The following is a 58,370-nucleotide window of genomic DNA, read 5'->3' as shown; positions in this document are numbered from 1 at the left end:
GTGAAAATTTTCGAGGTCACCCCGCACACTTCACTCTCGCACAATCGCACTTGATTCAATGCATATTATTTTTGACAAAATTTCACAATCTGGTAAATTGGTGTATACATTTATATAATTTTATATTTGGTTGTTAAAATCCTACTATCCACCGGTCCGTAATGAAAAAGTGACGACGGGTTCAATAAATTATAGCTTGAAATTGTCGCTTGAAGAAAGGTTCCATTGTTGGTATCGAATAAAAATTTATTGTTTGTATGGCAACAATAGGAGTCATCCTAGCAACCAACGCACTTCCGGATTATGCCCCATACCTCGTGACCATTAGAAACTCCGAGTCGCAAATACATGTCTGTGGGGGATCAATTATTAATGCGTTCTTCGTCCTCACGGTGGCCCATTGTTTGGTTCGATTGGGTCGTGATGGTAGTGAAAATCGGAGTAGATATTATGTAAGAAAGGCTTCCGAGTTGCGGATTGTTGCCGGTCGTTATAGCGTACAGTGGGGACAGAACACCGAACAATTGCGTGGTATTGAGAACAATTTAATTACCTCTACTTTCAACCCTTCCGACTTAACTCATGATATTGGCTTGGTAAAAGTTAATCATCCCTTCAAGTTCAACGCCTTTGTGAAACCAATTCCCATTGCGTCTAGTAACCGACAATTAACAGGTAAGGTTAAGAAAAATAAAGGGAGGAGCGATATTTCCACCGGAAATTCAAGGAGGGATTGCTGATCAGAAACACCATTAATAAAATAAATCGAGATTTAGGTATGGAAATAAACCCAATCTGGACATCGCTACTCCTGTCCCTAGCGCCAACGCTTATACGCCCAACTACTATCCCGGTTACCCAGCGACCTCACTGATGTCAACAACTTCATCTAATTTTGAAAATATTATCTTCCATGAAATGTAAAAATTTTTTCCTGTACACTTTTACACCTGAAGAAGGGGGCAGTTGAACCCTGAAAGCTCGTGAATAAACCACTTCAAAAAATGTCATCCATACGATCTGTTAATTCTACCCTAAATTCTGAATTAAATGGATGGAAGGAGCTCAAATCTCTCATCACCAGTCGTCACGGACCGACTATAATGGCTCAAATAAAAGACCTCGAGAAAATGGAGATCAAGACCACCAAACTCCAAAATGATAATGTTTTCCTAAAACGATGTAAGAAGAATAACATCATCCCACACGGATTGAGAATAAAAAATCAATGGCTGGACATCCCGTCAACCCGAAAACGATTCCAAAAACTGGAGCAAGACCTGTTGAAAGACATCATCAACTACAACTACGGAACTCTTGCGAAATTGAAGAGAGAAATAGATGATACCAAGACCCAAATTTTGACAATATGCACAGAGCACCATCATGCAATTTTTGATTTTATCAACACGTCCAAACTGAAATACAACACAGAAGTGAAGCAGAAACAAAGAAACAAATTTGACCGACTCCAGCAAACCCAAAAACTTACCCCAAGAATCAATTCCCACCCACATCCTTCTATCCATGTGAAACGAAGCAGCATCGTCAACCTTTCAAATAAAACTCTTACCGAAGACGAGACCGAAATCTTGGAGCTCGGTTTGAACTATGCAGTTCCTTTACGCAACCAATCTGAACTCATTGTGGGATCAGGCATCTCTCTAGAATGCTGTTTACAAGATCTTGAAATATCCGAAGAAAAGGAAGACTCTGTACTACGCGGACTCTCAAGAATATTGTCTTCATACAAAAATCGACCCGACAACAATATTAAATCATACCAATGGATCCCTCCAAAAATTAGATCAATTAAACAAGACAAGAATATCATTATTTGTCCTGCAGACAAGGGGAATGCAACACTTATAATGAACAAAGATGATTACAACAACAAAATCATGGATATGCTGACTGATCCATCGTATGAAATGATTCGAGAAAATCCAACCACAAGACTAGAAAAAGAAATTCAAATCAAATTGAAGTCCCTGTACAAAACCAAAAGAATATCCAAAAGCGTTTACAATTCCATTTTCCCAAGAAATTCAAAAGCCCCAATATTTTATGGACTACCCAAAATTCACAAAACTGGCACTCCACGACGACCTATATGCGACTTCCGGAACTCCCCCTCTTACAAGATTGCTTCCCATCTTAGCAAAATCTTAAAATCTTTGGTCCACAACCCTTTCACACTAAAAAACTCCTATCAATTTTCCCAGCAAATCAAAAACCACAAACTCCAACCCCATCCAAAAATGGTCTCATTTGATGTAGCTTCCCTCTTTACCAAAGTACCCATTCCGGAAACTATAACATACATTGAAAACTACTACGAGAAACATCAAATTGGAAATCTTATACAAGTTTGACAGCAAAGGACATCTTAGACTTACTACAACTTTGTATCAAATCCAATTATTTTCAATATAAAGACATGTTTTTCCAACAAACCAGCCGTACACCAATGTGCTCTCCAATCAGTCCCGTTTTCGCCGAACTATACATGCAGTACTTTGAATCTCAAGTTGTACAAGACCACCCAAAAATTGACCTTTACCGACGTTTCGTGGATGATTCTTTCTGCATTATTAACGATGACGCAACACTAGATTTACAAAAAGAATTCAATCAATTCAACAAACATATCCAATTTACTTATGAAGAAGAAGAAAATGGACAAATATCTTTTTTAGACGTGACGCTAATTAGAGACGAAGAAAATCAACTCTGGAGAAAGGTGTTTAGGAAAGCTACTCACACCGGACGTTACTTAAATTATTCATCATACCATCATCCATCGCACAAGATCTCCGTGATTGATGCATTACTATATCGTGCTTTTATAATTTCTGATCCCGAATATCTTGAGGAAGAAATTCAGCATGTAAGAACCCACCTATTAAGCAACAACTTCCCAAACACCCTCATACAATCTCGGATACAACGGTTGCGTTCCAGAAGAGGAGATGCAATGAAGACGATAAACCACGCATCATTCTACCATACATGGGTCCCGTTACTCATCACCTGACAAATTTTCTCAGAAGAAAATTAAATTGCGACTTTGGCTACATTCCTGGAAGAAAAATAGGGAACAAAATCTGAAGGATTTTTTAGGTCCCCTGAAATGGCAGTAAATAATGGGTATAGATTTTTAAGCCTCATAATTTCTACCGACTTGAGGCAGATGATTAATGACAGAATTGTTCTAACATGGTTGTCTGGATCCTGATGACACATGAGGTCGATGGTGTGGGTAAAGACGGCGTAAATAGTGAAATCGGCCAAGTGGTTATAAATGGCCTCATTTTCGCCATCCGGAAGGAAGGATCGTGCGCATTGAAGACCATCCTCATCAGAAAATGCTCTGAGGTGGATGGATTCGCCTGCGATTGGAAACCCATGAATACTCTCACGGCTGTTGACAATGACAAATATGTCTAAATCCCGCCAAGTTTGGATTGCTTCTAAAAGGCTTGAAATATGGGGACTAGCATTGTCTAAAACTAAGATAATTGAAGTGCCCCTTGTACAGATTTTTCTCACAACATTATCCACACTTTGGTCATCTTCCTCGATGGTTATACCACGTTTCCTTAGTTCATTTCTTAGTTCATTTAAAAATTCTTGTGGATCATGAATAGATTGAACATTAAGAAATACACAATTTGTGCAAGCGTCCAGAGTTCTAGCTTTACACTTGTTTATAATATTGTAGCAGAACTTTACTGCGAGTGAGGTTTTGCCAATGCCTCCAATTCCTGTGACGTAAACGAACGTGGGATGGTATCCTTTGTCTGTCTTTGTATTCTTAGTATCCTTTGACGGTGGGCGTCATAAGCGTATTGAAGTTGGAGCAATTCCTTATTTCGGCCGACGAACTTTGAAATAATTGGAATATTTTTTGGCCAGATTTTTGAATGTGGGGAAGATGTCGGTTGGACTGCCGGAATTTGAGTTGAGGTTGTGGAGAATGGCTGATTGAATTGATTTTTGTAGTGTTCTCTAATCCTTTCTGAGAAGGTGCATAAGAAGTAAAATTAGTGAGGATAATGTGGGGTTTTTGTTATAAAATTGTGTTTAGTTGTAATACTAACAATGCGATGGTGTGAAGAATAACCCTCCGATTCGGTTGGAATTTCGAAATTATGTGGTCCATGTCAATACAACCAACGTTTCTTGAGGCAGTTTGTGTGATGGTCAGAATTTGTCAAAATATTTGAGGTCAAAGATTTCTACCAGGCGGTGGATGCAAACTCAACTTAAATTCTATTCCCGTGCTAAGATTCGCTCATTTTTCAACTTTGCCCTAAAATATTTTGACAAATTCTGACCATCGCACAAACTGCCTCAAGAAACCAGGGTAGCAGAAATCTCATCTCACCTTCACAAATCTCATCTCACTGAGACATAATGAGAAATAGTGAGACATGAGAAATATGAGATAAAGTGAGATTTTTTAGCCACGCCTTAGCGGCACCTAGCGGACGGGGTCATGAACTACAAGTTTATCTCATTATTAGCTCGCCCTGCGTAGCACGAAAGCTATTGAATTCCGTGTCCGTCCGTCCGTCCGTCCGTCCGTTGACGAGTTTTTTGCATTAATTGATGCGATTTAAAACGTCCCTTGTCCATTTTTTCATAAATTAATAGCACCGTTAGCATCTGACAATCGGAAAAACCAAGTGATGCGAAAGAATTGGGGGATCTGATTCATAAAGCACCAATAATGCATACTAGACGGCGGATTGTATTAGACAATTTTGACATAAATTTTTCAAAATTTTCGTTGATCGTTGGTAGGTAATTCTGCACCAGTGATGCACAATTTTTGGACTATCCTCGATGCATAATAATTATTGATCTATTTTGTTTACTTTTTCTGCACCATTGGTGAAATATTACATAAACATTATTGATCTACTTTGTTGGATTTTTCTGCACCATTGGTGCATAATTGCCTAAAAATTATGCACCTATTTTGTTGGATTTTTCTGCACCTTTGGGGCAAGTTATAACCAAATCATTAGTACAGGGTGAGCTACTTCTAACGTTACTACGGTCAGACTAGCTGAAAACCGCACCAATGTTGGAGATTAACCGATACACACAAGTTGTTGGATCTGCCTTCCCTTACCCTTGAAATCATGCCAAATTTGTGTCCAAAATTTCCCCATTTTTTCTGCGTGATTAATGCAAAATCTAATCAAAATCATATTTCTATTTTCTCCGCTTATTGTGTACCATCGGTGTGAAGAAATCGTGAAACGTACATATTCATTGCAAAGTTTTACACAACACCAACTGGGTTTCGGCTCTCCATAAGCCCTAACTTGGGACTTGGGACACCCTAATCTCGATGACTTCATTGCAAAAATGCAATAAAATACACCTACCTTTTTTAAACGAACTTGGGTAACTTTGAACCTTGAGTAACTTTGAACCTTGATGTATCGTTTGAATCTGAAAAAATCAATTAGTGAACCAATCAAATAACTTGGATATTCCGATTGAACCAAAAAGATGAAGATCTGAAAATTGAATAAACTTAGATTAAATACATATATGACCCTAAAATTATATAAGGGCTGGTAGTGGCATACTATGGCCGCAGTACGATAATACGTTAAAATTATTGAGGAATTTATGCAAATAATTTTATTGTCATTTTCAGTGATTATGATCAAGATGCATATTTTTATGAGCCAGTTCTGGTAATGTGTGTTCCAACATTACCAGAACAATTTACAATGATTATGAGAAGGATGCATATGAATTTGTATTATTTTATGAGCTAGTTCTGGTAATGTGTATTTCAACATTACCAGAACAATTTCAATGATTATGATAAAGATATGAATTGCGTGTTTCAGTGCTAGCAGATAGGTAGTTTTGCAGGTGGAATTATATCGATTTGTATAAGAAAATGTAGCCATCCCCAACGCAGTGCTTAGAAATATATACTTTGTTATCGTCATAGATTACCCAATCATTTTCCCGTCTATAATTCACAATATAATGCCCTGAATTTAAGGAATTGCCCAAATGACTAACTACAAATGTCAAACCGTACACATTATCTGAGCCAGGCAATGTAAGAACATCTGATGCAAATGACTTCTCCGTAATTTTTGTGCCTTGATTTGTAAAAATTTTCAGATAATTTAAATCAAATTTAACAAATAAAGTTCTTGGCGCCAATATCAAATTAGACTTGAAATTAACCAATCCTGAGAACTTACACTTCCCACAGAGATATTCCTGTTGCCCGGTGAAATGATTATTAACGCACTCCTGTAAATTTTGCGTTGACCTTCCGATGGATAGGGAAGTACACGATTCATTTCTAGTGCTTTTATCTCTACAGGTGCACGTAACCTCAGTTTCTATGGTGGAAACATATTCCTCAAGAGACAAGCCAGAGTTGCTTAAATTCTGCAGGGGATCAAGAAGAAATAGATGGGGGTCATCTTGCATTCCAATTGGGTATGATGGCATGCACTCAACTAACTCCAGTCTGGTATTTCTAAGCTGACTAAGTTGAACTGGTGTGACCAATGCTTGGAGGAAACTGAGAAGACAATGAGATAAACGATCCTTACTAAATTTCAGAAATTCTTGAATAGAAGGAGATTCATATATTAAGTGAAGAATTGCGCTAATGTAACATGTATTTCCTAAATTTGGAATTCCGAGATGAACTAAATGGGTTGGTTCGCAAATTACATCATCTGTGGACAAATTTTCGTCTATATCCATTTCCACGGTTTCGTGAAATGCGCCAGTTTCACTCACACCTACCTCCATCTGTTCAGTTTCTGAGGTACAATTTTGTGATTCAGAATGTGGTGTCAATATATCTATGTCGTTTGACCAAGTCACACAAATGGGTTTATGATAGCTAAAATAGCTTTCGTAGAACCAAGCTGAAACCCCATAAATATTAGAAAAACATACATGGATCGATGTATTTCCGTCCGTACTATTTTCAAGTGGAGTTACTAATCGGTAACCCATTGAAGAGAAAATCTGCCTCATTTGACATCCATCTTTGGTTAGGAAATTCAGGTTGAAGTCACCGAAAACAATCACTGGGGTGCTTTTGTGCTATTCAGAAAATTTATAATGTCATGTAGAAAAGTTATCGTACTATACTGAGGACTACGGTATAACATACATATTCTAACATCGTTCTGTTTCCATTGAACTATTTGCAAATGTTTTGTGACACTTAAATTTTCATGCGAGTATTGAACATCTGATATATTTGGAGAGTATGAGTCACATCTAAACACCAGTGTTCCTATAGATGACTGGATAGTTGGCGAATCTACTCGATACAAAATAGAAAATCCTGGCAGTTCAACCATATCTGAAACCAATGACCTAGTTTCACAAAAGCACAGAATATCAGATACCATATAATTTCTGTCAGCAAGAATATCGTCATAGTGTGCTCGGAACGACTGAATGTTATGGAATACAATTCTATTAGGATCTTCTTGGTCTGGTAAATATCTCAGAGAATATGGAAATGGCAATTTTCGTAATCTAGTGAGCTCTAATGCCACGGGATGCCTTAAAGTGTCGATTGCACGTGGTGCATTAAAAGTCCCACTAATGAATAATCCTGATAAAGAAGGTGCCCGACTCATAGCTACATATATCGCATCCCTTCCCAATCCTCGAGTTGGAATATTAGCAACCGTATTTTGGATTGACAGACTATGTGATTTATGGATTGAAATGGCATTAGCAGCAACCAGGGGAATCTGACGACGAACAATTTGCATTCCTTGATAGTGCCCAAAACTATTTAATGCCTTGGTTTCCGAGAAGATCGGGGTCCAATGCAGAGGAATTTCTAATTGTTTGAGTAATGCCAGGTTATTTGATCTAGCCAGTTGCCCTACCAATTTCTCAGAGAATTCCATAAATACAATCTTAACAGCTTTCTGCCCGTTAGTTAATGGCTTTTCAATTACCCTCATTAGTTTTCCCGTAGCACCATTAAACCATCCATCGGATACGCCAATATTTGTTGTAATCATATAACGAAGGCCGACTCTCAAAGCTACATGGTATGGCATTCCTCCTGTTTGCTGCAAACTTAAATATTCGGCCGACTCCAACATTGCTTGTTGGGACGCTAGAATCTTTCCACCCTGCACTCTATCTATGGCATATGAATTGAACAAAGGACCCTTTGCTCGATTTATCGCTTCACGATTAAATTGATCACAGTCTGCATTGCTGTAAAACAACCATGTTGCATCATCTGGAACAATTAAGTTTTTTCCGATTTCTCTACTCTTGAACATTTTAATATCTTCTTCTTCAAGCATTCCTACTGACAGTCTGTTTAATGCAGTTGCAAACTTAGCGTCATCCTTTTGCCTCATGATTTCCTTGAGCTCAGATAGTCTAAATCTCTCCCAGAGTGGATTTCCAATGATCGGGCCTAAAATTTCCTTACTATCCTCAAAAACAAATTGTCCAAACACCGGATTCAGCTGGTAGAAGTCACCTACGACCAACACGCTAACCCCTCCGAACAATTCGTCGATGCCTAAAATTTGCCTTAATCTTTGATCAATTTGGCTGAACATTTTCAAGCTAACTAAGGAAATCTCATCGATTATCAAAACTCTTAAAGCCTCAAACTTACATCGCAAGGTATTGCATGAACCATGGTCGAGTGGAGTCATTTTTCCTCCGTATTGATTGGGTGGGAGTCTGAATGCTGAGTGCAATGTCATACCAAAAACGTTAAATGCAGCTTTCCCTGTTGCTGCGGCTACTAGAACAGGAACTGATTCACCATTTGATCCAGGTTCCTTATCCGACATCGTTAATATGCATTGAACCATGGCAGTAATGAATCTACTCTTTCCTACACCGGCCTGCCCATGAATTATGTGGAAATTTTGTCCCGATCTTCCTTCCAAATTATGCAAAAGGTTCAGTAAATACCTCCGTTGACCTTCGTTCAAAGTTTTCAATAGCTGGAGGTAATCGTCTGTTGGTATTAACTTTGGAGGACGAATAGACGTAAATTTAGAAGAAGTAGAATTCCCTAACTCAATCGCAAAATCTTGATCTTCTGCAATGAATTCGATTGGATTATGGTCAAGCAAAGGATTGTCAAAAGTTTCCTCGTCGTCCTCTGCCATACTCAGTCCTACCTCTATCTCATTCTCAAGAAAACTTGGATCATATATTTGTCGGTTTTGTGTAGTTAGATCCAACCGGTTTTGGTAAGCAGAAACATGATCAATATCAAGAAGATCTGTGTTTTCGTCCCGCCATGGTACATACAGCATAATTTGTTCCCTATAAAAATTGTCTGGATCTTGATGGAGACCAAATCTGCGATATCGAATAATTCGAGAATTTGTCCTCTTAGGTATGTATCCGCTATTATCAGTCAGGCTTAATGCAGTTGTCGGTAGATTAGCCTGTTTCCGCCGTGGACATGATAGTTTCATGAAATTATAGTTTGCAACATAATCAGCTAAGCAAAGATCGTCTAATATCTTGGGCCACACTACATAACGCTCTAAAATTCCCTTGAGTGCTATATCGGATGAATCTGGATCCATTTTCTCTACTTCGTCGGCAGGCTTGACGAAAATGACCCTGTCGTCAAGTCTATTCGTATTGATAAATGTAACATCACGCGAACTTTGAGTCATCGGAATTTTTAATAAACAGCAGGCGGCCTCTTGAGCGGATACTTCTGAGGACTTTGAAAAAGCATTGGCAAATGAGCTTAAGCGTTCTTTCAAACTAAAATTATCGTCCCTAATTTCCTTGCTAACTTGTCGTAAAAGTTTCGACACGCCTCGATCTGACTTGCTTATGTAATTGACAACGTAAGTCGCGCACGAATATGGGTCCAAAACAAATTGGATGTCAATATTTGCGCGCCAACATACAAGAAGCTTCCTATTGTATGCATTTATATAAATTTCATGTGTTCCACGCCTAAGGAATACTTTAGGGGTTTTGAGGTTGGAAGTGAGAGGATGTAATTTTCTTCAGTTAGATCCAGCTCTTGAAGAAAAGTATCAAATTTAATTTCTGCTGCATGTCGTCCAAATGTGGCAAGCTTTTCTTTAATGTTGGCAAATTGTTGTTTATATAACTTCACTTGATCCGGAGGTAGTGGAAGTAATATTCTAGTCGTCCTCATGGGTGGAATTGGAAAACCGAATCTGCATCCTCGCCTTTTGTCTTCGCAAGTATGGGAATGATTATGAATTTGATATGCCAGGACCTCCTTCATGTCATCGGCTTCATCTTTTCTACAGGTAATGAATTGATCTATGAATGCACAGCAAGCTTGGTGAGTTAGGGAATTTTCTCTGTCAAACTTCGGAGCATCCTTAATCCAATCCATTCTGTGTGTGTGTATTGACCCGCGTTGTTGAACCTCTTTCCTTTTAAAGAAGTCCTGGTGTACATAAGGATGAAATATTCCACCCACGGGCTTGATCAAGAATTTATCCATTGCCTTCTCTCGCCTGTCGTAAGCCATGACACACCCTATAGGGTCATGTCTTATGAGATCTGCTTTAGCATCGAATGTGAGATTGGAAACTTCTTTATCTGTTAGCTCAGTCCCATACTTTCTAGTGTGAAGCATTGAAATCAACTCTGGCCATTTCGTATCTGCAGCTGATGTTGTAATAAAAAATGTTGGGAGTCCTAATTGACGAATCATAGCCATCACATCCATTTTCTTTTCTTCTAAATACGAAGGAGAGTTCACAATGTTTGACAAAAGTCGATACCCATCATCGTGTAGAATTATGCTCTGGACACATTCCTTGTTAAGTAGATTGCCAACAGTCACGATCCCAGGTTTTTTCTTTTTTCGAAGACAGATGTTGATGTTACTAGCGATCCTGTGAGTTTGGACCAGTCGGTAGCTATATAGGATTTTGTCCGCTCTTCTGCAACGTGGGTCAAATCCGCGAAGTTCTGACTATGCAATATCAGTGTATGACAAGTTAGCTTCTGGATTCAATTTTCGTTTGATGCCGCAGTAAATGGATGGGAAAGATAAATCCTCGGCGTCGAGATCCATTAGTAAGGACAACGGGCGCATTCCTTCGCCAGGTGCCACTGCCATGATTAGTTGATCTTCTTGCATTAGAGTTTCCGTTAACGGTGGATCATTGTCTTCAGTTTCTGCTTTGTGACTGATAGATAAGTCTTTAATATCTTAGATAAGTCTTTAATGTCTGTATAACTTTGAGTAGCATCACTTGGGTTTACTATATATTCTATTGTGTCTGTTGAAACACTATTTGCCCAGTCTGGGGAAAGAAATACCTTTTCCTTTTTATATAATTCGGTACGTACCAAATAATTTGCAGCATAGAAAACTTTATGTGGTCGAATGGTTTGGAACATATACGCATGCTTATAGGACATTCGGCGCTTCAATTGAACCTGCACTGTGCTTGTCTCGTCGAATTTGCGGGGAATAACTTTGGCGACTATGTCCATGTCATTTGGAACGTTTACTACACCGCCTCGGATTCCGTACTGACGGTCGCTCCCTAAGGATCTAATCTGAGCAAACGGTAATCTTAATGCCACCAAACGTTCCTCTAAGCTAGTCATGTTCTGTAATTGATGTGGAATTGGAGGAAAGTACAACCCGTTAGACATACACAACCGAGGCACGTCACCACTCTTCAGCGAATCATGACATGTGCCACAAAGGAAGTAATTCCCATCGACTTTCAGATGGGCGAAAGGTTTCTTAGGATGAAGTTTCCGCACGACTTCTATTGTTGTTGGATGCATAGATGATCGATACCATAACCCTCCACACGAACCACATATCCATCTCGGTTGATCAAGTATCTCGCAATGGAAAGATTTACACAAAATATCGAAATCGGTCTGAGCCTTATGACGTGAAATTGCTTTCTTAATTGTGTTATGCTGTTGCTCGGCCTGTTTGTAAGTTTCGTCTTCCCGGCGGCTGGCATGTTCCATCCGATTCCGCTGATTTTCAGCGTCTCGATAGTCCTCGTCTCCTCGGCGGGTCGCATGTTCCATCCGATTCCGCTCATTTTCAGCGTCTCGATAGTCCTGGTCTCCTCGCCGGGTGGCATGTTCCATCCGATTCCGTTCATTTTCTAAGTCTCGATAGTCCTCGTTTCCTCGGCGAGTAGCATGCTCCATCCGGTTCCGCTCATTTTCCTCTTCACGGTACATGTCAACCTTCCGACGTTCTGCGTGTGCTGCTGTGTTTCGTTCTTGCTCTTGATGTCGAAGGTTTGCATCCATTCTACGCAATTTCTTGGCGTCAGAATTTCTTTCGGTATCGGCTCGACGGAACTCTTCATTTTCCCTTTTTCTCTTAATCCTTTCTTTTTCACTCAGTTTGCGAGGCATTATTGCACCAGTGGCTATGCGCGCTCTAATTCCGTACGTTACGTACCTTTTGATAAGTCACACCTCCCGATAAGTCACACCTCCCGATAAGTCACAGCTCCCGATAAGTCACACCTCCCGATAAGTCACACCTCCCAATAAGTCACACCTCCTGATAAGTCACACCTCCTGATTAGACACACCTCTCGATTAGACACACCTCCCGATAAGTCACACCGATAGATTTGTTGCTCCCTTTGTGGATACGTCACGTCACTCGATACGGTGCTCCACTTTTTAAGTTGCTTCCCCGAGTAAATTTTGCGTATTCAGTCCAGGAATTCAGTCAGAATTTTTGAAAATTCAGAAATGATAAATTCAGAATAAGTTTTCTTGGCCTGATGTTTGTTTCGTCTGCCACATGACGTGATCATAGTTACAAGTGTTTTAAATTAAATGACGTAATTTCTATGCATTTCTAAATGACACTTTTTGACATGATCCCATATACATTTAATATCGGATAAACGCGACTATATCGACGTGAATATATAAGGCGAATATGCAAATATATCGTTTGACTCATTCTGTCGTAGCATTGCAGGGCGAGCTACTTTTAACGTTACGACGGTTTATTTCTCACTCAGCCCCAAGTGAGATGAGTGATATATATCATTAAATCTCACTAAATCTCACTCAGTGATACATATAACTCATAACCCTGCAAGAAACGTTGTTTGTGTTGACTTGGACCACTTAATTTTGAAATTTCAACCAATTCGGAGGGTTACACTTCACACCATCGCATTGTTAGTGGTAAGACTCTAAATAATTTTTTCAAAGTATACATTATCGCCTTAGGAGATACTATTTGGTTCTATCCTACGGTGATAATTTGTCTGACAGTAAAAGTGTTACCGACGTTGGATACAATTTGTTACCGCGGATAAATAATTACTGTAACCAGCGATAGGGTCATTTAGTACCTACGACGGGGAAAATTTTACACCCGGTTATTTAGAATGTACTGAAACTTTAATTTTAATGTGGGGAAAAGTGTTTAGTTGTTAGACTGCAGAAATAGATTTGGTAAATCAGAAATTTGGATTTGACTTTCAAAATTCCACCAATTAATATTATTTCTTTTTCCACTTTCACTTCCGCCACGGAAAATTACTTGGACTTCCGTTGCAGACAAACATTTTCAGCTTATTATTATAATGATATTTACGTAACAGTGTATTTCATTGTAAATACCCGGTTATCACATAATTATGTATTTCAAAATAATATACTCCGGAACACTTCTACCTGACGCTTCGACCCATTTCAGCGAGAGAAAAACTTGTACCAGCTGTTCCGGCGTGGCCAGCTCCCCCCTCGCCATTATCCATGCTTCCAAAATTGATCTAATTAATTCTAAAGCTGTTGCAGGCCCCATTATGAACCTGTTGATCAAGGACACAAACCGGGTTTGAGGAAGACTTAAGGCTTCGATTAATACAGAATGGTTGGTAATGATGACAGGAATGGTGCAGAGGAGTTGAGCAAGTATAGTCACGGTCATAAGCTGATCTAAAAGGTAACGGTAAATTAATTGTAACATATTTGTGGAAGAGAAATTATATATGTTGACGTTTGATAATTGAATTACAACGTATGGAGCAACGTACCATGTAGTAACGTCGCAGTTTCTTCGGATGTTTCCATGATCACTTCCAAAGAATTCCAAAGGATCTATCTAATAGAAATTTTCTTTAGACGATATTTTACTCAAGGTATTTCAAATGTTGAGATGCTGCTTTTATTAGCCTGTGAAAGTTATTATGTAGGAATGACTCACTGAATATGAGGTCTCCACATTTTCAACAACAGGAGACGATAAGATAACTGTTATCCGACGAGTACCTTGTACAAGTGAGCCGGGCCTGGGCTTTAAGTGGACTGGCCCGGGCCGCTCAGGCCCATTGGGCTTTGGGGGGATGACCTGGGCTTTTGACGAACCAAATATAGTTTGGCTGGGCCTGGGCGGGCTTTTGCCCAGCCGGGCAAGAGCTTTTTTAGAAAAAGTCTAAGCCCGAATCAAAACAAGCCTGTCTCTCATTTTTTTGGGAACTCGAAATTAGTCCCAGATAGAATAATTTAATTTTCTAATTCTTAGGGTGCCCTTCAAGAAATATCTTGAATGACATTTTGCATAATCATTCGTTTAAATCTAGCCTTGGCAAAAAGCCCAGTGGGCCCGGGATTAGCCGTTTTTGTTAAATAAGGAGCCCAATGGGCTTGGCCGGGATTTTTTAATAAAAAGCCCAATGGGCTTGGCCGGGATTTTTTAATAAAAAGCCCAATGGGCTTGGCCGGGCCAGGGCTTTAAAAAGTCCAGGCCGGGCAAACCTCCAGCACCTTGCCAAAGCTGGGCACACTTGAATTGCAAAATGGGAGGGGAGGCACTCCTAAAAATCAAATATGTATCAAATCCTGGAAATTACCTTTTAATATATTATTGCTTTTTTCAATAAATGATTAGTATATTGTAAAAATATCAATCCTAACTGGTATTACAATTACATATTAGTGAAAATTATTATGTTAATGTTGAATCTTTATCTATCTAGTCAGGTGGTATTATCTTTTAATTACAACGCGATCCGATATATGTGAATCGTTTTTTATTACCAGAAACTGATAAGCGTATGGGTTTGTATTACATGTATTTATGTATAAATGGGAGGTTGAAAAGTAATAGATTCCCCTTGGACGGCCCCTGAATCCCGATGACAGGCGATAATAACGTTTACAAATATGTTTATAACAAATATGCAGATCATTACCTGGTTTCGTGAATGCGAAGTAAAGTTTGCCTTACATATGCATTTCAGAGGTGTATATGTATTAGCATTAAACTATATGTCCCAATTATGTATACACGTTTACACTGTAAATAATCAGGTAATAAATATTACTGAAAAGCACAAGTATATGACTCTACCAAAGTGGTAATGCCTTGGTAATAAAGTTTTACCATCATCGTAACGAATGTTTACTACCTGGTAAAATATTATAATCAAATTTATTACCGAGAAATCATTACCTCCGTGTCTTTACCGGATTATTAAGATTGTACAAAAATATTATATTTGATAAATAAACAAATCCCCTGAATTTTAAAAGGAGTGAATGTGGCTTCGCATTTATGGTTCAGTTTGGAGAAGTTTTACACCAGTTTCTTGAATTCGATACACCTTTATAAATATGTATGTGCATATATCTACACATATTTAACATGGAATTAATTAATTTTTGTTATTAATCTTCAATCCAGCAATTTCAGTGTTGAAAAGAATATTTAGCAGATTACTAGGAAAGGGAACCTGGAAAGAGTGAATTTAGCACAACGATATCGTCGCACTAATTCTAAAAAGACGTAAGTGCACTCGATGCTTAATTTTAAAAAGACGTAAGTGAATTCACTTATTAAACTAAAATTAAACTTCGACTTAAGTCGAAGTTTAATTTTACAAACACGTAAGTGCACAAAACAACTAGTAAAATAACCAGGTGGGTGGATCATTTTAAAATCGTAGTTTTTGGATGAAGTAATGCATGGTTGTTCCCATGTTGGATGTTGAAGTGGACCGCTTAAACCGAACGCAGAGGAGGAAGAGTACGAAAATTTGATATTTCTCACTTTGTGTCCCGTACACACGGTCACCAGGTCGTCGTAGGTCAACGGGATTGTGGTCTCTAAACCCTCCACCCTTAAAAAGTCAAGGTTAAAATGCAAACAAAAATAATGCCCCTAGTAGGGCTCGAACCTTAAAATAATTTGTCCGCTTTTAGTGATCCGCACACTGTGCACCTGCCTTTGCCATACTCAGCATCATCGTTCACGTTTCCCATATATGCACCCGGATCCATTCAAAGGCACTCTATAGTACCTTCCCAAAATTGTTGCTTCCCTTCCAAGTTCCTTCCCAAAATCTAATCTATTTAAATAATTGTAGCCTACATAGCACCTTTCCATCAAGCCGTTAAACTCATTACTATCTAAAATTGGCGCAATTACCATTGATTTTAAATGCTTTCATCGAAATATTTTGTATGGGGTTGGGATAAATCTAATATTGACCAAATTAATTGTTGTAATCTTAGCAGTGCTTTTAGTGCCTTCAATACGAAATTCTAGACCTCCAGATTTTATACCTTTTACAATAATAGCGGACTTAATTGGTTGCTATTTTTGACATCATTGCTTGACCAGCAAATCCACAATAATCATAAAACTTTTCCTGACAACACAACCCCACCCAATTTTATTTATTATTTATCTATCTATTGTACATGACGCATACCAAATCTGAAATTAGAACGAACTACAACGTATCAACGTAAATTGCACATCTTCCGTGTTGGATATCTTAAACCAAAGTATTGTTGCCTCCAATTTAAATTCAAGCTATATATATTAATGAGCTGCTAACAATTTAGGTCATAATTGCATGGATGACGTCCGTAAGACATATTGGCAATGGTCATTATAAATGTTTTTGTTTTAGCTAAACCTTGCCCCAACCTTGAAAACGTGGCATGTCTACGGCAACTTGCCCTATCAGTTATTGAGCTGGACGGATTCAAGCTCTTGCTTTAATTTCGTACACTCCTGGAAACCAAAAGATAATTATCCACAATGTTTTCAAAGCTATTACAAATATTCCTTACAATTTTGCATTTCTCACACCAGCTGGAAACGTTTGGCAATTTCCTTCAGTTATTTACTGGTTGCACGTTAGAAATTTTTACTAGCAAAACTTACCCCTATGACGACCCACGTTTCTGGATATCGGATGAAAGCCTTATTTTTCCAAGGTCAGTGAAAGATATCAAAACGTATGTGCGGTTAGTCTCGGACGCTCAAGACAACAATACATTGGAAAAATACTTGCTACTCCAGAAACAAAATATGCGGCTCATCAACTCAAGTGATTATTGCCGAATTGGATTTATTGACTTGCAAGAACGGGACGAAAAGGATGTGCCGACTAGCGCAAATGGGTTATTACAGCTAATCCTACAAAATCCACCATCTCATCATGTGTTTATCCGAGTAGGAATCCCTGCGGCGGCCAATTTCCCTAAGCCAAACAAAAGTCCATTCGATTACGTGTTACGTAAAGTTTCGGCTAACATCTTTGTAATGTACATTAGAGGAAATACCATTACAATATATTTCACAAAGTTTTATTTAGATCTGGTTTTCATTGAACAGTATAACAAAATTTTGAAATCACATTTGAGTTACGACTCTATGTCAAAAACAGCGAACAGATGGCAAAATTTAGCCACATCGCTTCAAAGTAAATTTACAAATATGGGTAACAGTCAGGTAGGAGTTAGTCGAGTAAATATGCTTACAAAGGAGACAATAGAATTGTACCACAAAATATGCGGGATATATAAAATAAGGGACTCTCCAAATTATTTTACCTGCGCCATGATAACATTGAGCCGTAAGTTTAATTTTACGTTCGTATTACAGAATAGGAATCAAGGTTTGCGATTAAGCTACATTCCCGTAGACAGGACTAAGTTTTTTTCTTCTGCATATGCTAATAAATTGAACAGCCCACCAGCACAAGTCATTCTTCCCGCTGGTGATTACCTAGAACTAAAAACTGTTGTGTTCAGTAAAAAGCAGGAACCTAATGGGTTCGCACTGCTAACTTCGTTCGACTCCTGTACCTGGATTTGTCTCTTTTTGCTCCTCTTCTGCTTAAATATGCTTCTAAATCTTCCAAAATCTGGGTATGCTTTTCCTTGGTACGTGTCCTTTGTTTTGGTGGGATATTTAATGGATCAGCCAGCAGATATTCCAAAACCATCCGGGCAGATACGGAGTGCGATCATTCGAACTGCAATTTTTTCTACTTCGATACTTGCCATGCTTGTGGGAAACTTGTTTCGCGGAGCCTACACATCACAGCTCACCGCCCGAACTTTGCCTATTATGAAAAGCGATTTAAATAGCCTCGCATTTAGTTCAGCACCAATTGTAACTACTGCGTTTTCGCACAGTGTAACAAACACAAGAAAATTTGAGTCATTCCTGACAAATGAAATTAGGGACCGATTGATTGTGGCTCCTAATAGTTCAAACATTTACAACGTCCTTAAAATAATTAAGGATCGTACAACCTTCTTATTATCCTCATGGTATGATTTCGCATTTAATGTTAGCAACAACCACCTAACTAAAACTAGCAATGGGTATGAACGACTTTCTGAAGTCTTTGTGTTGATGGACCAGGACGCTTCGTGCAACGCCCTAATTAAACTTTTAACATTCAATAATGTCTATTTCCCAATTTCCTACCGTAGTTCGGGTATATATACGGAAAGAGATTTGTATATCGCAAGTAACACTCTGCTTGGTAGAATCTTAACCCGTGGGTTGTATGGCTTAGAAGAATCTGGGATTCTACATTGGTGGAAGCACCGTCACGCTGATCGGAGCATATTAAGTCCGCATGCTTCTTACACCCGGAAGAACTACTTTGGCACTTGGTTGCACCGTGCACTTATTCATTGGCCGCCCAAGAAATCACCAGAATTTGAAAAAGATGTTGTCGGATTGGGAAACTTTTTAATGTTTGGGTATATCCTGATAATTCTGTATTTCTGGTCTGGACTTTTGGTTCGACGCGAAGTTTGTTATCATCGAAAAACTAGGGAGAAAATACTAAATTGGTTTCAGCAAATGTGGCAGGTATTGCAAACCACACGCAAACGAATTATAGTGTGTGGAATGTATAAAATATTGTGCATATTACACAGAACAATGTTTGGGTTCCAAAATTCTAATTTTTGCATAAACAATGCATAATGAGTGTGAACGATTCGGGAAAATGCAACATCATAGACTCACATTTGGAAATTCTACTTCAGGAATCCTAAGAAAAAAAGCGTCCGCTTCAGTAAGGCTCTGTTGGTTAGGTTATTATTGAGGAATTTTGGAATCGTGAAATTCGAAATTTGGAATCTTAAATCGTGGAATTTTGGCCAACATACTGCTTTCTCATCATATATTTTTATCAACATGGTAACGTTGCTAACCTGTCTAATCTTTATTACTTTTTAAAATCACCTTCTCCATTCCTACATCTTAGGTACTTTACTTATTCCTCACTTTAGTATGCCCTTCAATTATTATAAATTGAATGTCCTGTGTGACAGGAAATTGGCCCAAACCGAATTATCTAGTTTTTCGGAAAGTGTCCACAATATATTGCTTTCCTGGAGTAGCATGAACTACTGCACTCCTTTCGTATCCATACTTCTATACACAACTGTAGTTACATAAGCTAAACATTTGTAGAAAGTTCTATATTTATTATATTTATTATAATTTGTAGACACTTCTATACGTACGTAATAGAATAAAACAATGATACATTTCCTAAAGCACGAAGGCTTTCTGGATATGTTCCTCTTTTTCCCCGTGGCCGTTTAAACTACTGGAGTATGAAGCGAGGAGAGTCTGCCCCACTGCGAAGAAGTATGATCAAGTATCACATCCCAGCCCTTTGGAACGCTTGAAATAACGAGTGGAGGAAAAACGCCACAGAAAAGTCGCTGGATGTTTTTTTTATCGCGTAAAAAGCAATTCATTCTTGAAGTTAAGAGCAAGGGGCGTCATATACCTGGGGAAGCATAACCTACATCAAAATTTGACTCCCGAGTTCGTATCGCTACCATGCTAATAGCATGGGAAGGATCATACTTTCCCTCGAAAATCTCAGCATGGTGTAAAAGGTCGTCGGCGCGCAGGGTGTACTGGCTACCCCCCCCCCCTCCCCCAAACAAAAAATTCCATACCCTACATCTGTTATGAAATTACTTAATACATACATACCTACATACAAGCATCAACCAATTCCACTCACAATTGCTACGGTTCTCGCCTAGAAACTCGGACACCATTCACCAGGTATATTAGTGGGAGAGGGGTCTAAAAATACATTTACAAATCCCAAATTTCTATGGAATACGCTAAGTGTATCTAATTACGCATGTTAAACATTTCTAACGCTTTCAATGAAAAATAAGTTTTGTACACCATTTTAAAGCGACGAACTCGCGAAACTAGTTTTATGTAAGCACCAGAATTTGTTTAAGAAAGGCTAGTAGAACTCCCCACACTACATTTCACGCAAGAAAGGTTTGGCCGTGCAAAAATTAAAACATGCATAAAAAAATATGGAGAATCTGAAAATGTCAACTTGAAATAAGCACCATGAGAAAAAACTATCATATCGACCCCTCGACAGTGAAAAACAATTGCATTTACTTTTGGAAGGTTCTGCTTTACGTCCGCACCTGATGCGGCCAAAAAGTAAAACATTAGTAAAAACTACTTGTGTCAAATTAAGGCAGATAAATTGTGGGTCAAAGCATATGCAAAAAAATCTGCACCAAAACATACGGAAGGTCAAACAAAAATGGTAAACGCAAAACATCCTAGGCTTTATAACAAAATGTCAGCAACAAAGATGTCCACTGACGACGAGTCCAACGTCCTTGAAAATGTGACAGAAACTCCGGGAAGGCAATTTTATCATGGGAAATATGTCTCTCAACTGAAAATCGAAGAGAAATTAAAACGTTGTTCGAAATTTCTCAAGAAATCTCAGATTTGGCAGGGGTTGGGCCAATTTGGACATTTTTCGGACCCTTAAGTTCACAATGGCTTCACAATGTGGGAGCACGTTTTCAGAAATGTGAGACCGCTTGATTCCTTTCAACAAGGAGTATCAAAAATATGTCATGTAATTTTTTGGCACAACCTTGCAATCATCCATCCTGCAATAAGTTCCAATGAAGAATTGGCAAAAATGTCAGTTTGGGATTGGACGATTAAAGTCTCTCAAACGCCCATCATCTTCTCCGCGAAAAAGGAATTTGGACTTTATGCAAGAAGAAATACTCCAAGCTTTGTGAAGCAGTCGATACTTTAACTTTAAGAAAATTTCTGTTCCGGTCTGTGAAAATTAACAATCAAGTTGCAAGTCTTCCGGAGAAGCATTAATTCCGGCGTGATAAAAAATAGTTAAATTCGAGATGGTCATTCGACTCAAGTCTTGCCTGTTTGCGGATTTATATCAAAGGTGAGTTGGATATCCATTTGTTTGGATAATCTATCATCCTATCTTATCCAGCTGGATTTAGATGGATTGGATTTTTTAGGATAAAATGTGTTGGATTTGGATGGATTGGATTTTTTAGGATAAAATGAGTTGGATTTGGATGGATTGGGACATTTTTAGGATAAAATGAGTTGGATTTGGATGGATTGGACATTTTATGAATATTCGTTTTTATTTCACTAATTATCATTGCATTACACAAATTTCACATCAGAAAAGCTGACTAACAAAGGAGTCGTACATTAAAAGTCCCTAACCTGAATAAAAATCGTAGAAATCATAAAAAAGTCAAAGTAAGTTAAAAAATACATACATTAAAAATAATACACCTCTTCTAATTCTTTGCCTTCTGGGAGCGTCCCTAAAATGGAGGCTACGTTTCCCCGCTGAACAGCTAGAGAGATTCGTTGGCAGAGAAAGGTGACAGCATTAGGCTGTCCGGTTCTTGCGGTGATCCGTTCACCGATTTGATTGATGAGGGAGAGCCCCTCCTGGCCCCACACCCCCGTCGTTTCCATTGCGACGGGGACAAAAATAAAACGGTCCAAGAGGAAGGCGTACCTCTTCCTCTTTCAATCTTGCGCCATGCTCGCAGCGGCGCCTTGATAGCGCACCGTGTTGGGAAGGTAACTGGGGGCAAAAGTGTCTACGCAAGTAAAATCCCAAAGCAAGGATTTTCCTTTTGACCACGGAATAAACGTCATTCCGTCGGGGCGCTTCCCGTCCTGGGTGGAGCATCCCGCCGGCTCCCGGATGCAAGGAACTTCCGCCGAACGGAGCGCTCGCGCAATCACGTCGTTGGCGGCCTCATGGCGGGACCAACGTCCCGCACTGCGCCGACAGGAGAGGCCATGGTAGCCTCGCGCAGTTACTTGTGCTCCGCACGGGCACTTGTGGGGTTGGCAGACGTCGCAGCCCAATCGGAGGGAAATTGAGACACGAAACGATTCGTTGGATAGAAGGGTTCCAAGTTGGGGAGATGGAAGGGCATTAAGCCAAGAGCCTGCAAACTTATCCCGCAGGGTACGATAGCGGGCGGTGTCCTCCGGGGTGGTCGCTCCTTGTGTTAACTGGGACAAGGTGATATCCAGAATTGGACGCTCCCACGCCGCCTGAACTCCTCGGATTGTTTCGGCGGGGAGTTCGGCTGGTCCGAGGACGCTCCATCGCTCCTCCCCCTCTATCATGGCGGCGTCGGTGCCATGCAAATCACCTGGAAGCAGACGTTCCATATGGGGCAGGACGCTGTGGACGGACGCAAGAAAACACGGAATCGCCACATCCACAGCGTGCCTAATCCCTAGGCCGCCTTCCTTGACAGGTAGGGACGACTGCATCCAAGCAGCCGCGGAGAGGGAGCAGTTGAGAATTGCCTCGAGAGCGTCCTTCAGGGTGGCGTCGTAGTGAGCCAGGGAATCCAACTTTCTCCAAGTTGGGGCGCTGCGGAGAAAGTAAATAAGGCGGGGAATGGAAATTGATGCCCTAAGCAGGAAGAACGCAGAATGGGTCGAGAGTTGCTGTAGACGTTGGGAAAAATTAGCCAATTGCGCCGTCTTTGCTGCAAAAACAACTTCCATCGCTTCGTTGGTGAGGGGGGCGCCAAGAAGCATAGCACTTTCGGGGGACAATAGTTGAATCCCAGGGGCTACTTTCTGGAATTGTATTAGAATGTCGATGGCGGTGTCTCGATCGGCCCCTAAAATGCCCACCTCGCACTTATCATGATTGAGGTGTAGCCCCACTTCCACACCCATTCTGGAAATGGTCTCCAGAGCCGCCAAAACCTTATCTGGAGAGTCCACCACGGCCCCATCGTCGAGATACCACATATTTAGTTCCGTTTCTAGCACTTCGACGATGGGGTGGATGACTAGGGTAAATAGGGCGGGACCCAAAGGGTCCCCTTGATGGCACCCTAGGAGCGAAGGGATTGGTATTGTCCCGTAAAAAGGCGACGAGGGGTTGGCGTAGCACTGGGACACAAATGGAAAGATTGAGGGAAACCGCTCCCGAACGACATTGAGAAGAGTATCCCGCCGGATTTCATTGAAGGCGTTCCTAAAATCTATCTTAAGGAACGCCTTGGGGGTGTGGTGGTCGTGGTTGAAATAGACCCGGGCGGTGTGGGCACCAATTTCGGCACCACCTTGGACATTTTTAGGATAACATGAGTCGGATTTGGATGGATTGGACATTTTTAGGATAACATGAGTTGGATTTGGATGGATTGGATTTTAGAAAATGACAATCTTAAGACTTAGAATAATGAGTGGAAGAAAGACAAACTAGCAAAGTCCCTGGGAGCATTTTTATCGGGTAAAAAGGGATACATTCTTAAAGTTGAGAACAAGGGCCGTCATATGCAGCAAGTTTCACATTCAACAAGATTCGTCTGTGGGCTACAAAAATTGGGGAAAATTTATACAGCTTCTTGGACCACCCTCGGTATTTGTGGGTTCAACAATTTTATTTTATCTCTATTCCTTCGAAAAATTGACATAATTTAGTCCTGCATATTATGGTTTATAAATGGTATGAAAATAATTTTGAAATATCTACCTGTTCATGAGAAAATTGAATTTGAAATTAAAAGTTGTATATATACTATAGTATATATACTACATTTAGTTATGTGATTCTAATTGAAAGCCTGGTCTATTAAATGAGACTTGGGTCTCCGTGAAATAACGCGTGGCACTTTTTCATTCATAAGTGGTTTTACAAGCTTTTAACCTAACGTAAATTTTCTCTTTTTTGATTTAAATAATCCGAGCATTAGCGCCAATTCCGTAAGATAGACATTTAGCCATTTTGTATATATAGTGGAATTTTTGTGTGGATCACCACTGTTTCATAAATCTCATTCCAACATTCGGCGATATGGACTTACCCTATTGAATAAATTCTGAAAAATCTAAATTTGAAATTCATTCAAGAAATTTAGAATGAAAACTTTATCGAATTATTTTCGTTATGCCCAAGAAACAATGCCCGACATCCTGCTGGCCGCAGGCCAGCAGGGTGTCTGGGATATCTTTTGGCGTGCAGGGTGTCCCTTTTTGCCCTCGGTCAGCAGGGCGTCCCGACACGTTCGACATTGAGGTGGGAAAGTATGGGAAGGATACGAGCGCGGGATGATGGAGGTTATGGAGATTCAAGGAACCCCGGAGGAAATAGAAGGATCACTTTTTGCCTTTCTTCAGAGACAGGCGAAAAGTTTGGTGGAAATAGAAATTTCACTGGACAAATATCTACCCGGGTTCAGATGCTCGAGCGGAATGCCGAATCTGGAAAAATTGTCGATTACCTGATAGACGAGATGATTTGTATTGCATGGATGTTTTTGGTAAATAAAGTTTCTATAATGCCAGTCATAAGTTTGCTAAAGTGCACTTTAGATTCATGTAAGTTAAAGTGAGTTGGGGAAGAATAAATACATATGTATAACTTATACAGTATAAGTACAAAATTTTGAGACAAATCATCACCCACGGAGGTAGACTACTATAGTGCTTGATTTTTGGGTAAAGATTTAGCAGACGTTTTGTCACCAGGGGGAGATAAGTCAAAAACTCGTGTAACAAACACATGGAACGTCGTAATTAAAAATAAACTGTGAAAATTTTCATCTTACCATATTATTATTTTTTACATGAAATTGAATTTTTTAAAGGCTGGCGTCTCGACTGAAATCAGCAGAGTTTCAAATATCTATCTCGTGACTAAAATTTGCTGACTAAATATGACTGGCATCTACATACATATATTTATCCGGGATGTAATTGTGTTTACTTTAGCTTTAGATATGAATTATATAATTTCAATTATTCAATTATGTATATGTAATTTATGTGTTTATGTATATTACGGTGAAGATATGGAGATACATATGTTTATGAATGTGGTCAGAGAACAATTATAGCCTGGATTATTTACCTTATGCAATTATAATAATAATAATAATAATAAGTTTTATTATACTGTTTTATATGAGCAAACGATACAGCAATGATGAATAAACTATAGAAGGTAACTCTAGTTTACACATTGAACCATTACAGTAAGCAGGATGCCATGTTTCGACAGTTTACATACTCTCTAAGCCACTACTGCAAAATATATAAAATGACCTAAGTAGATATTTTATTACACTCAATTAGACTAATAATGGTTTCAAATTTAAGCTCAATAATATTATTTTCATGACTTAATAAAATGAATTCATGCATAAATGCTTACCAATACACGCATGTCAATGCGCAGATCAATCATAAATTTGATTTACAATTAGTGAATCCTTCACTACATAAGTTGGTATGACGGAATATAAAACCGCAAACAGCACTGCACAATACATAGTCTCAACTTAAAAACTGATAGTAGAGTAGACGGCTATATTAGGTTAGTTTTAAGGAATTTCAAATTTATTTTTATTCCATTGAAAAACCAGTTAAATTTCAAGTAGAAAACACGTATTAAACTTGAAAATATGTTTCTCCTGTGACCATGAAAAATTGGTCATGACAGGAGAAAGCTCTATAAAAAATACGCTCGAAATTAATTGACAAACTGTATCATTCCCGGGTCAGAGATTTTTTTGTGACCCTGACACTTACATGGGGCTCAGAACAGACCTTTTCCTCAATTTTAATCAGTATTTGGTGGTGAAGTTGACTGCGGTTCGAAAATACCAACGTCAAACCCAAACTGCAAACGAAGTCAGAAACATGGATTTTAATCCAGTTTTTCACGAATTTCGCTGTATATGTTAATGTGGAGCCCTTCACAAAGGTCGGTGGGTTGTCATCCAATATGGACTAGTTGAGAGGGTGTTCCTTCTTCATCAGAACGTTTTTCAAATATTTTTTTAAACTATCTCCTTTCCTTAATTAAGGAAATTGGGCGGTTTCTGCTCAATTCCGCCGATTCCCGCCAAACCTATGAATGGAGCCTGATAAGATGACATTTTGACCTCTATTTTGTAATCAGCTAACCCTTAGGATATTTAACATAAAATTTACCTGTTTCTTTGTCGAATTAGGCTTCTGTCGTAAAGAAATTCTTATGGGTAAATGGGGTAATTTTTTTGTTTTTTTTTCGTACCGCTTGGGAAGGGAGGTCAATTTTTTACCCTAGCAATCGTCTGGGAAATCTGTGGCATGTGACGCTTTCTACTCTAAAAGTCCTCCATCTTAGGGTCATTTTTCAGTGCTCATCTGATTTATAAAGTTGTAAGGTCATTTGTATGGCCAAAGTCTCCGGCGTCGGACAGAGATTTGTGCAATTCTGGTGTTTAAAGCGTCGGACCTCACTGTAGTTCTCCTTGACCTTGGACAACCGGAACTTTTATGTCATAGTTAGCCACTGTCTCTAGGGTTAGTTTAATAGTTTGGGCAACCAGATCGTAGTTGCACTTGGACTGCTACACTACATCAAACATTGTGCATTTTTTTCTCGTGCAAAAAGTGAAAAATTATTGCCGCGCGCGTGTAGGTAAGCTCCTCCTACTTTTGACCTAGTGACGTCATGTAAAAACGGTCAACACCAATGATAGGCACTGAATGTATGCACAAACTGCAACTGACCTTTTAATTTTATGTTGACCGGTTCAAAAACTATGCTCTACTATCACTTCTTATGGTAAGACTATGTATTAATAAATTTTTACATGACATGAAATTAGTTTACATAACACGTAATTGTCCAACCCTTCTTTCACGTACATATTGCATTGCCCGCAGAATCTCTCTCTATCTCACCATGATTTTCTCTTGTAATTCAAAACTTCTGAGCAGTGTTAACCTTACCGATATCCATGCTACATCCTGCCACCATTCTGTGCGACAATTTTTTCCGTTATCCATATAAACCGGTGATCAATATCTGAAACTGTATCTAAGTCGTCACAGTCATTCTCTAACAAACCATTTAGTCAACATCGTTCAAATCAGACGATGGGATCTCGTAAGTACAATTATGTACAGGGTGGTTCAAATGTAAAGTTACAACGGAAAATTAATCAATGGGAAAAATTCGTAAATTCCCATTAGTTACCGATTTGCGAGTGAGATTTGTTTATCAAAACTTATTGAACACTGTTGATAAAATTCTTAAAATATTGAATTTCAGAGGCAAAATTTCGGTAACTAATGGAGATTTGCAAATTTTCCCCATTGAAAAATTTTCCATTGTACCCTGATATTTAAACCACCCTTTATATAAATTATATGACATAAATGCTAACCCCGTAGAAAACTTACGAGGGAACCTTTTATAGTGCCCGGAGCTCCCAGCATATCCACTATATACATTAGACGTCCCCGCTTATCTCACTGAAATCTCAACTCATTTATTCACCGATGAGACTGGCATCTAATTTAACTATGTATATTTACAATATGTATGATAATAATTTATTTACTATTTACAAGTTTTCAATATTGTTTTTTCCTTTCAAATATATGTGTTGGAGTTTAAAAACTATGCAAAAAAATGCAGCAACTTCTTATGAATTTAAACAAGTAGAGGGATTTGTTCTTCAAAAAATGCGCGTGAACATTTTGTAACTTTTAAATTCGAAAAGGAAAAAATATTGATGAGTAGTAAATTGTAATTATATTGTAAATATAGCTAACAAGGGACACTCATGACCTGTCGTTTGAGTCCAGGGTGGCCACTATGTTTTTTAGAATCTGCTAGGACCCCAGATGAAGGATTCATTCATATTTCCGTGTAAAACTCATATTTGGCGTCATGCCGTGGCGCCAAATTCGCGAAATTTGAATGTTTTTATTTTTGAAACCGCCAGAACTTTTGAAATCCTGGACGGATTTTAAAAATTTTTGGCAAAAATCATGACAAGGAGTTAAACTTTCGTATTCCATGAAATTTTTTCCAAAATTATCGCTTTTAACTTTTCGAAAAATTTCGTAATTTTCTTAGAAATGGGGGTTCGTCGAAAAAATGCTAAAAATTTCTCAAAAATTAGAAATTTTATATTTTTATTTTTTTCTCAAAAATTTTGACTTTTGTGGTCATTTTAAGCATAAAATTTTGAAAATCCGACATAAACTACAAAAGTTATGAGGGTTTGAAATTGGTCGAAAATGCAAATTTCTAAGTTTGGCGCCACGCCATGGCGCCAAATATGAGTTTTACACGGAAATATGAATGAATCCTTCATCTGGGGTCCTAGTAGATTCTAAAAAACATAATGGGTACCCTGGACTCAAACGACAGGTCATGAGTGTCCCTTGTAAGTTAAGTACCAGTGCACTCAGTGAGTAAATGAGTTAAGAATTAAGTAGCAAAATGAGGAGCGTGTGGCGAAACGTAGCTGCGTTATTGAAATCATGGGAGAAAGTGACCGTTCGGCGCGTCACTAAAATCGTCATCGCTTGACCAAATGTCATTTTGACACAGAGATTTTGTCACATCATAAGACTAGTATTAAAAACTGCGTCTAATGTACATAGTGGATATGCTGGGAGCTCCGGGCATTATAAGAGGTTCCCTCGTTAGTATCGAATAAAAATTTATCGTTTTCCTGGCAACAACAGGAGTCACCCGAGCAACCAACGCACTCCCGGATTATGCCCCATACCTCGTGACCATAAGAGACGCTGACACGCAAATACATATTTGTGTGGGATCAATTATTAATGCGTTCTTCGTCCTCACGGCGGCCCATTGTTTGGTTCGATTGGGTCGTGATGGTAGTGAAAAGCGTAGTTTATATTATGTGAAGAAGGCATCCGAGTTGCGGATTGTTGCCGGTCGGTATAACGTCCAGTGGGGACAGGACACGGAACAATTGCGTGGTATTGCAAACAATTTTGTTCCCTCTACTTTCAACCGGTACGACTTAGCGAATGATATTGGCTTGGTAAAAGTTAGTCATCCCTTCAAGTTCAATGCCTACGTGAAACCAATTCCCATGCCGTTTAGTAATCGACAATTTACAGGTAAGGTTAACATTAATATTAGACAATTAATATCAAAAGTTTCCATTTAAGACGTCGTAATTGTTGAAATACATACATATTTAGTAAATATGTATGACACAATCATACCTGTTCATTTTTATCCTTCATTCAAAATTCCTTCACTTTGAAATTCAATTTGAATTCTTCATTCATTCAATGAATAATTCATTCATTCATTCATTCGCCCCATGTATTTAGCATAGGCAAAAAATGAATGAATAGAAAACACCCTCATTCATTTTGAAATGTTGAATTATTCACTCATTCTTCATTCATTAATTCGGTATAATTGAATGAATGTAAACAGGGATGGACACAATAAGCGTATTCACGTCAACGTTTTATTTTGTTGATCAACAAATTTGAGATTTTTCGAAATAATTATGGGTAATAATTACATGCCAGTTTGGTAAACTTGGCGAGAAAAATTCTCTAATTTTTCAGAATTTTCTTTCAAAATTTCGCATATCTCATTTTGTTGTTATGAATACGTTGTGATGAATATATTAGGTTGGTTACTTCTTTAGGATCCGTTTCAATTTATGGGTATGGAGTAAGTCAACATTCTCCTGGTGATATTTACGAATCGCCAGAGACGTCGCAAAGGTCTGATTTGGAAATTATTACTAATGAAGAATGTACTGGACTGCTTGCCAATCGAAGTTCGAAAGTTGCCAGGTTTATGATGTGTGCTTACTCTGAGCATTCTTCGGTTTGCTCGGGTAATTCCTAATATGTTGTTTATTGACTAAATAATTTACAATATAATTCTAATTAATTACCTCTGAAAATTTCACATATATTTAGGAGATTCCGGATCCCCCGTCGTCTGCCGGGACGAATTCCAATCCAATCTCCCAGAATCGTTTCAAATATCTCGTGACATACTTTGTGGCGTTGTATCCTGGGGGCATGATAAGTGCATCGTGAATTTCTCTAATAAATCCACCGATACACCAGCGCCCTCTATTTTTAGTCGGGTTTCATATTTCTATGGATTTATAGCGAAGACGATTCGAAAAACCGAAACACCATCACATTTCCTGTGTCATAATCTTCAATACGTGTACAAATCACAGGTATGCGATTTTTACCGAGATTGTGACGATGGATCGGATGAAAGTGGATGCAGGGAAAAAGAATCTACGACTGTCTTACCTAGCAACTTATCTGTGTTGACATCCCAGGCCACAAATTTCGGGGGAATAGTTGGGTTAATTTATATTTCGATAGTTCTTCTTAAACTAATAGGTATGTAAATACCAGTGTTGCTTAATTACTGGAATTTGTAATTAATTACTAATTACTAAATTTCGTCTGACGAGAGAAAGCAATTAATTACTCAATTACTGGTTACATGAGTCGAGTAATTAATTACAATTGCATTGCTACAAAATAATCAAAGTCTAATTACTAATTATTTTCTCGATTTTTCTTGCAATTAATTACTTTTCTAATTAATTACTACAACCCTGGTAAGTATCAAAGAGCAGAAAAAAATGTATGACAGGAAATACAGCTTAGCCTTGCAAATTAAACTTTTGTATAATGTGCATACATTGGATATTGAATCCCACATTATGAATTACGTTATATGTTTTAATGAATCTGTGCTGAATACATAATTTTCGCATCCCAAATAAAATTTAATACTGTATTTCCAGGGCTTTCTAATCAATTAGTTAATCTAATTAACTATCTAATTAATTAGCATGTTGAAACTAATTATTAATTACTAATTAACGTAGTGATGAATTCAGAGGTTCATATTTACTTCTTGACCAAATCATTTGTTTTATGTAGTCTAAAAAAGATTTCTTCTGACGATACAAAAAAACAATTTTATTTATGTATATCAACACGGAAGGAAAAAAATTCATTCGTTTTTAGATAGAATTATGAGATTCAAGTAAATATTGGTTTGATACAAATAATACAATACAATTGAGATTCCTTTAATGTGTATGTAGTCATGTCAATCATACATAGATCATCATAGATGCCAAGTAGAGATAATGGATAGTTTGACGTCATTCGATCAAGTTAATCACCTCGTGAGCATTGCACCACTGGAGTCAACAATTTGTACAAACATTATACATGGTGAAAAATACTATGATGGTTTAAATGTCATGCTTCAATGACAAATTTTTCCATGGAAAATATTCGTTAATTTCCACTAGTTACTGAAATTTTGTCTCTAAAATTAAACATTTTAAGAATTTCATTAGTTTTGGTAATAATTAAAAATTCTCAATCCAAAATCTTCATTAACTAATGGATATTTAGGGGGTTTTCCAATGGAAAAATTTTCCATTGTAGCGTGGCATTTAAACCACCCTGTATGCATATTTCTAACACATCAATTTTACCCGAGAAATAAGTACTACATTTATTATTCTGCTACCCTACCTAATTGCAAAAATCGATTTATTACCAAAATTGAAAACCCAACAAATTTCAAAGTTTCTATGACTCAATTAAAGTACATACATCTTTCACGTCATCACAATTGCTAATTATTGTATCAATTTCTTCATCAATTATTTAATAACGACCGGCATGCGTGGTCCCTGCCTCCTCTTCGTCACAAGTAACATGCACTTGATATGCGACGCACACTTCTCCAACGTCATTTGCCGCATTGAATAACTCGGCACTGACCCGCATCGTGTTCCGACACGCAACCTCGTACGGGGTGAGGGTGTACTGGATCGTGTACGTGGTCCCGGGCTGGACGGACGAATTGTCGAGAACGGCGTTGATAATAGTCACTTGGAGGCCCATGTAAATTGCGCTGACTTTGAGGCGCAGGGAAGCTATGGGGATGCTGGGGGTCATATCCCACTGGATGGGGTATGGCGTCCCAGCCCTCATGTAACAGAGTGGACCCTCGCAATCCGTCACCCGTAACTGCCAACTAGATCCAGATCCACCTGGGTTTATGGTAAAAATTTACCGTTAGATAGTTCCCGGTAATTATCTATTATCCTAAATAATTACTTGGGTAATTAATATATTTAATTATCCTAAATATTCTGCAGAATGCAATGAGGGAACAGTGGGCAATAATATATTGCTCCGAGTAAGATGAGTGTGCAAAAATATAGAGAAGAGCCGGCCCAGGAATCGAACCTGGGACCTCTCGATATCCAGTCGAGCACTTTAACCACTGAGCTACCAACTGCTCTCCTCATCTAGGCCGCTAAATTTTTGAGCCAACCTATCCCACTTATATGATAAATATTTTCTCATAGAACTCACGTCAAATTTGTAACCTACCTACCGTACAAAGGGTTGATATGAATTGACTCGGCAACACGTTCCATAAAATTTTTAAAATGAACCAAAAACATGGTTTCGAAATGTGTGAGCAGCTCCGAAAATATTTTCCCTCGTAAATGTTTGTAAGCTTTCAAACCTTACGCATGTACAAGGTTACAAACTGTGACGTAAGTTCCCCCAATATTTTTTGATTTTTTTTACCGCATCGCGTATAATCCACCACACCACAGGACGTTGTTGCCAGGAAGGTTGATAAGATCCAGATTAGCTTCATCTCTAGGAAATTTAAATGAAATTATGTCACGTCGTGTTCGTTGATAAGTGTCTGACTTGACTGAAGCAAAATATGTTCAAATGCGTCAAAATCCAATCAGATAAATGCATCTGTTTGCTCTCAAACAATACAACCAGTTGAAACGTCAACCAAATTAAACAATAAGGTTTGTTTATCTCTCGGTAGTAAAAACAACAATACAATCTCTCCGCAAATCGATCATGATCCTGTGTAGTGTGTTTAATAATTAATTTAATAATTTTATTAATTTAATCCTTGATAAGATTAATCATCCAACAACGTTGTCCAATTAGTGTGACTCTGTTGAATAAAGAGTGCAATAATCGATGCGAGGCTTCCATGACGTAGTCGTCTCCAAAAATCATTGAGTAAATTAAACTGCGTGAAATTTGCACCGGCCGTTGGACTTTGGATTCATTAGCCGATTTAATTTATTATTTAACACCAGTTTTTCTTTATTTTGACATACTTTACTTGGACATCATTTCTATGATTTCCCATATTTTACATACATATGTACCAGGGGTCGACGCTGACAAATTTTCGGCGGCGGCGGCGCCAGTTTTTTGTAATTTTTCGGCGGCGTCGGCGGCGCGGCGTGACGTCGCAATGTTAAAGGAATAGGAAATCAAACTTTTCGGCTGAGGCGGCGCCTAAAATGCTACCGGCGTTCGGCGGCTCTTAGGCGTACGGTCGGCGGCGTCGACCTTTGATATGTACATACACAGCAATATTCATAAATGCCAAACTAATTTTTCGAGACTTGGAAATCGAATTTTGAAATTCTATACACCGATATTGTTGATAATTACATAGCTGCTTAAAAATATACATTTAAAATTAATCGATATGGATAAGCCAATTTTTCCTGATGATTAGCATGTGTTGTTATGGAATTTAAACTATTTGTGGCATACAGTCATTCTCAAATTACCAAAATTTCAAATTACCAAAGACGTCACCTCGACATGGTCTACAATATCGTCCACCAGAATTTCGACATTCGTCCTGGTTTGCTGAGAATTAATTAAAAATATAAAGTTGTGATGTCACTGTTATGACGTAGGCTTTGAAGCTTGCTTTAACAGCTGTGGCCGTATAAGCTGTGGGGACATGTGGGAACATTCACGTTGTATGTAGGACATGAGGGGTGTAGACCATTACACATCACGTAACATGGGAAAATTATGCGGACATCAAAATACTGTGGGGGCAGGACTCACGGGATATTATTCATGCATTATTAAGTAAGTGATGAAACCCATTTATGGATCAACCCTGACCGTCCGTCCGTCCTGGTCCGTAACTTTCGAACGATTCAGCGTTTTCGTCACAAGGGATCAAAATAGTTACCAAGTTCTTCAACGAACTTTGTGGGTTAATTGGTCCCTGTGTCAAATTAAGATCGATAAGTCGAAAAATATCCAAATTTTTTACTCCAACTTTTTAAATTTTTATTTCGACGGTGATCACCAAAATTGACATCATTTTGACAATCGACGTATAACGTCATGACCGTGTGGACGACACAAAGGTCAAAGGCTTTGAACGTGACGCGGTGGCCCGACCAATGTGCAAAGACAAATGTGCAAAGACAAATGTGCAAACGACAAATGTGCAAAGACGTTTGTGCAAATGATAAATGTGCAACCTGACAAATGTGCAGCCCGATAAATGTGCAAACGATAAATGTGCAACCGATAAATATGCAGGAATTTTTCCAACAATTTAGCCTATCGTATAGGCTGGAATTATGTACACATAAAAATTCTAAATTTCAATGAAATAATTCGGGATTTACTTATTTGCTGTCATTTTAAATTCTGTCCCCGAGGGGTGTCCCTAACTAAAGTTTAATTGTCACTAGCTAAATTTAGCATTACATAAATGTAAGGTTAGCATTACAGTGATTCGGCACGGGAATTTTACTATAAAATTGACAGGGGTCAACCCCGTTATAATGATGATTAGTAATATTTAATAAGTATAGAATCTCAATTATATGATCTCCAGCTTCATAAGCTTCACCACAAAATTAATGTTTCAGAATTCTTAGTTTTTTGATAAGATGTAATTTGATTTGAAGTGTAAATTATATCAAGATATATTGCACTATTTGTTGGAAAAATTCCTGCACATTTATCGGTTGCACATTTATCGTTTGCACATTTATCGGTTGCACATTTATCGTTTGCACATTTATCGGTTGCACATTTATCGTTTGCACATTTATCGGTTGCACATTTATCGTTTGCACATTTATCGGGCTGCACATTTGTCAGGTTGCACATTTATCGTTTGCACAAATGTCTTTGCACATTTGTCGTTTGCAGATTTGTCTTTGCACATTTGTCACCCCATCACGTGACGCTGTGGCACGAATAAGATTTGCATATTCGCATGACAATCCATATCAGATTGGCAAGTGCTAATAATTGGACGCAGTAAATTTTGTCCAAAAAATTTCTGCCTCTTATCACTCATATTGTGGGCGATAAAACTCCGGAGGGTGCTCTGCGTGGCTGATGGGGGGTGTAGCCGTGGAGGAAAGAGGATGACCACTCTGAAGGACGCCACACAGTAGGCGAGTAGCCGAGATAGAATAGAGAGTCATTCGCTTAGGAAGGCACCCCAACTATGACACAATGTTTCCCCGTATGGAAAATATGCACAAGTACTCGGATGATTATACCCACAATATGGTATCCGAATTCAGTCACCAAAAGTAGGAAGGGGGCACACACACGAGTTTATCTTTCATAGACAGAGATAACAAACATTTATTACACGTCGCTTTATATTTTTACAAATAGAGTTTATTTTATGAATTGAATGGTGTACGTTAATGGGAACTTAAATCTTGTGGGAACTTATTGGTATATGTGTGTGCGTGGAGGATACGGAGAGAGAGAGAGATGATACTTCTCCCGACGCCAGGTTCTCTCTGCCTCGAATCTTGCAGGGCGGATGGTATTTCTCCTTGCTGAAGGAGACGACGCTACTCCTTGTCTTTGAACACGATGTATGAATAAGCTGGAGTCACTGTCCGGACAGTGATAAGGATGTATGGATATGGAAACGAGATAGATGAGAAGGAAGGATGCATGGTATGCATGATTCCTTCAATATCTTATCTATCCGATACACTCAAAATAATTTGGTAATAAAATTTTCACCGTGTGGTATACATTCTGCACGATTTTAAATTTACTGCATTTGAACCAGTAGTAAACATACCTGTTCACATTCATTCAATTATACTGAAATGAATGAATGAATGAGTGAAGAATTCGTTGAATGAATGAAGAATGAATGAATAATTTAAGGTTTCTAAATAAATGAGTGTATTTCTTATTCACTCATTTTTGACCCATGTTAAGTATATGGGGCGAATGAATGAATGAATAATTCATTGTATACATAAATGATGAATGAATAAATAAATAATTCAAATTGAATATCGAAGTGAAGGAATTTTTAATGAAGGAAAAAAATTGAACAGTATGTATGTATACAGGTGAGGGAGGTTTCAGGTCGGATCGGATAAGCTTACTAGGGAAGCTACCGAGGTGTCAAACGTGTGGAGGGTTGGCACGTAGGTATACCAAAATGTGCAGAAGGTATGACTTTTGACGTGAAGCGAAGGAATTTTCGTGTCAAATTCACATTTCGTCAAGTTGTGACGACTTTTCTGGCGAGCGTATGACGGTGGAGTGCATCGAGTTTAAAGCGGTGGACTCGGCCGCGAAGCGTTGGACATATAGATAATTTGTCAATTTTGCAAATTATACACAATTTTTTCAAAATATTGCACATTTTTATTATTTGAAAAAAATTTTCGATTTGTTACAAAATTTCGAGTTTACAACTTGGCAACACCATTTCGCAAACACTAATTATTTGTGCAAAAAATTTATTTGCAGAAGTTATACCTTGTGCATATTTTGGTATAGGTGTCAACCCTCAACTCGTTTGACAACTCGGTAGCTTCCCTTGTTAGAGTTATCGTGTATACATATATCTATATACAGGCTGATGGGCGGAGTATGTATTTAGGTAAGTACATACGTCCCGGCTCTGGCTAAAAACGCAGTAAGTATGATAAGAGCCTCTCCCTCATCTCATTCATCAGTAGTATGACAAGCACAAGCACCCGCATTATAAAAGGATGGAGTGTGTCAACGTGATTACCACATGATGCAAAATTCAATAACAGATTTAATTAATAATATGATACAGTCACGCCTGATAAATTCCATTGCGATGTTGTAACTAAATCAAGTAATTTGTTTGGCAGAGTGCAAAATTGACCACGGGCTTGTTGTTGGTTGCATGTGATACTTCTTACCATAGGGCGGATATGTATGTTGGTAAATTCCTCAAAATATGTACCTGTGCAACATGATTTTAAAAACATCGAAAATATGCACGTACACAACGTTTTTCAAATGAAATTTTATACTAGCAATTGTAAGTATGTTTATGTTTTATATTTGAGAAGACTCAAATTTGTAACTTTTTTGAGTGATTTATATCCGAATTACATTTAAATCTTTATCTAATGACCAATAATTCGACACCAGTTCCATTTCGAGATTTTCTAGAGTAATTTTTTGGCTAGAAAAATGTGGAAAATTGCATTTGAATACCGTTCACACGAATTGACCATCGATTATCATGACACTATGTTCTGTAATTTTTACATCTTAAGTTCTGAATGAAAAAATATTTGCATAAAAAACCAGGAAATATGTCTTAAAATATTTATATTTTTGAAAAATACTCAAAATATGTATGTAAATTTGTGTATGTACGAAATCCTAAGATATTTATGGATGTCAGTTTACGAAGTTTTAGTATCTATTTATGATCTGGTTTGATATAAAAAAGTTAGAAATTCATACATATCCACCCTATGCTTACTAACCTGAGCTGCGTAGCATGTCTCATTTTCGTGTTCAAGTGTTTAATTAATTTAATCATGTCTTGTATTAGTGATTACTTTGATATTGACTGATGGGTGATGACACAACGCCTTCGTTAAGTTATTTATAATATAACACCCCAACTCGCCAGAGTATTTAAACTCCAACTCCGAACCCGATTTACCCAGTCGTTGCTGTTTACCAATTCCAGCATTTTACTTCTCTCACAAATTTAACGCAACCAACACTTTCGTCATGATTATTGTCGGCTTGTTGGCCCTCGTGGCCTGTGCTAATGCTCACACTGCGGCTTTTGCACGGGGCATGTACTGCCAAGGGGGACCCAATCCAGGTCAAGATGATCAGAACACGAACACCGTCGTAGTACCTCTTTACAACTTACCGAGATCGCAATGGTGGTTCCAAGCCGACCGAGGCTGTGACAGGGTCCCACCTGCGCCTGGTGTTTTCCTTGAGCTGCCCGCTGGTGGTTCCTTCACTGTTGAGTTGGCCCACAACCGGGCTCAAACCACGTTGTCGTACGACGGACAGTATACCTCCCAGTGGCCCGACGGTGGGAACCACCCCGAAGATTGGAAGGGACCAGGAAATCCACCAGATTGCATTCAGGATGACGGGGCCATGCACACAAATAATCAGAGCATGGCTGCGGGGACGGCCTTTGCCATCAGTTACGTGTCTGACATTTCTGCTGTGACGATGGAGAATTTAGTCGTTTTCACAGTTCTCCCCAAGTAAGTAAAAAATTGGTGGCATTTCTGTACATTAGATTAACACAACAAATTTTGTCCTTTCCAGCACCCCATGGAAGCGTATTGCCACCTATGCCGTCCCTCGCGACCTTCCACCTTGCCCCGCCGATGGGTGCACTTGTGCCTGGCTTTGGGTTCCAAAGGGATGCGGAGAGCCTAATATGTGAGTGAATTGAAAGCGATGGGAGAATTTAATGTCATATTTTTATTCGCTGTGTAATTAAAACCGAACGGCGTTGTTACTACTCTACAGGTACATGCAAGGATACAAATGCAGGGTGACAGGCTCCACCTCCACGAGGCGACTTGCCCCCGCCCAGCCTCCCAGGTATTGTCCCAACTTCAACGAGTGTACCCGTGGGGCCAAGCAGATGATTGTGACCCGACGTAAGCTCAGCACTAAATAAAGCAATGATAAGCAATTCAGCAGGAGGATGGGTAATTCATGGATGAAATATTAAATACAGAGGCGGAGGGCAACAATGTGGACATTCCTCAAAATGACTTTGTGTCATACAGCGCTGATTGGGGATTCTCACCAGGTTAGTTGTACATAAATAGTGCTGAATATAAATTATTCAGGACTACAAGTTTGGGGTGATGTATTTCAGGTGCCCAGAACGACATTTTTGTGTAAAGACGAAGATTGGTCGGCAGCCTGCCTGTGGGGTATGGCGAATTTAATTTTTATGAATTGTAAATCTGAACTTGACTATAAAGTAATAAAGTAATCGTTTTATGTTGCAAATTAAACAAAAATATTCTGCTGAATTTAACTCTGAGAGGTAGTTTGAGTACCTTATTAGTTGCACGCGATTATGTATTTGTCAACAAAAATTGCTATACATAAATATACATAAATTCAGGCATGGTTTCGGTCACTCTCACAAAACTCCAAACGAGAACCAAAGAAATCTGGGGTTTGGAAATAAGTTCATATCGCATGCAACTCCTTACAAGCAAAATTACCATGGAGCCATAAAAATAAGGCACTAGCGTGTTTGGGCCAGGCCATACTATTCATTTTACCTCGCAACTCAACAACAGCCAAGACAAGCATCGGGTTCTTTGAAAAAATCATATTTGACTAGTTAATTATGACTAATAACAATTAATGAATTAAATTATAAATTAATCATGATTGTTTGGGTAGGGCTGAAGAAGATACGAGTGTAGGTAAAAAACAGGTTTTGGTTACTGCATTTTTGCATTTTGAATACGTGACCTCCCCTATTATGAGTCCATGTGGAAGTCTTGAATTATTGTGAACTTTGGCCCAAAATCAGCGGCCAATATGCTACTGGACTTCATCATAAATATAAGGTTAACTTGAAAATTTGCAGGAAACCGTGTAGCATTTTTTATGTTTCAATAACCACACCAAATAGTATTAAGTACTGACTTTACTTAAATATACAAATGAAAAATTTTAAAATTCAACATAACGTCGTCAATCAATTGCATCCATGTGTATGTCCATTTGTATGTATGGTGGATAAGTCAGTCTTTCACTTAACAAGACGGTTTTCTTAATTTCAAATAGCGTACATTCGTATTCTGTACCATGTACCCTATTGTAACTTTTAATTCTGGTTTAAAGACACTACAATTATGCACCCACCCAAAAAAGGACCCTTAGTTTTTAACGTACATCAATGAAAATTAATTAAAAACTTAACCCAAACCAATCACCATAACAGATACCGTCCTTTATTTAATGCTAAAGAGGACAACCTACATAATGAATTAAACCAACCACTAAATGATTGATATGACACCCCAGACTTTACTGTTACATAATAAAAAGTTTGGCAAAATCAAATAAAAATGATGTCATAAATTTTTCCCCGCAAATAAATTAGAACCGACGGTTGCACCAGTTTGATCCCAATCAGTACCACAATAAGGATCAAAATTATGGCTGTAAAATTTGACCTAGAGTGGGACTTATCGGCGAAAATAATTATGACAAGTACACCAACAAGGGCAAAAGCAACCATATTATTTCTGAATTCGTCACTCTTAACTTGTCTGGCGTATCCCAGCTGCAACATGACGGACTCCATGTGAGTCTCCATTTCGCTCAAATTGCTCTCATACTCCAACAAGGTGTCGATTAAGGAATTTAATTTCGCAATGTGACCAGACACTTCCCACTCCTTGAGTTTGTAACGGATTGAAAAATACGAGGCAACAATGCCATTCGGGATTTCGAAGGGTGCCAGGATAGGTTTTGTCCAAGCCGTGAGAAACGAGGCAATAGCGGCAAGCCCTTGATTTACAAAGTTGTCACGGAACTGATCCTTTAACTGGGTTGAGAGTAAGATGTCCCTTTCCAAGGTGTGAAGTAGGTAGGCTGTGGATAAAATATATATTTAAGGTGGCATCTATGTATATTATAAGTTAGAAATGTCTGTTGGCAACGGAAGTGAACGTTATTTTCTGAAACGGAAATGAAAATATGTTTGGGGATTTTTTAAAAGTTTTTAATTTTCCGAGTGTTATAAATTCATTTCACTTGCATCGACGTCTAAGACTTTCAGAATGAGAATAATTGTGGTTAAACGCTCGCCCGGCGGTAGACGGGCTTATAAGCTAGTATTTACATAGTATGCGGGTTTTGAGTTGGAATTGTTGTGTCTCAACTTTCCCTTCTTCGACGTATTCAACTGGCGATTTTGAAGCCTGCTCATCTCTTTGAGTTTTTTTTAAATATGAGATTTTAAACAAGTTACTTAGGGTGCTGTGATTTTGATTTTATTCTTCTATGAGGAAGTATTCAAGTTTTACTGATTATTTTTCATCTATTTTATATGTACCTATTTATTTCCTCATAGAAGAAAAAAATCAAAATGACACTATCCTAACTTTGTAAACCTAAAATTTATCGATTTTTAGGTGCAATAAAATTGTCATATTTTAAAAAACTTGCGGAGATGAACAGGTTTCAAAATCGCCGTTGGACGAAGGAAAAGTTGAGATACAACAGCCCCAACTCAAAACCCGCATACTATACCACCTTAAGTAGATAAAAGTAAAATTATGTGTCGGAGTTGAGAAGGGATCAAATTATAGTTTTTTTATGGGTAAAAGGTAAGGTGCAGAAATATGGTAATTATTTTTTCCGAAATTCTTTACCACAAATTATTACCATTCACCAGTAAATATTGGTGACGAGCATACATGTTCATATTCATTCATTTAATGATGAATCAATAAATTGTTCATTCAATATTCAAAATTTTGAATGAATATTTAATGAATATTTTATTCTGATTTTTGAATAAATGAATATTGAGTGAATACCTATTCAATTCGTGTGAATAAATAATGAATGAATATTTTTTTCATCATTCATTTTTAAATTAATGCTTATAACATATGTAGGAAAAGTTGAGAAATTTATCTAATACTGTGAATTTTGAATAACATGAATAATGAAGGAATGGTGAATATTGAATAAATGTTGAATAATTAATGAATATTCTTTTTTACAAAGGATGAATGAGTGAATAAAGTATGAATATTTTGTTCAAGGTTTTCAATGAATGAACTTTGAATGAATAAATAATTTTTGAACATGTATGGTGACGAGTACCGCGAAATATAAAAATTACCTATCCTGTCTTTCGCATCTTTCACGAGGGGAAGCGTGCCCTCCAAGAATTTCAGCAGAAAATCTATCTCCCCTCTGGACGTAGAAATTGAGAAGGATCCCAATTTTCCAGAAACCTCGGCCGACGAGGCTTTAATCTTTTTGATAATTGACTCTATCCTGGTGGTGTCCTGTTTCAGGGTGCGTAACGTAGAAGCTATATCCTCCATGGTGCCAACCAATTTGTCCATTTGATACTTCTGATAAGCCGCGTTTATCACGAGGATCCCCATACCGACATAATTCTGAAAGTTCGATAGTATTTCTGGGGATGCGATTTCGTTGGAAAGTTTAGACGCGATGTTCTCCGGTTGGGCGATTGTCGAGCCTGTAAATGTATTAGATGAATTTTGACTCGTATGGGGCCGTCCATAAATTACGTAACGCAAGAGGGGGGAGGAGGGGGGGTCTAGTGCTCCAATGATATCGTGCCTATGTTACACATCTTAAAGGGGGGAGGGGGGGTCTAGAAAATTTCGATTTTTGCGTTACATAATTTATGGACGGCCCCTATACACTCAAAACAGCCTGGTGACAAATCTGGTGTAGAGTGAACTCTACAACTAGATAAATCATAATCAATTAATGGTTAAGATTACAAAGTCCAACTTTATCAATCTATCTATACATAAATATATCAAGTTATTTTATTTGGACAGTCATAGATGCACATATATATATGTACCTCCTGGAAGGTGATTCACAAGTTGTACGGCAAAATTCCCATATCCGTTAACGATTTGGACTACATCGGACCCAATTTTCTGACCTTTTAGCAGTCCGTTTGCACCGAAGCGACTATGTAATTCTAGCCCAGTCTGTGGAACGACTTAGAGATACACCTCTTTGACTTAAAGGGTGTAAAAATACTTAAATTTGGAGATATTTACTTTGGTATATTGTGCCAAGTGTGGCGGAACTGCGAGTCCGTTGGTGGGTCCAATTTGCAAATTTAATAGCGATATGATGACCAGAATCTAAAAATCAGAGAAAGAATAAGTCATTATAAATAAATATACTTTTAAATTTGCGTTGACGAAGAAAAATGTGGGTTTTTGTGGGTTTTTCCGGGGTTTTTGTAAGATTTTGAGATAGATTAAAACAAAATCTTTTAAACTATAACTTAGATCAATGCTAATTAAAGTTTCGGATTAGTAATGAAATTTTGAGAATTTTCATGTGCGACTTGAGTTTCCAAATATCATTGCGAATTTCCAGATTTACATGTTAAACACTAATTTTCAATTTAATAGTTCAAGTCAAAGACAACGCTTACAATTGCATGCGAAATTAGTTTTTCTCTAACATATAATTTTAGGAATTTTGGTTCAGCCTGCCCTAAAATTTACATAAACCCACAAAAACCCCAAAAACCCCGGAGAAACCCTCGGGGTTGGGTTTTTCCGAACCCTGCCGTCACGTAACAATTTACCCAATTGTTGCCACATACACACAAAAATTACCGGTACAGCCTTGTGAACCCCGGCACGGTTTCACCTCGCCCCTTTTTTGCCTTTGTGTACATACAAAAATTCAAATATTTATCTTTCCAAATTTAAGAAATACCTGAATTGACGCCTTCATTCTCTTAGCCGAGATAGCGACGTGTATTTATTTATGATTGGAAGAAGTGACACGACTGAGGAGAAGGAAGTGTGACACATTCAGTAATAAATAAAAACTACTTATTTCTTGACTTGATAGTTCTCCAGCTCGAGGGAAATGATGTGAGTAAATGAATACCATCAAACAGAAAAGAGAAAAACTGGTTTAACCATGATCTCATCTTGGAGAGAACTGGCAGACCTCCAATGTTCGCAGAACTCGAGAATTAATCATGCAGTCATGGTAAACGAAAGATGGTTGGTTTTGTGGATTAAGTACTATGCACAGATGTATGTATTTCGCAAATCGCACAGACTACATACATAGATACATGCTTGTATACGTATACGGAAAATTGTTCTTGTAGCATGTATGTACATACCTAACGTAGAATGTATTCATTTAGTACATAGGTTGTATGTATGTATTTAGTTTCCTGGCTTAAACGTCATAGGAATATGGTTCGAAGTTGATAGGATTTTTATTGATATAATTGATATAATTGATATAATTGATATAAGATTGTGTGTCATTCGAAGGAATTGGAATGGGTGGCCGTATGTGGGTGGACAATGACAGCTAAAAGTCCAGATTATTTGGGAAATTTAACGCATCTGTCAATTATGGTGACGTTAATTTGGGTACACTCTTAGAAATTGGTTTATAATTATAACCAACAAGTAAACGTATGTGACTCCACCACCGTGGTTATAAATTTGTTATCGAGTAGTTACAATTGTCACCGACTAATTATAATGTTTCGCCGATTTGGTATTAAATTGTCACCAGAGCTAATAAATTTATAACAAAGAGGTGGGCAAATTCATAACCACGGCGGTAGAGTGATATAACTTTACTTTATGGTTATAATCGTAACACCATTTCTAAGTGTGTATCGACTTATATGTATTTATGTAGGGTCGTTTGATTGTATCCTTGGAGGATTTCGAAATAGGGTCATGTCAGTTCAAAAATTCTCTAAATTTGTTTAAAGATTTTAAAGTTTGGGAATACGCGTTATTTATGATTGGAGGGTTTGGTTGTTAAGCAAAATCTGTAAAACGTCATAAAATGACAAGGATTTAATTTAATTGCAAAACTAAAATGGTTATAAAATAATTGAGCTAGAACCGGCGTTTTATAGAATATTTTGCTTGAGAATCAATCTCTCCCAGCAAAAATAACGCATATTCCTACACGTATATGATGTTGACGTGAGGACCCCTAACATGAATATTTTGATATGTGCGAAAATTGTATACCTCAATTTACCCAGCCTCAACGACCCTTGTTTTTGCAAAGTACATTTGTATGTATTTTATTAAAGATTTTGAATACTTTTGTACTTTTACTGCGCTTACTCTTTTCAGAAAACTGCTCTTGGACTTTCCATTTTCAATCAATTCACCTTATCGCAACACGTCAGTGCGGCCGTCCATTTCGAATCTATATTCGTGGGAAACTTTAGAAACAATATTGCCTTAGGGATCGCAGTTCCCAAGTCTTTTGATGAAGATCCATAGGAGATCAATCCAGCGGATAGTTTCCAAGGGGCGTTGTCAGCGAATTGCACACTGAGTTTAGATAGGCAGTTAGAAATATTCTTGATTACCTTTCGATATCTAAAGGGTAACTATCGTTACTTTTTTGGTGAGTGGTGGCTATATACCCCAAATCGGGTAAACTCACTTTCACCTTTATTTTAAGTTATATTTTACTTCTTTTAGGGTAATAATTTTTAAGCGTGTACTAAAAATATTGAATAGTGAAACCTTTAAAAATTACACATTTCGAAATTGGAACATGTACTAAATAAGTCAATTCCAAGCATAAAAGTATCTCCCGCAATAGTGCTCGCTAAATGGGGCATGGGGGATGCACAAAGTAAAGTCAGACAGACAGACAGACTTAATCTTCGCATAAAGTAGCTGAAGATACATGTATCTTATTAAGTATGCGTACTTAATAATTTAAAAAAATAGTGGAAAGATAGATTCTACATATTTGTTGTAGAAAAATGATTTCAAAAGCCAGCACATCATCAAGTCCACCAAATTTCTTTATTCTTTCTCGAATTCTTGCACGTACATATTATTTATTAAGGAAAAGTTCCTGTAATTCCTGTAACAATTTTTCCCCACCCGGGTAAAACTACTCCCACATAACGACCCGTCTCGGTTTAAAAGAAGTCAACTGTTTCTCCTTCTTCCAGAGAGTGGGCCCATCCTTGAGGAAATATTTATCAAAGATCTCTCCCGCTCGGCCGATACGTGTCATCCCTGTGATTCTAATAGATCAAATTTTTATAAATATTTACATGGTAGGCTAAATCCTGCCATAAATGTTTATAGATATGTACAATTCAGGGTTACGCATGCGTAAAAATCCATGTAATGTTTTCTATCTGCATTTTACAAAGCCGTGATTACACGTTATGCATTTCACTTGCAAAATACAATGGGATTATTCATTCCGAACTTGCATGTGCGCAGCGCAACAAATATTTGCCAAAGTAAATACTCCCGCCGACGATGCGTCAATTTGCAGGTAAGATTTTTTGCGAGCTTGCCCCCTTAATTTGTTGCTAACGATACGAGCTCTTAATGAACCCGGAAACATACCTGTTCAAATGTTTTTCCTTCATCCAAAATTCATTCACTTTGAAAATCAATTTGAATTGTTCATTCACTCAATTAATAATTCATTCATTTACCCTAAGTATTTCACATAGGGCAAAAAATGAATGAATGAAAAAATAAAAAACCCTCTCATTCATTTTGAAATGTTGATTTAGTCATTCATTATTCACTCATTTAATAAATTATTCACTCATTCATTCTTCATTTCGTCGTAATTAAATGAACGTGAACAGGTCTGTACGGAAGACATACATAAAAACGCATGAACCCTGGGATGTAATCAGGAATCTCTCACCTGCTGTCTAATTCGTCAGCGCGCTTTTTATCGAACGACTTGGGGAAGGCGATCCCCAAGGAAATATTGTACCGATAGTCTCCCACCACGACGGACTCGAAATGGACGGCCGCCTTAACTTCGGCTGATAAGGTGGGTTGATTGAAAATGGCGAGTCCAAGATCAGTTTTCTGAAATGCAAAAAATATTTTAGTTATTTTCATAAACACGTTTTTCATACACAAATCTGTATGACTGATAATGGAGGTGTCCCAACGTATGCTTACAGATTTGGACCGAACTAGCGTCAATTGATCACAAATATAATTAGTTTGCAATTTGGAAATTGAACTATCTGCCAATGCGCATTTTTGGCGAAGATATTTGCATAAAAGGAGGAGAGAACGCACCCCAAGGCTGGCAAATTTTGTATTTTCCAAATTCGCTGCTCATTTTTCCCTCTTTGGATGTAAATATCTCCGCCAAACATGCGCATTGGGAGATAGTTCCATTTGCAAATTTCATACTAATTATATTTGTGATCGATTGACGCCAGTTTGCTCCAAATCTGTAAGCATACGTTGGGAGACCTCCATTGTGAGACTCGTTCAAAATGGCGAGTCCCAGATCAGTCTTCTGAAAAGAGTAACAGCATAAAAACTTTAATAAAATAAATACAATTCAGAAACAAGGGTCTTTGAAGCTGGGCACATTGAGGTATATAGAATTTTCAATAATTTTTGCACATATCAAATATTCACATTAGTGGCACTCACGTCAACATGATAAGGGAAGAATTCGTACAAATTTATATGCTAAATATGTACTAGCGCACTTTCTTAAGTTTGCAAAAATTCGAGGTAAAAAATATTCTTTGAATAGGTATTTGTGAATTTAATCTGTGCTGGTCAATATCTGTGAATTTCGAGGCGGGATTGAAAAGTCATTCCAACTTTTGTCATTTCAACGAACGATTTCTTAACCTAAATTTTGTTAAAGGGGTTGAACTCATTAATTTTGCAAACTATTGCATACATAAGGTCACGTCAGGTTTACAGTTAACCCTTAATTCGCTGGTAAAAATGAGCCAAGTTTGGCAAACTGGCTACTTTGCAGTGGGTGGTTGAATTTGATGCACTCAAAACAAAACGGTGTCAATATATGACTTAACCGCCTTGGTTACAATTGTGATTCCGAGTAGTATGAATTTTTTCCGTCCGGTAATAACATTATAACTGCCGGTATCAAAATCATCGTAACTCGGATTCAACATTGTAACCAAGGCGGTTAAGTCATATATTGACACCGGCAATGTTGATTCGACAAATTTTTATTTTGAGTGTGGTTTAATTTAATTTCAATCATACATTTCCAGCCAGGTGATCCATTATCGAGTTATTTGTCCAAGTTCCGGATTTGAACCGTCCAACCGAACTGACCTTCGTGATTGTGCAATTGTCCAGAAACTTTCCGTCCTCGTCTGCACTGCGCAAGAGGTCGACCAAGATCCCGGAGTAGCAGGGACTGTGGCGGCAGGACGACTTGGCCACCGCTTCCTTCTTTGAGGAGAGGCACGACGCGTTCGAAATTACCCAGGGATGGTCCTGTCATGTAAGGACATATTTACATCAATTTACACAAGTGAGGAAATATGGGACATTGTAGTGTGAGGCTTGCTAAACATTAAAGGGAGTGAAAGTTTCGAAATTTCTGATGGAAACCTAATCCCCAAATCCTCACACTTCTGCAGGGACTGTCTATAGTCCCGTTTGTACTTAAGTTTGTATAACCGCATGTTTTGGATGGTGTTAAACTTTTTTCTTAAGAGGCATTGATATACAAGGTCGATTTATATTGACAGAAACGTACGTACTTCAATGGTAGAAATCCGTTTTATTTGCACGATATCTGCAAGTCATAAATTCATGATGATTTATTAACCCCTCTAGCAAGTTTTTGGCAGGAATCTGCACCAACCTCCACAATAAGTTTTCCATTGAAGCATCACCGGAGCCGTGTTGGGTGGACATTGGCAGACTCCTTGCAAACAAGACGTGTAATCGAGTGGACATCTGAACATTGTGGAATTACACGGGGCCCCGTAGCCGGCAGGGTGTCCGCCTGGAAAATCCAAAATGTATAAATATAAATTTGCAAGTTTGCAAACCACCTGTTGCAATGTTGCTCAAACACGGCTGTAGTTTTAACAAAGTGTTTTATATTTTTTTGCATTTTTTTTGCAACAACATGTATATAATTAATTCTGCAAAATTGTGACAAGTGAAAATCAGGTGAACTTCCCCTACCCGGTAATGTGAAGTGATAAATGATTTTTAACCTCGGGGACTTTTTTTAAACAGAAATAATAGATTTATTCCATACTTTAAAGTCCGATACGTTATTTGGCACGTTTCGACATAAATACACACACGATTTTCAATTTTACCAATTTGGTTCTTCGCCAACGATGTTGTATGTATTTTTGACATAAAAGAGCAAAAGAATCAAAATTAGCCTTTAATACAATCTGGTCTGGCTATTTCTACCTGTTGGTTGAGTAGTCCCATAAATTTCAAGTAAATGTATGAATATGTACTAAATGCATATGCATATGTTTCTAGTATATAACGACTCATTTCGCAATTAAACTAGTCGGAAACGTTTAACAAACGAAAATAAAATTTCAAAAATACTAAATTCAACCATAAACCTGCCCACCACCTAAATAAAGAATTGCGGTGAACTTCTCTAGTCGATATAGGCCAATTATTCATTGGAAATTTAGTTACCTGCGACTTGAACTGCCATTATGCTGACGATTAATACACCAGAAATTTTCAACATTGTAAAGAAAAATGGTATACGTACACTTCTGTAACTTCTCGCCATGCCAGAAGCCTACTGACTTGCATATTTTCCCTTTCATAAGGTAGTATCAGTGGCGTTCATACTAATTGTAAGCTGACAAATTAAATACGTTCGAGATTGAACCGAGCGATATTTCACTCGCATTATAATTTATTCGGAATCATTTTCCTTTCTAAATAAGTTGCGTGATTGTTGGAAATAATGCATATCCGTCCAAAATCGACACGAGATTTGGAAATAAAACCGATTCATATTTAGTTTCTGTCATGAAATAATTAACAATTGTTGGAAATACGAAGTGAAATATACTACTCAATTTTAAATCGTGACTAAAGAGACACGCAAATAGGAACGCAACGCAAACACTGTGCTTTTATTCTGGAATAATTTTGATTTTGAAATTATACCTTCAGATAAGTTTCAGCGTTGAAATGTGATTGCCGATAAGGACATATGTAATAGAATTTATTTCACTTATCATCGCATCTGCATTACACAAATTACACATCAGATTATAGAATTTATATAACTGGTGTTTTCACTGTACGAAATAATTTTATGAGTGCATAAATGGATTGATGGCATGGCGTTCAATTCCAAAGTTTTTGGTGGAAAAATCCTTCACATATGTATACTTGTATAAACTGACATGTGCAATACATATGCATACTTCGCCATGTACATAATTTAGTTTCTTAGTGCATACTATAAATTCCTTCCAATATGAACTTTGTATATGTATGTATGACACATCTAACGAACAGCTATCCAATAAGCAACTAAGGTGTGACCAAAATAGGATCTCTCACATTTCTCATAAATACATAAATCTGTGTGCAGGCTGGGCAAATGAGAAGTCCTGTTTGAGTTCAGTGTTTTATGTAATTTTATGATTATGACCATATTCTTATTTTTTGTAAGTAATTCAGATTTTCACTAAAGTTAACCATTTTCTCAACTTTGCCAGCCAATATGCTCAATTTAATTTGTCTATCTTGCTCAGTAGTTTAAGTTCAATTCTTTTTCCAAGTCCAAATTACACACTCTGCTCAAGTCCATTTCTACAATATTCGTCCTTTTTGTACTTTTCCATTACCTTGAGCAGTTTTCTAAAAAAGGAGATCATTCATCCCTTCTCATCGTCATTCTCTTTTGGCATGTACCTTGACCATGTCACTTTTTCACTCAAGTCCACAAGTCTCAATTTCGCCCCATTTTGCAAATCAATATATTTTTAACTGAAGTAAAAGTGACTCTTTAATTGTGGTAACTTGTGCTCATCATCACGACTGGTGATTCTCATCTCCTACTCATTATCCACTCATTTATCCCTCGCCTCCAGGGTCAGACAGCAACATTTCCATTCAACGGGTTCATTCACATGAATCTCTCCAAGTTCTGAATTAAAAAATTTAAATTTAAAAATAAGTTTTGAATGTTTTGAAAAATACACTTTTCCCATGTATACTTCAATCCGTTCGACTTTTGACAAGACTTTTGACACTTTTGACTCGCTGTTATCAGGGAAATTTACCCTGATAACAGCGAGTAGCTATGAAGTTATCAGGGTAATTTACTGTCTAAGAGGGTACAACAACGGAACCCTTTTTGACTGCTGCTAATTCCCAGAGTTACTTAAGTTACTTAAGTAAGTTACTTATTTACGTTATTTAAACCTATGCATAGGTTTAAATAACTATTTAGCTATGAAATGGTATTATATTTCACTTCGTACGGCCAACAATTGCAAATTATATCGTGACAGGAAATGAAAATGAGAAAGTCTGTGTATATATTATTTTCGTGGAGCACGCAACTTCGAAAGAACAGTAACTGATAATAGATTTTGGAACGGAAATATCTCTCATTTCAATCTCAGAACTATTTTATTTGTTAGCTAGACATGAACCTGACTGATATGGAATTATGGAAGATAAAATGTGCAAGTCAGTAGACTGCAGAAAGGTCTCAAAAGTGCACCCGTCTTCCGCATAATGTTGAAAATCGCTGGTGTATTAATTGCCAGCATAACGGCTGTCCTAGCCGTGTCCTCCACAGGTATTTGATTCAATTTCCAGTGACGTACTAGCCGGTTGGTGGACGTTTAGCTTATTTTGGCAAAGAATTTTGGTGTCTTAAGTATTTGGAATTCGGACAGTTTGGCGAAAACCCTTTGCGCAAAAAAATTCGTCAACACAAAATCTATTTTGGCGAAAAACAAATTTCGCCCATTTTCAGGCATTCTTAGTTCAAAGTTTTTAGAGTACCATTTGGCGAAAATTTGACATTTATGTATTACATTAAGTATTTATGCAACTAAATGTTTCAGAATAACTTGTACAAGTCGATGAAGCATTAACGACGTGTTGTTAAAAACATTTCGTGTACTTGGGAACACACTTTAGTGCTGTGAATGGCGCTGCAGAAAATACAAAAAAATGATACAACAGTGATGCATAAATTGTTTAGAAAAAACCATCCGCGTCTTATGATTTAAATAATATATCTTGAATTATTTCATGTTCTCGCCAGTGGGATCCGATGCCGACTATTTGGCCGCTTGTAATTCAACATCAAGATGTCAAAAGCGGGGAATGTTTTGTTGGGAAGGGGTCTGCCAATGTCCGCCCAACACGGCTCCGATAGTATTTCGAGGGCAGCTCCGTTGTCGAGGTGGGTGTGGATGCGTTTTGGAAAGGTTAATAAATTAAATGATGTTGACTTTATGGTTTGCAGATATCGTGCAAATAAAAAGGATTTCAACGATTGAAGTAAGTACGTATCTGTCAATATTAATCTACCTTGACATCTGACAAATTTAGTCAAAAATGCCTCTTGAAACAAGTGTATCACCATTCGGTTTTTAAGATATGTACCTAATCCGAAGTACAAACCGGACTACATAGATACACTCGCCGCGGAAGTGAGAATTTAGGGACGAGGTTTCGACCAACCAGAAAAACAGAAATTTCGAAACCTTATCTCCCTTTAATGTTTGGCAATCTTGTCCTGAAATGTCCCGTATTTCCCCATTGATGTAAATTTATGTAAATATGTCCGCACACGACAGGACCATCCCTGGGTAATTTCGAACGCGTCGTGCCTCTCGTCCAAGAAGACGGTGGCCAAGTGGTCCTGCCGCCACAGTCCCTGCTATTCCGGGATCTTGGTCGACCTCTTGCGCAGTGCGGACGAGGACGGAAAGTTTCTGGACAATTGCACAATCACGGAGGTCACTTCGGTTGGACAGTTTAAATCCGGAACTTGGACGAACAACTCGATCATGGATCACCTCGCGGGAAACGTATGATTTAATTTCATTTTATCATCAAATTCCCTCACTGCAAGTCAGTTTGGAAAATTTTAAATGACGAACTGACTCCCCGTCTAAGCGCAAATAAACGTTCAACGTTTACGAAATTATCTAGGTAGATCGTTTTAGGACTTGTTCAACAATCATCTATAGAATGATGTCTCTCATTGTTTGCGGAACCCGAATTTTTCGTCCCAGATCAATTTCACCTAGCAGCTTTGTAAACTTGGCAGAAACCGTAGGTCGATAGGCTTGGGAGTGCTACCCCGGGGTAGTGTGGGTACAAGTTCACCCTGTGATTCAACCTTGCTTTGATGGCAAACAAATGTTTCTTGCAAAACAATTAAAATGAAGGGAAATATGCTAATTTATTTTGAGATTTGCGAACAAGGGTTTGAAGTGTGGACAGTTGGTTACCCATATTAAAAGGTTGAAGTGTCCACCCTAACCTCGTGTTAGCGTGGACAGATGTTTTTTTTGATTTCTTTTCAAATACTTTTTATTACCTTTTTGTAGAATTTTACCTATTCTAGTAGTAAAAATTGTTACACAATGTATAGTTGATTGAATTATTGATATGTATTGATTTGTATTGTTGATTGATATGTATAGTTAATTGAATTATTGATTCAATTATTAATTATTTTTTTAATAACTTAATTCATAATGAATTATTCATTGAGCATTTAGAATAATTAATTTTACAATACAAAGATATAGTTCCATATACATCCGTATTTTTCTCAAAAGTGTCCATACCGACCCTACATACACGTCATTTGCAAGTAACATGAATATTTTTGTGTGTGAAAAACGTGTTGGTGAAAATAACTGAAATTTTTGCATTTCAGAAAACTGATCTTGGACTTGCCATTTTCAATGAACCCACCTTATCGCCACACGTTCGGGCGGCCCTCCGTTTTAAGTCCATATTCGTGGGAAACTATGAAAACAAGACTGATTTAGGGATCGCATTTCCCAAGTCTTTTGATAAATGGCACACTCATGATTTGGGTGATAGGTGAGATATTAGTAATCACATCCAACAAAGTTTTTTTGAGTAGGGGGCAGGGTATTCAACCCCCGGATGTTGGGGTTTTGGGGTAGCAAATATGAGCAATACGCACGGATAGTCTGGGTAGTCGGGGTTTTCAAGGTTTTCGATTTTAATAAAATATGATAACCCGGCATTACATAATAACAATTCAACAATTTAATTAATCATTAAAATCTAATTAAAAAGCAGCTTTGTTGCGAAATACTGAAAATCAAGATCCATAATTTAAAATTAAAAATTTTAAAGTAAAGTAAAGTTTTTAAAGATAATTGTTTTCACAACTGAATACATGAGTTGCTGAGTAGGTTTAACCCCAAATCCCGGACTACCCCGACTACCTGCAAAACCCAGGTAAAACCCATGGGTATGGGTTTTCAATAGCAAACCCCTGGGTTCTCCTTACCCTGGTAGGGAGGTTCATGTATTTTCGTGTTTTTACTACTTTTTACAAGGAATATGTTAAATGAAAAGCTGGCGTTGTACACAAAAAGCACAAAAACATAGAAAAAACATGTAACATGGATTTTTTATAACTCATGCGCAACCCTGGATTGTATGGTGTCGCATGATTTAGTCTACCATTTATAACAATGCGACCTTCTTATTAGACTTCAGCAAGTTCAAGAGTCCGGCCGGGCGGGAGAGATCTTTGATAAATATTTCCTCCAGGATGGGCTAACTTTGTGGAAAAAGGAGAAACAATTGACGACTTTTAGGCCGAAACGGGTCGTTTATTGGTTGTAGCTAATGTACTGGAAAAATGCTAAAGACATTGTTTTCAATGTGGGTGGGAAATTTCCTTAATTGAGAAAAGTTCGCAGAAATGTGAGAAAAAATAAAGAAGTTGAGTAGATTCACTGATGCGCTGGTATTTCAAATCATTTTCATATTCCAAAAGGAAACGTTCATAAAATTCTGAATAAACGATGGGGGCAAAGGTCGCCTGTCTCTGACATGTTAAAATTCTTAATTGGTGCTCATGCATTTCTATAAACTTGTAATAAATACATTTATTACAAATAAAATAATCATAATCATAAATAATCACTAAATGATTATTATTAAATGTTTATTAATTATTATTAATGATTATTATTATTAATGATTATTAATGATTTATTATTTATTATTAATGATTATTATTATTATGTAAATTCATGATTTTTAGGTGAGCCAAGTTTTAAGAGGATGATTCAGTGTATGTGTAAAGAATTCGTAATATTAATCATACCTGTTCACTTCGAAATTCAATTTGAATTATTCCTTCATTCTTCATTCATGCATGCATTCATTCGCCCCATGTATTTAGCATATGATCAAAAAATGAATGAATAAAAAACACATTCATTTATTTTGACATGTTGAATTATTCATTCATTCAATGAACTATTCACTCATTGATTCATTCATTTCGGTATAGTTAAATGAATGTGAACACGTATGTATGACACATTTAACGAACATCTATCTAACAAGCATCTCGGGCAATATTATCTGACACTTTAATATCTTTCAATACTTATGTATTATGGGGCACCACCACATAGAAACAGTGTCAATTATGTAATCGTAGCATCTAATGTTATGGCCAAAGTGTGGATCTTTGACATTCCTCATAAATAAATCTGTACGCAGGCTAGGAAAATGAGAGGGGAAGAAATGCGAGATGGCGTAAATTTGCAAACTAACAATGGAGGTCCCCCAACGCTCACAGATTTGGACGAAATTAGTGTCAATCGATCACAAATATGATTAGTATCAAATTTGCAAATGGAACTATCTTCCAATGCGCAGGTTTGGTGGAGATATTTGCATCCCAAGCGGGAAAAATGCGCAGCAAATTTGGAAAATGAAAAATTTGCCAGCCTTGGGGGTGCGTTTCTCTTATTTTTATGCAAATATCTCCGCTAAACTTGAGCAGTTCCATTTGCAAATTTCATATTAATCATATTTGTGATCGATTGACGCTAATATGGTCCAAATCTGTGAGCATACTTTGGGAGACCTCCATTGTAAGATAAATATATGTACAACTGCCATAGTTTTACTACTGACAATGAGCGTGAACCCAATCTTGTCCATCCCCTGCACTTTACGAGTCGAATTTCATAAATGGATTTTTTTCATAAAAATACTTTGCTAAATAAAATGCTTTTATGGAAATGGATTTCCCAACAGGAGTTCATTCGCAACGGGATGTAATGATTTTCTGCAAACTCTTATAGACAAGACCATTCTGCACAGCGGCATGATACATACGTATTAATTTACTTAAATTTCCAATGGAAATATTACTTGCGTGTTCAATGTGTTATGATAAAGATAATTAATATTTTGAGGAGAGGTAAAGCTTGCTGAGGTTTTACTCAAAATCAGACACATGCCAGAGTTGTTAAATTGTGTTAATCAAAATTTGCTACCGAGTTGACGATGAAAGAATTTTGGAAATTAACACGAAAGAAATTTACACCCGCGTGACTACCCCGTATTATTTGCAGTGTACATACATATTGGCATTTGATACTTTTTTGCAAGAAATATCGGGTGCAATACAAGATCGTACCATAACAAAATTATTCTGACAATGTTCATTATTCTGACATTAACTCAGCTAAAATATTCCCAGGCCTGCTCTTTTCAATCTCTCTCAATTATACCTGCGTCATTAGCCACTTACAATGGAGGTCTCCCAACGTATGCGCACAAATTTGGACCAAACTGGCGTCAATCTATCACAAATATAATTAGTATGAAATTTGCAAATGGAACTATCTGCCAATGCGCAGGTTTGGCGGAGATATTTGCTTAAAAAGAGGAGAAACCCACGAAAAAGCTCTGCAAATTTTTAGTTTTCCAAATTTGCTGCACATTTTTCCCGCTTTGGATGCAAATATCTCAGCCAAACGTGCGCATTGGCAGATAGTTCCATTCGCAAATTTCATACTAATTATATTTGTGATAGATTGACGCCAGTTTGATCCAAATTTGTGAGCATACGTTGGGAGACCTCCATTGTTAGTATGCTGAATTATTTTGTTTCTTTTCGTTATCTATCATGTATTTCCTCTTAAGTGGAACTGCGTTATCTTAAAGTATGCTGCGCAGTAAGTTGAGACTTAAATGCAGCATTATAATTTTTTGAGACGCAACTTCAAGGGCGTCCAGGGGTATAAAGCGTTTTTTTCTAAAATGACGAAATTCAATAGAAATCGGGCTGAAAGTAAAACACTTGTGAATCGAGTTTTTCAAAACTAAAAAAACGTCGCCCAACGTGACTCGAACATGACGTGGCAACACTTCAAAACGGAAGTTTGTCACAAAACGAAAATCTGCGTTTATATTTCGAACTATTAGGATGACAAAAAGCGAAATTCAAACAACATTCGAGGCCACCACTCGTCACAGCCACCCCCAAAAAAGTGGAAGCCGTAAAAAAATTCTTCACCACGAATCCTTCCGGATCAAGTCCTACGGAAGCTAGGGAACTGAAAATCTCAAAAAGCTTGTTGTGCAGCATTTTAGTTAATCAACTGGGGAATACAGAAAAAATCAAACCAAGTCTGGGAAAAAATGTTTGGGACTAGAAAACCAGGGTGCAAAAAAGTTGCAAAAAAACCAGTCGACAAATGTCATAAAAAATAATCATCGCTTGTGACGAGACCTACATACGTCGACCCTGATCCCTTAAAGACTTCGAAAAGCACATTTTTTCACTCTGGCAACCCAGTGAGTGTAGATTATCAACAGAAGTTGTACATGACATCTAAATTCCCTTCAAATTCCAAGCAAGGCTTACATTGAGACAAATAGGCTTAAAAAAGAAAACCCTCCAAACGTCCCTATTTGCAAGAAATCGAAAAGATTTGGGCCTTATGGAATAGAAAGTACTATAACCTTCGCTATAAGGCCAAAAATCTGGAAAAATTCGAACGTTAATGGCGAAAAATCATAAGGACATTTGGATTTTCGAGTGAAAATCGTAAATTTGAGGATCGTTGCGGAAAGTCTGATTGGTGACTATGAATGAAGAAAGACAAATCCTTCGAATCAAAAACTGACATGTCTGGTTCCCACTAACAATTTACGAAAGGCTT

General features: G+C 37.7%; 7 protein-coding genes and 1 non-coding gene across 9 annotated transcripts; 4 read left to right on the top strand and 4 right to left on the bottom strand.

Moving 5' to 3' along the window:
- The first annotated feature begins 1,103 nt into the window (after window positions 1–1,103).
- LOC110856485 lies at window positions 1,104–3,450 on the top strand. Its single transcript, XM_022104965.1, has 3 exons — window positions 1,104–1,993; window positions 2,461–2,890; window positions 3,208–3,450. Exons 1-3 carry the CDS (start codon window positions 1,104–1,106, stop codon window positions 3,448–3,450), a joined length of 1,563 nt encoding a protein of 520 aa, XP_021960657.1.
- Window positions 3,451–27,356: 23,906 nt separating this feature from the next.
- Window positions 27,357–31,599, top strand: LOC118437822 (chymotrypsinogen 2-like). The gene is made up of 4 exons (XM_035857211.1): window positions 27,357–27,566; window positions 29,162–29,566; window positions 30,115–30,309; window positions 30,395–31,599. The coding sequence occupies exons 1-4, from the start codon at window positions 27,557–27,559 to the stop codon at window positions 30,844–30,846; spliced, it is 1,062 nt and encodes a 353-aa protein (XP_035713104.1). The 5' UTR covers window positions 27,357–27,556; the 3' UTR covers window positions 30,847–31,599.
- A 386-nt stretch (window positions 31,600–31,985) lies between these two features.
- On the bottom strand, window positions 31,986–34,616 carry LOC110856587. Of its 2 annotated transcripts, XM_035857212.1 has the most exons (3): window positions 34,118–34,616; window positions 33,074–33,148; window positions 31,986–32,523 (listed from the first exon to the last, which is right to left on the bottom strand). In XM_035857212.1, exons 2-3 carry the CDS (start codon window positions 33,144–33,146, stop codon window positions 32,135–32,137), a joined length of 462 nt encoding a protein of 153 aa, XP_035713105.1. In that variant the 5' UTR covers window positions 33,147–33,148; window positions 34,118–34,616; the 3' UTR covers window positions 31,986–32,134. The 2 variants fall into 2 exon arrangements, with proteins under 2 accessions (XP_035713105.1, XP_021960765.1); XM_022105073.2 differs by lacking the exon at window positions 34,118–34,616 and having other exon boundaries at window positions 33,074–33,589.
- Window positions 32,701–32,777, bottom strand: Trnas-gga. Its single transcript has one exon. It is a non-coding gene; the product is annotated as a tRNA-Ser (tRNA).
- A 3,647-nt stretch (window positions 34,617–38,263) lies between the features above and the next one.
- LOC110856569 lies at window positions 38,264–39,641 on the top strand. The gene is made up of 5 exons (XM_022105054.2): window positions 38,264–38,847; window positions 38,912–39,028; window positions 39,119–39,252; window positions 39,333–39,407; window positions 39,477–39,641. Exons 1-5 carry the CDS (start codon window positions 38,348–38,350, stop codon window positions 39,500–39,502), a joined length of 852 nt encoding a protein of 283 aa, XP_021960746.1. The 5' UTR covers window positions 38,264–38,347; the 3' UTR covers window positions 39,503–39,641.
- Window positions 39,642–40,553: 912 nt separating this feature from the next.
- LOC110856574 lies at window positions 40,554–44,295 on the bottom strand. Its single transcript, XM_022105057.2, has 5 exons — window positions 44,087–44,295; window positions 43,411–43,497; window positions 43,206–43,338; window positions 42,483–42,848; window positions 40,554–41,221 (listed from the first exon to the last, which is right to left on the bottom strand). Exons 1-5 carry the CDS (start codon window positions 44,102–44,104, stop codon window positions 40,683–40,685), a joined length of 1,143 nt encoding a protein of 380 aa, XP_021960749.1. The 5' UTR covers window positions 44,105–44,295; the 3' UTR covers window positions 40,554–40,682.
- A 1,871-nt stretch (window positions 44,296–46,166) lies between these two features.
- LOC110856484 lies at window positions 46,167–49,964 on the bottom strand. The gene is made up of 6 exons (XM_022104964.2): window positions 49,828–49,964; window positions 49,016–49,159; window positions 48,912–48,946; window positions 48,406–48,642; window positions 47,060–47,229; window positions 46,167–46,412 (listed from the first exon to the last, which is right to left on the bottom strand). The coding sequence occupies exons 1-6, from the start codon at window positions 49,925–49,927 to the stop codon at window positions 46,277–46,279; spliced, it is 822 nt and encodes a 273-aa protein (XP_021960656.2). The 5' UTR covers window positions 49,928–49,964; the 3' UTR covers window positions 46,167–46,276.
- A 1,906-nt stretch (window positions 49,965–51,870) lies between these two features.
- On the top strand, window positions 51,871–55,133 carry LOC110856483. The gene is made up of 6 exons (XM_022104963.2): window positions 51,871–51,964; window positions 52,439–52,579; window positions 52,643–52,677; window positions 52,977–53,210; window positions 54,071–54,240; window positions 54,885–55,133. The coding sequence occupies exons 1-6, from the start codon at window positions 51,901–51,903 to the stop codon at window positions 55,018–55,020; spliced, it is 780 nt and encodes a 259-aa protein (XP_021960655.1). The 5' UTR covers window positions 51,871–51,900; the 3' UTR covers window positions 55,021–55,133.
- The last annotated feature ends 3,237 nt before the right edge of the window (window positions 55,134–58,370 follow it).

This window comes from Folsomia candida, unplaced genomic scaffold, assembly GCF_002217175.1.
Source record: "Folsomia candida strain VU population unplaced genomic scaffold, ASM221717v1 Fcan01_Sc016, whole genome shotgun sequence".
NCBI lineage: Eukaryota > Metazoa > Arthropoda > Collembola > Entomobryomorpha > Isotomidae > Folsomia > Folsomia candida.
This window is presented reverse-complemented; position numbering and strand designations above follow the sequence as displayed.

Coding starts and splice junctions, on each gene's coding strand:
- LOC110856587 (XM_035857212.1), bottom strand. CDS start 33,146: ATGAAGCTAATCTGGATCTTATCAACCTTCCTGGCAACAACGTCCTGT. Junction 32,524..33,073: donor GGTGGATTATACGCGATGCG/GTAAAAAAAATC, acceptor CCATAAACCCAG/GTGGATCTGGATCTAGTTGG.
- LOC110856484 (XM_022104964.2), bottom strand. CDS start 49,927: ATGGCGAGAAGTTACAGAAGTGTACGTATACCATTTTTCTTTACAATG. Junction 48,947..49,015: donor ATGGAAAACTTATTGTGGAG/GTTGGTGCAGAT, acceptor TATGACTTGCAG/ATATCGTGCAAATAAAACGG. Junction 47,230..48,405: donor TGGATCACCTGGCTGGAAAT/GTATGATTGAAA, acceptor TTTGCATTTCAG/AAAACTGATCTTGGACTCGC.
- LOC110856483 (XM_022104963.2), top strand. CDS start 51,901: ATGTTGAAAATCGCTGGTGTATTAATTGCCAGCATAACGGCTGTCCTA. Junction 51,965..52,438: donor CCTAGCCGTGTCCTCCACAG/GTATTTGATTCA, acceptor TGTTCTCGCCAG/TGGGATCCGATGCCGACTAT. Junction 52,678..52,976: donor AAAGGATTTCAACGATTGAA/GTAAGTACGTAT, acceptor CGCACACGACAG/GACCATCCCTGGGTAATTTC.
- LOC110856574 (XM_022105057.2), bottom strand. Junction 43,339..43,410: donor ACTTGGCACAATATACCAAA/GTAAATATCTCC, acceptor GTCGTTCCACAG/ACTGGGCTAGAATTACATAG. Junction 42,849..43,205: donor TGTGAATCACCTTCCAGGAG/GTACATATATAT, acceptor ATACATTTACAG/GCTCGACAATCGCCCAACCG.
- LOC110856569 (XM_022105054.2), top strand. CDS start 38,348: ATGATTATTGTCGGCTTGTTGGCCCTCGTGGCCTGTGCTAATGCTCAC. Junction 38,848..38,911: donor GTTTTCACAGTTCTCCCCAA/GTAAGTAAAAAA, acceptor TGTCCTTTCCAG/CACCCCATGGAAGCGTATTG. Junction 39,029..39,118: donor GGATGCGGAGAGCCTAATAT/GTGAGTGAATTG, acceptor ACTACTCTACAG/GTACATGCAAGGATACAAAT.
- LOC118437822 (XM_035857211.1), top strand. Junction 29,567..30,114: donor TAGTAATCGACAATTTACAG/GTAAGGTTAACA, acceptor TTACTTCTTTAG/GATCCGTTTCAATTTATGGG. Junction 30,310..30,394: donor GCATTCTTCGGTTTGCTCGG/GTAATTCCTAAT, acceptor ACATATATTTAG/GAGATTCCGGATCCCCCGTC.
- LOC110856485 (XM_022104965.1), top strand. CDS start 1,104: ATGGCTCAAATAAAAGACCTCGAGAAAATGGAGATCAAGACCACCAAA. Junction 1,994..2,460: donor CAAATCAAATTGAAGTCCCT/GTACAAAACCAA, acceptor CCAACAAACCAG/CCGTACACCAATGTGCTCTC. Junction 2,891..3,207: donor TTGAGGAAGAAATTCAGCAT/GTAAGAACCCAC, acceptor GATTAATGACAG/AATTGTTCTAACATGGTTGT.